The following is a 72,089-nucleotide window of genomic DNA, read 5'->3' as shown; positions in this document are numbered from 1 at the left end:
TGTTTTTCCCACCTCAGGCTATTCGAACTCCTCGGAGGGTGTGGCCAACCACCTGGCTCCGCCCCCAGGTCTGAACATCAAGACCTGAGAGGGGTGACTCAGGGTTTTTAGGTTGGCTGATGATACCTTTTTAGGGTCTGGTGTTTGTGCAGGGCGTCTACCTGTGACTACCTGGCTAGTGCAGGGTGTCACATTCCCCCTTGGTTTAATGCAGACTGTAGGCGGGCTGCCCGACCACCACCGGTTTATTTTTGTTTCTACAAAAGATAAAACAGGGAAAACACAAGTACAAGTATACTAAACGTTTTACAATTCAAGCATGTTTTTGGAGGATCATCCTTTACGGGAGGCACAATCTTAAACGTTGCATATAAAAACAGTTTTATTAACGGGAACGGGAACGGGACCGGGTCCTTCCAGTTGCCCACCCAAGCAAACCTAAACCTTGATGCTGCCTCTAAAACTAGGTCAGCACCCCTTTTCCCCAGTCCAGGTACGGCTCAAGGTCCGGGTATTGCCCTTGCGGGCCGGGTAAAAAGTTCCTTACCCGGCAGTCTCTCAGATGCCTCACGTCCAGGGGACCCTTGGACCCCGGGGGTTGTCACCGGTTGCATTGGTGACGGGACCCCGGCCTCCTCTGCCGCAGGTCCTTCCTTCAGCCTGCCTCTCCGAAGGCTGTGGGAGCTGAAGGGTGGTCCGGGGCTTATTTACAAACCCAAAAGTTATTGGGTGGCCTGCAAGTTCTAGGCCATGTTCATTTTAAACGGGACATCAACGGGGTTCAAAAGGGTCCCAACAGGGATAACAACAACTGACGGGATAGCCGGGAACCGCTAGCTTTTTATTCTTCATCTTGTTAATCAGGTGAAAGTCTCGGATGATTGACACTCATTCATACATCTATTTACACAATCAACACGTTGCACCCCTAAATGGCAGTTTCCCTGTATCTAAGTGGGGGCCTACCTAGATTAGGGCGTGTGGACCTCCTGGGTCCAGTGTTGTCAGGGGGAGGCAGCGGGGTAGAGTGGCCGACCGGTCCCTCTCCCCGTGTGTCAGGTATGGCGGGTAGAGACCTGCGGGGGCGTGGTATAAGTGTATCCCTGGGCGCTTGTTCGGGTGGCTCGCTGGCGGGCGTCTCTGTCTCCAATTCTTCCGCTGGTTGCGGGAACATTATCACGGGAACAATCACCGCACCATTCTGCATAGGCCAGTCCGCCGGGAAGTCACCCATCACAGTGCGGATCACCTCTTTCTTCTCTTCTCTACCTGGCATGGGGACAGGGGCCTCATCCACCAGCCTCAGGGGATCCGGGCATCTCTTCAGGTAATCCCTGGAAACGGTGGCCGTGGTCTTCCCCTGGTCGCGGCTGATCAGGTAGGTCTGATTGTTCTCCCATCCGGTAGGCTGTATGACATATGGTGTCCTTTCCCAGTGATCGTCCAGCTTGTGCATCCTCCTTTTGCGCTTTAGTACCCCATCCCCAGGTTCAAAGGGGGCAGCTGGAGCCTGCTTGTTAAAGCGCTGCTCCTGATGTTCTCAATTCTGGCGCAGATTTTCTCCACATACTCTTGGATCCGTCGGTACTGCGTCTGCCGCTTCACATCCCAGTTGGCAGTGGAGGGAAGAGCTTCGGGCACCTCTATGTCCATCTCTACATCCACCGGCAGCCGCCCCGGTCGGGCCCTCATCAGGTATGCGGGTGTGCACTTGGTGGAACTGCAGGGGATGTTATTGTACATGTCTACCCAATCAGGCAGTTTCTCTGGCCACAGATTCCTTTCCTCCAACGGGAGTGTCTTGAGGAGGTTCAGGACCAGGTGGTTCATTTTCTCGCACATCCCATTAGTTTGGGCATGGTAGGGCATGGTGCGGATCTTCTTGCACCCATACAAGTGGCAGAACTTTTGGAACACCTCCGCTTCGAAGGCTGGACCCTGATCCGTGAGCACCCTCTCCGGGTAGCTATGGGGTCGGCAGAAGTAGGCCTGAAAGGCTTTGGCGGCGGTGCGACCGGTTAAATCTTTGACGGGGATGACCACCATGTATCTTGAGTAGTGGTCCACGATGGTCAGGGCATAAGTGTACCCACTCCGGCTGGGCGTAAGCTTGACGTGGTCCAGGGTGACCAACTCTAGCGGCTGGTGGGTAACAATTGGTTGCAGCGGGGCCTTCTGGCTGGCTTCGTCCCGTCTTCGCAGTGTACAGGGACCACACTCTCGGCACCAGGCCTCAACTGACCCTCGCATCCCACTCCATTAGAACCGCTCCCTAGGCAGCATTCCCAGCTTCTTCCAGCCGAAGCGTCCTGCGCCGTCATGTTAGGCCTGCAGGACCTTGGGCACACAGGCTTGGGGCACCACCAACTGGCGGACTTTCTCGTGGGTCTTCAGGTTGATCAACTCCCTATACAGCTTCCCTTGGTGCAGGTACAGGTGGTCTCTCTCCTTCCACAGCCACTGAGCTTCAGAGGGGGCCGCGGGATCCATCCTGGAAGAGCCCTGTGCAATCATTGTTTTGACCAACTGGACGGCAGGCTCCTGGTCTTGAGCTTCTTGCCACCCCTGGCTGGGCAGCGGATCGAGGTTCGCCTGCTGTTGGTTGACACATGGCTTCTCACCCCGTGACCGATGGAATGCGAGTAGCTCAATCTCCTCCAGGCCGTCTTCCTCCATCCCTTCGTTAGGCAGGTGTGGCATGCGAGACAGTGCATCCGCATTGGTGTTCTTGCTGCCAGCCCTGTACTTGATAGTGAAATCATAATTGGACAGTCGGGCCATCCACCACTGTTCCAGAGCGCACAGCTTGGGCGTATCCAGATGTTTCAACAGGTTGTTGTCCGTGTAGGCGGTGAACTTCGCCGCCGCGAGGTAGTGCTTAAACCTTTCAGTTATCGCCCACACAAGGGCTAAGAATTCGAGTTTGAAGGAGCTGTAATTCTTGGGGTTCCTTTCTGTTGGTCGGAGTTTTCGGCTAGCGTAGGCGATCACCTTCTCCTTCCCGTCCTGGACCTGGGACAAATCTGCACCCAGGCCCACATTGCTGGCATCATGATAAAGAACGAACGGGAGGCCGTAGTCAGGGTAAGCCAGGATTTTTCGCCTGTCAAAGCCGACTTCAACTGGTGGAACGACTCCTCGTGCTTCTCGCCCCAGACAAACGGGGGTCCAGGAGCTCTCCCATTCTTGGTCTGTCCCACGAGGAGGTCTTGCATAGGCGCGGCCATCTTCGTGTACCCCTTGATGAAACGGCGGTAGTAGCCCACCGGGCCCAGGAACTGCCTCACCTCCTTCACCGTGGTTGGTCGCGGCCAGCTCTGGATAGCAGTAAACTACTCAGGATCCGGGGCTACACCTTCCGCGCTCACCACATGCCCGAGGTATTGCACCTTGGGTTTCAGCAGATGGCACTTGGAGGGCTTCAACTTCATCCCATACTTGGAGAGGGCCGCAAACACTTCTGCCATGTGCTCCAGGTGGGCCTCGTACGTCTTGGAATACACAATCACGTCGTCCAAATACAATAGAACAGTCTCGAAGTTGAGATGCCCCAAGCAGCACTCCATGAGCCTCTGGAAGGTAATTGGGGCATTACACAGCCCAAACGGCATACTGTTGAACTCGCAGAGTCCCATGGGGGTAGCAAACGCGATCTTCTCACGATCTTCCCATGCAACCGCCACCTGCCAGTAGCCACTAGTAAGGTCAAGGGTAGAGAAATAGTTAGCAGTCTTCAGTGCAGCCAATGACTCCTCGATGCGGGGGAGAGGGTAAGCATCTTTATGCGCTATCTGGTTGATTTTCCGATAATCCACACACATTCTCATGGTGCCATCCTTCTTCTTCACCAGCACCAATGGAGCTGCCCAGGGACTACAACTATACCGGATGACCCCTGCCTCCTTCATGTTCCTCAACATGTCTTTGGCGCACTGATAGTGTGCTGGTAGGATTGGCCTGTACCTTTCTTTGATGGGTGGATGTGTGCCCGTGGGGATATGGTGTTGAACCCCCTTAATCCTCCCAAAGTCTAACGGGTGCTTGCTGAAAACCTGCCCGTATTCCTGTACTACCCTGCATCCCACCTCTTTGTGGTGCCCAGGTGTAGACTCGGTGCCGATATGCAACTCCTGGCACCATTCCTCTAGCTGCACGGGTGGAGTGTCACCGCTTCGTTTGGGTGTAGGGGCAGTAGGGACGGCTTCATGGATGGCGTGGGTGTCTATGGTGAACAACTTGGCTATGGTGGCATAGCGGGGGAGCCTAACCTCTTCCACCCCGCAATCCAGTACTCTCACGGGCACTCTCCCCTTCTTGACGTCAATCACCCCCCTGGCTGCCATTACTGTGGGCTAGTGTTCCGAAGGCGAGGGCTCCACCATCGCCTGGTAATCCCGTCCCGCACCAAATCATCATTTCACTCTTTGGCGGCACCACCAAAGGTGCTGTGTCCATCACCCGCACACCACCAATCTCTCCACCCATCAGGTTCAGTTGCTGTCACTGCAGGAGGGCCCGCATCTCACGCTGCAGTGCCCTCTGCCGACCCCCTCCTGCAGTGGCAGACAGCTGCTGCAACAGGCTCAACACTTCTCCCATGCAATGCTCAATCACGTTGGTCCCAAGGACCACTTTCGGGTTACGGTCACTGGACTCATTCAGCACCACAATCATCCCTTGATGTTTCAGCTCCGTCCGTCCCACAGTCAGGGTCACCTCCTTGAATCCTACCTGGGTCATAGGGATCCCATTGGCCGCAATAATAGTCAGGCTATCGTCAGGAGGGGCAAGTTCACTATCATTCCAATATCACTGGTATAACGTATAGGGCATAGTCATTACCTGTGATCCAGTGTCAAGTAGGGTCATGGTCGGGACACCATCCACCACCAAGGAGATGATGGGGCGGCCTCCAACGTACCTATCCCGCCAATCAGCTGGGCTGTGAGGGTCTACTCCTGAGGATTGGCCCTTGGCCTCAGGGGTTGCTCGTTTAACGGGCACCGTCTAGCGTAGTGGCCGGTCTTGTTGCACCTGTAGCAGAAAGGCGGGCCGTACCGTGGGTCGTTGTTCTTCCTCCGCTGCATCCATGGGACGTCCTCCGGGCTGTCGGCGAGCTGGATCTTCTCCAGGGGCTTGACTCTCGTTGGTAGCTGGAGGGCGATGAGGATCCGGATGATGTCCTCATTCAAGCGCTGGATTTGCGAGGTCAACTCTTCCATCGCTCCGGTGGCTGCAGCAGGGGCCGGCAGGGCCAGCAGCGGGGGCACCACTGAGACGGGAGTGGTGTCGACCAGCCAAGGGGTTGCATCAGGAGCACCGGTATTTGGTGCTTGTAGGACCTTGATGGCCCGCTCCTTTAGTACTGTAAAGTCTAGGTCGGCGTGCTCCAAAGTCCACAACCGCAGCTGTTTGCGATCTTCAGCAGACCCCAGTCCCTGCAGGAACTGCTCCACTAGCATCTTGTTGCTGTCGGCCTCGTTGATGGTGTCCACCCGCTTCAGCATACGGAGGGCTGTCTGCAGGCGCAAAGCATAGTCTCTTATACTGTCCACAGGCCGCTGCCAACATTGGTAGAACTGCATCCGCAACTCTGCTTCAGTGCGGGTTTCAAAGGCAGTCTGGAGTTTCTCAAAGATAGTGATCACCAAGGCCCGGTCCGCGTCTGCACAGGTCTCCACCTCCTGCTCGGCCGCACCGGTCAGCTGCCCAAGCACTACCGTCGCACGCTGTCTACCAGTCATGGCATACAAATCAAGGATCGTGCATATCTTTTTCCGGAACACCTGCAACGCATCAGGCTTCCCATCGTACTGGGGTAGCCAGGCAGCACCGGGCACATAGGGCAAGGAGATCGGCATTACCTGAGCGACTGCCGGACCTGCAGCCTCCCCTGCTTGTGCGACTGGAGCGAGGGCCGCCACGTTCCTATCATCGGGTGCCGCTGCTCCAGCGGCCGGCGCCCCTACGCCATCCACATTAGGTGCGGACATCTTCTCTCCGCTTATCCTTGGTCTTTTTGGGGCACTCCGCTTTCTTTCTGTTCAGTCTCACTTTTTCAGCCGCGCGCTTTTCCTGCACCGCTCTGTTCCCAGGGGGCGGGGCTCCACTCCCCCGCTCTTTTTCGCGGGGAAGACAGCTTTGGCGGGAAACTTCGCACCCAAAGATGGCGGACTCTGCAATTTTTCAGCGGGCCGCCGCTGACGTCGGACTCAAGGCGCACTTCCATTCGTAAGTGGATGGGTTCAATCCTGTTAGTGACGCGAGAAGACTCAATGTGTGCCGCCCCGGGGCTCAGCCGGCTGCCGAGCCGCTCGGATCCATGCTCGTTGGTGGGTGGCTCGAGCTCCTCCCGGACCCGGGGGTCACGTTGCTCTGAAGGGATGCTGGCGCTACGTGAGGGGTGGTGTTCAGTGGGGAGACTCACGGCCGGGGACGCGGTTGTTTAGGGGTTAAGTTCGTGACGCCACCCACGGGTTGTTGTGAATGTGGACACCATCTCTGCCGTTAACTAGGCTCCCGGGGACGGTGTTGTGCAGCCTGGTGTTGACCCCTCCGTGGGCAGGGTGTGATGGTCAAGGGGCCCGGTGGTTGTGAGGTGCGGACGGGATGGTGCGGTGCGATGCGCTGCCCGAGGGCACTGTTGTACTCACTATTATAAATACACCGGAGTCTCTGGTAAACCAAAAGGATGGTGGTCGGTGCCCGCAGCCGGTTACGCTTTGCCCCTTACTCAGGTTGGTGGTCCCCGCCTTTCTCCCGCACCTCGGTAGTAGAATGCTGACTTCCTTCGTTTCAGTGACGGGAGTCCGCTCCCCGGCTAGTGGATGTCGAGGAGCCCGTTTGCCAGCAGGCGCTGATCCGTGGGATCTCTATGCCTGGGCGGTGGCTTTCTATCTCCCTCGTTGGGCTGTTGCCTTCAGTCGGGATTTGGGTGGGAAAGAACCTAAGGTCCAGACCCCAATCAGTGAATTCGACTCAGTCCAGTGGCTTCTGGGCCTCGTACTGGGTCTGAGTACCCCTCCTGGTGCTCCAGTTTCCATTCGGTTCCCCGATTCGGCACCGGCGGGTCACTACCCTGTCCCGGTCCTGACGGTTCCACTGGCTGTCTTCCCTGCTCCTGCAGGCGGCCACCACCGTCTGCCTCCTGGCCACAGGGTATCCGGGCTCCTACCCAGATCCTTGACAGACGTTACTCCTCTCTACTCCACTTCACCTCCTCTCCTTTTCACTTCCCTAACGGGTCCCTCTGTTTTTCCCGAGTCAGGCTATCCGAACTCCTCGGAGGGCATGGCCAACCGCCTGGCTCCGCCCCCGGGTGTGAACGTCAAGACCTGACAGGGGTGACTCAGGGTTTTTAGGTTGGCTGATGATACCTTTTTAGGGGCTAGTGTTTGTGCAGGGGGTCTACCTGTGACTACCTGGCTAGTCCAGGGCGTCACAGGTACCTAAGACAAGGGCCATGTCCAAGTACATCAGGGACAACCTGCAGCGGGGGGTTTATACGAAAATCCACATCTCCGGCCGGAGCAGGATTCTTCTTCGTCCAAAAGAAAGAGGGCGATCTCCGGCCGTGTATAGATTATAGGGGATTTAATGCTATTACCATTAAGAATAAGTATCCTCTCCCCTTAATTTCGGAGCTATTCGATCGATTGTGGGGGGCTAAGATATTCACAAAGTTGTATCTACGGGGGGCTTACAACCTCATTAGGATCTGAAAGGGAGATGAGTGGAACACTGCCTTTAACACCAGGGATGGTCATTATGAGTACCTCTTCATGCCTTTTGGATTGTGTAGGTGTGCCACCCCTGTGTCAGCAGCTAGACTGCTCAGATCCGGATCCGCGGTGGCTCGAGGAGCGTCCAGACCCGGGGGTCATGCGGCCACTCAAATGAAGGGCGTATTTACAGGGGATTGTGGTTAGAGTTCGTGACGCCACCCGTGGTATGTGGTAATGTGGAGTACCACCACTGCAGTTGGGAGTACCCGGGGGCGATGGAGTGGGGCAGCCAGGTGTTAGAACCCTCCACGAGTAGGGGGGATGCCCCGGGACTTGGTGATGGTTTTCGGGGAGTGCCGTGGGGAGTGAAGGGGGTCACTTGCGTACTCATTCAATCCCGTAAACTGACACCGACAACCGGATAAACCAAAGTTCTGGATACCGCTGCCGCCGAGGGGAGCTAGTTTTGGTCCCGTCCCCAATGGTGCTGCCTGGTGATCTGTGACCTTCCTCCTGGCACTAAGTTCACTTCTCTGTTGGTCCCGGTAGTATGGAACTAGTCGGGTCCCGCTCCACAGTGTGGCTAACTGTGGGAGCTTGCTCTCAGGGTTCACGCTTTGGATTTTCTGGGCCGTTTTCGTGGAAAGTCCTATCTCCCTCGTTGCGCTAGTACCACGATTTTGGAGCAGGTGGAGAGCAGATGTTGAAGGCTCCGTTCTCGTCAGGTAAATTGTCAGGTTGCCTGAAGCTACTCCCTGACCTAGGGTCCACGTATCCCTTTGTGCCCTGATCCCAGCCCGGTGATGGTACAAGGCCACCGCCTGTCCTCCTCGACAGTTCCGTTTCCCTTGTCACGATCCCCTGCAACCGGGTGTCCAGCTCCTACCAGGTCCAGACTACCGTCTGTTACCTAGGTGTCTCCAAGGAGCCCAGCTCCTGACCTCCTCTTTCCTTCACTTCACTCCTTCTGACACTTCTGACCTCCCCTAACCAACCCCCCAAGTGGGTGACCCTATTCCACTCAGGCCGTCCACTGGTGTGTCTGGTGGGTCTGGTGCAGAGTGTACCTTAGGACTTTAATCAGCTGATGTAGGCAACACCATGTAGTTGGGGACCCACAACCAAGGAGGAGGCGGATATTGCACGGAAGGGCAGATTGCACAATATCCTGTGACGACCCGATATCCACGGGCGTCACATAATTCCCCTGCGGTATTCCAAGACATCATGAACGATGTCTTTCGCGACCTGCTCCAGTCCTCGGTAGTTGTTTATCTGGATGATATCCTCATCTTTTATCCAGATAAAGCGACTCACCGAGAGGATGTGGCACAGGTACCAGGTCTACTGCGCTAGAATGTGTAACACCCCATGGTTAACCTACTCGTTGCCGTGCCGTTGAGGGTCAGGTCAGGCGATGTCACAGGTGGCCTTGCCCTGTTCCGTTGCCCTGAGGCGTACAGTAAATGATGGAGAGATGGTGTACTTAAAAACGTCAGTCGTTATGCCACCTGTGGTATGCGGCCAGGGATTAGCCGCCGCTGCAGGGTTCCTCGCCGGGGCAGGTGTTATGGCAGCAGGGATGGTGTCGCTCCTCACAGGCGGAGCGGGCCCCAGTTGGATAATGAGGGTTAGTTATGGCGTCCTGGGGAAGGGGATGTCTTTTGGCGCCAAGTTCAATCGCTGCACCCGGGTGCTGATCACTGCAATTGAAGGGCTCTGGTCAATCCCAAGCAAGTGAGGGGTTACCACCGGTGTTTTAGAAGAAGAGAGAGAATGTTCTTTCTGTAGGATGTTCCCCTTTAGCAGTTAGGCACCCTAGCTGCTAGCTGAGCTCCCGCTCCAAGCCCCCAGCCCTGTGTAGAAGAGAGAGTTCCAAAGGTGTCGTGTCAGAACTATAGTCCCAACTTGTCTGAGTCTGTGAGTGTGTTGCTCCTACTTCTACCCCCTGTGGTTCCCGCTCTCTGGCGATTGCCCTGGCGACCGGAAAGTCCCATGTACCTGAATGGCCACCCACCTTGTCTGTCCCAAGATAGCTCCCCAGTGAGAAGCACTTAACTGTATGTGAGGTGAAATGCGGTGACACCGATGAACCCCCTCCTTACCTGAGATGAATACCACACCTTAATGGAGGTGCAATACCCTGTGGCGACCAAAGCCCCAGGGGTGCCACAAATGCACTTTATGATAAGTTGGAAAAGTGCATTTTTAAGTAGGAGTCCATACCTTTCCTGGGGTACATCATCTCCAGCTCAGGATTGGCTATGGATCCTGCGAAGGTGAAGGCGGTTATGAACTGGCCCCAGACCCGGTCGCTGAAGGCAGTACAGCGTTTCCTGGGGTTCGTGAACTACTACAGTCAGTTCATACCCCACTTCTCCACCTTATTCGCGCCCCTAGTGCTAACCCCAAGACCTGGACGAAGGAGACCTCTCTCTCCTTCACCTCCCTCAAGACCCACTTCTCCTGGGCTCCCATCCTCCCCCATCCAGATGTGGATAAGCCCTTCATCCTAGAAGTGGATGCCTCTGAAGTAGGTGCAGGGGCTGTCCCTTCCCAAAAAGACCCTCAGGGGCGAAATCGTCCCTGCTTTTCTTCTCAAAGAAGTTTTCCCCGCCGAGAAGAACTACTCCATCGGCGATCAGGAGCTGCTGGCTATGAAGCTGGCATTTTCCCAGTGGAGGCACCTACTTGAGGGAGCAAAGCACCCGTTCTTGGTATACACGGACCACAAGAACCTATTAATATCTGCAGTTCGCCCAATGCCTGAACCCCAGACAAGCTAGGTGGTCCCTATTCTTCTCCTGTTTTGACTTTGTCCTCCATTTCCTATCAGGAGAGAATGTGCGGGCGGACGCGCTTCCTAGGTCCGTGTAAACAGAAGACTAGGAGAAGGAGAGTTGCCTCAATGTCCCCCCTGATAGCCGGAGGACGGTCTCTCCTGTGTCTCTGGACCAGTTACCCCCCGGGAAGACCTATGTGCCTCCTGAACAGCAGGTGGATGTGCTGGCTTGGGCTCACACATCCAAGTTAGGAGGTCACTTCCGGTAAAGAGAACACAAGAGCCCCCTAGAGAGATCATTTTGGCGGCCACAATGTGCGAGATTATGTCCAGGCATGTCTGTCGTGTGCCACAAACCATCCTTCCAGGCAGAGACCCGCTGGCCTATTGCATCTACACCTGGTGCCCGACCATCCTTAGGAGATGGCGGGGATGGACTTTGTTGGGGACCTACCCCAGTCCAAGGGCAATAGGATCATCTGGGTGGTGACTGACCATTTTTCCAGAAAGGTTAATTTCATCCCTCTGCCAGGTATACCGTCATCCAGGGTACTGGCATCTCTCTTCATCAAGCACGTCTTCTGCTTGCATGGGATGCCAGACAAGATCGTTAGCCCCAATTTGCCTCCCGGTTCTGGGGAGATCTCTGCTCCTTGCTGGAGATAGAGCTGAATCTCTCCACCTCCTATCATCCGGAGACTAAAGGCCCTGTCACACACAGAGATAAATCTGCGGCAGATCTGTGGTTGCAGTGAAATTGTGGACAATCAGTGCCAGGTTTGTGGCTGTGTACAAATGGAACAATATGTCCATGATTTCATTGCAACCACAGATCTGCCAAAGATTTATCTCTGTGTGTGACAGGGCCTTAACTGTCTTGTCGAGAGCATGAACCAGTCGATGCTGACATATTTACGTCATTTTGTCTCGGGGCATCATGACGACTGGTCATCCTTGTTACCCTGGGCGGAGTTTGCCATCAATAACTCGTGGCAGAGGTGACAGGACAAATTCCGTTTGTCCTGAATAATGGTCAGCACCCCCGTGTCCTTGTCCCCATACCAGTCTCCTCCACCTATCCTATTGTGGTGGATTGGGCAGTCCAGGCCTGGGATGTATAGGACAAGACACAGGATGCAATACGGGTCTCAAATGAGAGGATTCGGACAACTGCCAATAGATATCGCCGTGCTGCCCCTTACTTTGCTCCCGGGAATTGGGTCTGGTTATCTGCACGGAACATCAAACTCCGGGTTGAGTCCGCAAAGTTTGCACCATGGTACCTGGGTCCCTATGGGGTCATGGCACAACTCAACCTGGTGGTCTAATGGCTGGCTATACCCACACACCTCCACATAGCCGACATATTTCATGTGTCCCTTCTGAAGCCAATCCGTCTCACCAAGTTCTCCGGGGACCTTCCGACCAGCCCCGACTCCCCTGGTTGGGATCGGTCCACTCCCGTGGTGGTCAGATCCAAAAGGGTCTGGGGAAGGATGCAGTATTTGGTGGACTGGGCTGGCTTCAGTCTGGAGCATCGGACTGGGATGTCGGCTACGGCAGGCGCTCCCGAGTTGGTGGCGGTTTTCGAGCGCTGGAGTGGAGGAGGCCCTAGATGGAGAGAGTCATGCTACAGTTTGGGTTTCCCCTGAGGCTCGAACCGCTCCTGTCCCATCTTAGTCTCCTGCATTGGGGTCGGCCGACTCCACAGCACCATCTGTCCGTCACTCCAGGCAGTCCCCATTTTGCTCTGCCATGCATGCCCGGGTTCCCATTGCCTCTCCACACTCTAAGTGCGGGATTTCCACTACTGTGCACTCGCGTGACGTCACCAATGACGCGGCGACTGCTCATTGGTAGTCACGGGCTCACCGGTGACACGGCGGCCGTTGGCTGATTGATCGTCGATGATGTCAGTGGTGATGTGGCAGCCATGTATGGCCACAGCCGGCACCATTGCCATCTGCCGTGTGGCTTGAGGCAGGGCTTAAGCCATAAAATACCCCAGGCCACACCCATCGGTGCGCGAGTGTCATTTATACATGTCTGTGGCTCAGTCAGCAGGCTAAACTGTGAGCAGCCATTGTGCAAAAGTCTGCAGTGCTTGTGGCAGGCTGGTCTGTGTGTATAGGACAGTGGTAGGCAGGGTAAAGCAAACGGTGCTTGTCGAACCAACACACCCGCGGCTCAGCACACAAAGGGTCAGCTCCTGTTCTACTGTCCCTTATGTACCCCAGTGACGCTAACTGTGTTGCCTCCTCGGTCTGTCGTGCCCCTACACAAGTGACCGATCCTGTGTCTTTTCCTTAGGTACCCTAGTGACGCTAACTGGGCTGCCTCCTCGATCTGTCATGCCCCTACGCACGTGACCGATCCGGCGTCCCCTGTGCAGCTAACAGGGACGCGCTGTACGTAGTGGTGTGTCATTAACACCATTATCCCTTCTGTTCTATCTCTCTGTAGTTGTTGTGTCTGACCACCTGTCTCCTAGCGGCTTTGTCATCTGCTCGGGTGGCGATTGGGCTATTATTAGTTTTGCTCCAATCGTCCCCCACGTAACAACTAGTTTCTTTGGTCTATATACATATTTTTTACATTTGTATTTACTTAATATTTATTATTTATTTATTGGGATGGTATATAGTCTTTGGTGTCCTCGTATTATATTTTTCTATATTTGGTATTTGCACTGGTCATTTTGCACAAAAGACCCAAAGACAATATACCATCCCAGTAAATAAATAATAAATATTAAGTGAATACAAATGTAAAAAAGATGTATATAGACCAAAGTGACTAGTGCTTGAACAAAAAATACCCAATGTAATAAATAATACCAATACTGAATGCAATAATTATTTCAACCTGTATTCTATATTATGTCCACAAGATGGCAGCAAATTATAACAAATCAAATGTCAATACCACGATTCATTGTTATACTTTGTTGCCATCTTGTGGACACAATATAGAATACAGGTTGAAATAATTACTGCAGTCAGTATTGGTATTACATTACATTGGGTATTTTTTGTACAAGCACTAGTCACTTTGGTCTATATTCATCTTCTTACATTTCTATTCACTTAATATAATTTAATTTAGTCTTTGGGATGGTATATAGCCTTTGGTGTCCTGATATATTTTTCTATATTTGGTATGTGCACTGGTCATTTTCCTATTTAAATATGGCATTTATATGTTATTATACTGGTATATGCAATTATTTTTTAATACCGAACTTACTTTTTCCTATCAGGTTAAAATTATTCTATTTATACTGTTTGATCTATGCTTTGCCCTATATGCTCATCGGTCCCCCATATGCATTTTCTCTACATTCTCTCTTTTTTATGCTTTTAATATTTTTCAATAAAAAAATTTTTTAATGTTTAATTTTAATGTTATCCTTGTTTTTGCTCCTATATGTATGGAACTATTTTAATCTACCATTGGTGTTGTTATTGTTGAGTATTGGGAGCTCTGAGGCATAGGGAGAAATTTCTTTCCCCCTATATTGATCACATGACCATTTCTTGCTTGTACACATTATTTTAGAAAGGACAGGAAAGACAAAAACAGGGGAGGGGAATGTATATTTCTTAAATCTAAGTTTAAGATCTGTGCTCAATGATGACATTGGGGAGCTGCAGCAGAGTCAGTATGGGTAAATGTACATGGGGAGGGGAATAATGCTAATTGGAGTTTGCTATAAGCCTCCTAATATAGCTGAACAGGTGTAGTGCTAAGATGTTAGTGGCCATCAGGAATCCATATTGGTAATCTGTCTTTAGGGAACCCTTTAAGATATTAGACTGTAACAGTTTAACTTTGTTTTATTAACAATTTCAAACATGGTACAACTGACATTTGCCATATAAAGATAGCTCAGTAAATAGATAGTAATATTTGAATATAACAATGAACAGTCATATAAAGTCCATCATATCTTTAGCACTTAAGATAGAACAATGTTATTATCCATACGTCTTATCATTTGCATATATATCTAATTTTATATTGAGCATAAGAACAGCTCTATCCATCAGCATGATATTTTGAAAACAAGATAGAAAGAGGAATAGAAAAAGGAAGAAAGAAAGAACAACAACAACAGCAGCCACATTGCATTATTATATCTCAATATACCATTGGACAGGGGTTCATATCCAGTGGCGTAGCAAAGGGGGGGCGGAGGGGGCGGTCCGCCCCGGGTGGCACGTGTCAGGGGGGCGGCATTTTGGCCACTCGCCTTCAGTTCTGCTGCCCCCGGGCCGAGTTCCGAGGACCGGAGTCCTCAGCAGGAAACTGTGGCTGCTGTCTCTTTAAGGCATGCAGACCACAGTGTCCTGCTGGATTGAGCTTCATCTGTGGGCGGAGCTACCGCCCGGCGTCCTGCTCTGTCCCACAGAGATGAAGGAGTGCCAGCCAGCAACCCCCAGCACTGTGCGGGCCCCCTCTCATCTGTGTCCGAGCAGTAAGTGCTCCCCCCTCCCACCCTCAACCTGTATACTCCCTCCCAGCCTCCCGGTTTATGGGCCCCAGTGAGCTGCATGGGCTTTCCTCACCTCAGGAGCAGCGTGTGCGGGCCCCCAGGAGCAGTCGTGTGTCGTGTGTCGATGCAGGCACAGCTCTGCTACATCTGCCCTGTGCTTGGTTTAGGCTCAGCTCTGCTACATCTGCCCTGTGCTTGGTGCAGGCTCAGATCTGCTACATCTGCCCTGTGCTTGACTGCAGCCTCAGCTCTGCTACATCTGCCCTGTGTCTGGTGCAGGCTCAGCTCTGCTACATCTGCCCTGTGTTCAGTGCAGGCTCAGCTCTGCTACATCTGCCCTGTGCTCAGTGCAGGCTCAGCTCTACTACATCTGCCCTGTGCTCGGTGCAGGCTCAGCTCTGCTACATCTGCCCTGTGCTTGGTGCAGGCTCAGCTCCGCTACATCTGCCCTGTGCTTGGTGCAGGCTCAGCTCCGCTACATCTGCCCTGTGCTTGGTGCAGGCTCAGCTCTGCTACATCTGCCCTGTGCAGGCTCAGCTCTGCTACATCTGCCCTGTGCTTGACTGCAGCCTCAGCTCTGCTACATCTGCCCTGTGTCTGGTGCAGGCTCAGCTCTGCTACATCTGCCCTGTGTTCAGTGCAGGCTCAGCTCTGCGACATCTGCCCTGTGCTCGGTGCAGGCTCAGCTCTGCTACATCTGCCCTGTGTCTGGTGCACGCTCAGCTCTGCTACATCTGCCCTGTGTCTGGTGCACGCTCAGCTCTGCTACATCTGCCCTGTGCTTGGTGCAGGCTCAGCTCCGCTACATCTGCCCTGTGCTTGGTGCAGGCTCAGCTCTACTACATCTGCCCTGTGCAGGCTCAGCTCTGCTACATCTGCCCTGTGCTTGGTGCAGGCTCAGCTCTGCTACATCTGCCCTGTGCTCGGTGCAGGCTCAGCTCTGCTACATCTGCCCTGTGCTCAGTGCAGGCTCAGCTCTGCTACATCTGCCCTGTGCTTGGTGCAGGCTCAGCTCCTCTACATCTGCCCTGTGCTTTGTGCAGGCTCAGCTCTGCTACATCTGCCCTGTGCTTGGTGCAGCCTCAGCTCTGCAGCAGCCGCGTGTGTGGGCCCCCAAAAGCCGCGTGTGTGTCTATATGTGCAGCAGAGTTGTGTGTGTATGTATGTATGCAGTAGAGCTGTGTGTGTCTGTCTGTATGTAGCAGAGTTGTGTCTGTATGCATGTATGCAGCAGCTACAGAGTTGTGTGTCTGTATGTATGCATGTATGCAGCAGCTACAGAGTTGTGTGTGTCTGTATGTATGCATGTATGCAGCAGCTACAGAGTTGTGTGTGCCTGTATGTATGTATATATATGTATGCAGCAGCTGCAGAGTTGTGTGTGTCTGTATGTATGCTGCAGAGTTTTGTGTCTGTCTGTATGCAGTAGAGCTGTGTGTCTGTATAAATGCAGTAGAGCTGTGTGTGTCTGTATGTATGTGTGACGCCCTGGGCAAGCCAGGGGTCACAGGTCACAACACCACCACACCCCACACTCCAGGTAGGCACATCACAGCTAAACTACAAATCCTTGTTGCCTTCCTCCAGAGGCTGATGATTCACACCAGGGGGTGGGCCAGGCGGTTGGCTCCGCCCACCAAGGAGGTCACAGCTCTGGAGGCGGGAGAAGCCAGGCAGTCAGCTCAGGGACGAGCTTGAGTAAACAACAGAGTCTAGTCAGGGAGGAGGAAGTGGTAAAGGAGGAAAGCAAGTGAAGTGACAGTAGAGAAGGAAAGCCTGAAGGGTCCAGCTTTGTGTAGGGCCAGATCAGCAAGGTCAGCGACGGCGGTGACTGTCTGGAGGGGGACCGTTCGGAAGTTCCTGGAAGGACCCCGTTGGCTGTGTGCCCGGTGGTCTGGAGCAGTGTTCCGAAGGACAGTCAGCACCAGGGCAGGGGCCTCTCGGACCCCGGCAAGGCTAGGAGTCGCCAAATTTGCCGAATCCGTCAGTGAAGGGGACGTAGATCCCCCAACAACCAAGTCCCGATTGAAGGCAACAGCCCAACCTGAAGCAGAGAGACACCGCCACCGCCACGGCACCAGTTTCTCAGGGCCAGCGCCTGCGGGCAAAGTGTAGAGCTCCTCCGGCCCAGATTGTAGTCGGGGAGCGGGTAACCGGAGGGAATCCACCGCTACCACAAGTCAACCATAGGTGCAAGGAAGAGGGACATCACCGTCACCTACCGGGAGTGCAGGTGCAGCCGTCTGTGGGACCGTCCTACCAGCCGTTTGGTTTACCGTACAAACTGTGTCCACGTCTCAGGCTGAGTGAGTACCACCGTGCCGTAAGGCACAGCGCTGCCCCCGCGTCCCTGCGCCCACCAGGTCCCGCACCTCACAAACCATCACCGGGTCCCGGGATCACCAACCCCTGCCCACGGAGGGGCAACACAACACCTGGCTGCTCCGCATCACCATCCCCGGGAGCCCAGTATAGAGCAGCGGTGGTGAAATCACCACAACCGTGGGTGGCGTCACGGACAACAATCATCCCCCCACCCAACAAACCCCTTTCACTCACGGGCGAGGAGTGCCGCTCGAGAAACCCCCGGGATCCGGCCTACGGCTCGAGCCACCACTGAGCAGCGGCCGCCGGACCCGAGCAGAAGGGGGCGAGCGTAGTGTGCTGACACCCTCCTCCCCGCCCGCGACAACTTGGCGTCACGAACAGGATCTTACCGCTCTGCCGTCTGGTAGAGGTGCGCCTTGTTACCGCCGGAGGTGTCCGGCAGAAAAATTTCAGAAGCCGCCATCTTTGGCGCGAAAAGTTCCCGCTCGAGCGTCTTCTCGAGCAGTAGAGGCGCGAAGACCAAAACCCCGCCCCGAGAGAGGAGGGGCCGGAAAGAGCTAAGGGGGACGCGATGGCGGCTGGACGCATGTAAGTGTGGCGTTGCAACAAACACACTGGAACCCCCCCCGGTCCATCGACCCTAGCGGGAAATGTCTGCTCCACCTAGTTCTGCGGAGACTACCGAGCTGGTGTCCGGAACAGCGGCATGGCTGAGGGCCCGGGCGGCGGAGATCTGCCGTCACTATCGGAGTCAGATCGGCAGCTTGATGGAGCAGTGGGCCGCGGAGGTAGAGGCCCTAGTTGCTGTGGCGCGAGTGTATGGAGTGGAGGCCGTGATGGAGGAGCTGGAGAATGACCCACGCCCCTGTGTCCCCGAGGGACCGGTCGCTGCGGCTGAGGGACCCGGTCTGCCCCTGGCTCCTGTGTTACCTCCGTCCTACTCACTCGCGTGCTGCACCGCACCTGGCCCATTGGGTGTGCCTCCCTCTGTGATTGCGGCGGGGGCAGAAGATAACCACTCCGGGCCTGACACTGAGCCTGTGTCAGAAGAAGAGGAGGGGGTCGTCGCCCTGCCTGGCATGGAGGCCACCTATGTTCCCCGAACCGGGGGCAATGGGTATCGGGCGGCCCTTCCACGCCGTGCTTGCTATGCACTGGAGGGGCTGGTGCCCGTGTCCTTCCACCCCGAACCGGGTGAGGAGGACGAAGACACCCCGTAGGGCAGCGGATGCCCGTTGCACCGTCCCCGTTGGGACCACCATTTTGTTGTTTAAAAGTTGAAAATGAAAAAAAATGATTGATCCAAGAAGAAGTTACCTGATTGTCTGTAGTGATTTGCAACCGGCTGGAGCCGGCACCGTTGTCCCAGTGGGGACCGTTTAAAAAGTTTTGCATGGGAACTATCCATGGACAAGCCCGTGAACTTGCAGGGCACCACAAACGTTAAGTGGCTTGTAAATATGTTGGTTACCGTTTTCCGCAGTGCCGCCTACGGAGAGGCAGGTTGGAGGGAGGGCCCTGAGCAGAGCAGGCTAGGGCCCAGCCACCAAAGGAACCGGTGGCTACCCTCTGGAGGGGAAGGACAGATCCCGCTCGGGTACCGTGTGCTGGACTGTGGGTCAAGGGGTGCTGCCTGGGCTTTAGGGGCAGCATCAGGGCCAGGTTGCTTGGGTGGGAGAGAGCGGAAACCGTAACCGTAAACCGTTATGCAACGTTAAAAGAAATGTGCCTCCCGTCTTGGGAAGAGTTATTAAAAATGTATATATGTTAATTTCCAAAATGTTATCTTTTTCAGAAAAATAAAACCGGTGTAGGACGGCAGCCCGCGGACGGTCTGCATTTTGCTAAGGGGGAATGTGACGCCCTGGGCAAGCCAGGGGTCACAGGTCACAACACCACCACACCCCACACTCCAGGTAGGCACATCACAGCTAAACTACAAATCCTTGTTGCCTTCCTCCAGAGGCTGATGATTCACACCAGGGGGTGGGCCAGGCGGTTGGCTCCGCCCACCAAGGAGGTCACAGCTCTGGAGGCGGGAGAAGCCAGGCAGTCAGCTCAGGGACGAGCTTGAGTAAACAACAGAGTCTAGTCAGGGAGGAGGAAGTGGTAAAGGAGGAAAGCAAGTGAAGTGACAGTAGAGAAGGAAAGCCTGAAGGGTCCAGCTTTGTGTAGGGCCAGATCAGCAAGGTCAGCGACGGCGGTGACTGTCTGGAGGGGGACCGTTCGGAAGTTCCTGGAAGGACCCCGTTGGCTGTGTGCCCGGTGGTCTGGAGCAGTGTTCCGAAGGACAGTCAGCACCAGGGCAGGGGCCTCTCGGACCCCGGCAAGGCTAGGAGTCGCCAAATTTGCCGAATCCGTCAGTGAAGGGGACGTAGATCCCCCAACAACCAAGTCCCGATTGAAGGCAACAGCCCAACCTGAAGCAGAGAGACACCGCCACCGCCACGGCACCAGTTTCTCAGGGCCAGCGCCTGCGGGCAAAGTGTAGAGCTCCTCCGGCCCAGATTGTAGTCGGGGAGCGGGTAACCGGAGGGAATCCACCGCTACCACAAGTCAACCATAGGTGCAAGGAAGAGGGACATCACCGTCACCTACCGGGAGTGCAGGTGCAGCCGTCTGTGGGACCGTCCTACCAGCCGTTTGGTTTACCGTACAAACTGTGTCCACGTCTCAGGCTGAGTGAGTACCACCGTGCCGTAAGGCACAGCGCTGCCCCCGCGTCCCTGCGCCCACCAGGTCCCGCACCTCACAAACCATCACCGGGCCCCGGGATCACCAACCCCTGCCCACGGAGGGGCAACACAACACCTGGCTGCTCCGCATCACCATCCCCGGGAGCCCCGTATAGAGCAGCGGTGGTGAAATCACCACAACCGTGGGTGGCGTCACGGACAACAATCATCCCCCCACCCAACAAACCCCTTTCACTCACGGGCGAGGAGTGCCGCTCGAGAAACCCCCGGGATCCGGCCTATGGCTCGAGCCACCACTGAGCAGCGGCCGCCGGACCCGAGCAGAAGGGGGCGAGCGTAGTGTGCTGACACCCTCCTCCCCGCCCGCGACATATGCTGCAGAGTTGTGTGTCTGTCTGTATGCAGTTGTGTGTCTGTATGCAGCAGAGTTGTGTCTGTATGTATGCTGCAGAGTTGTCTGTATGTATGCAGTAGAGCTGTGTGTGTCTGTATAAATGCAGTAGAGCTGTGTGTGTCTGTATAAATGCAGTGAAGCTGTGTGTGTCTGTATAAATGCAGTGAAGCTGTGTGTGTCTGTATGTATGCAGCAGAGCTGTGTGTGTCTGTATGTATGCAGGAGAGCTGTGTGTGTCTGTATGTATGCAGCAGAGTTGTGTGTGTCTGTATGTATTCATGTATGCAGCAGCTAAGAGTTGTGTGTGTCCGTATGTATGCAGCAGCTGCATAGTTGTGTGTGTCTGTATGTATGCTGTAGAGTTGTGTGTCTGTCTGTATGTATGCAGTTGTGTGTGTCTGTATGCAGCAGAGCTGTGTGTGTGTCTGTATGTATGCTGCAGAGTTTTGTGTGTCTGTATGTATGCAGCAGAGCTGTGTGTGTCTGTATGTATGCAGCAGAGCTGTGTGTGTGTATAATAGGCCTACATGTGTGTAAAAAGGTGAAAGTCTAGGACTAATAGCAGCAGTCTACAGTTAGATCTTTGATTGTAGTTCCATGAAAAATAAATATTTTGATGGTTTTCCAAATTTTTTAAAATTTCTGTATTATCAACGGCCAACGAAGGGGGGCGGCAAATTTGACGATCGCCCCGGGCGGCAAAAGTAGTAGCTACGCCACTGTTCATATCCCAACATCTAACGGGAACCACCATTATCCACATAAGACTGTAACAGTTTAGTTTATATTAGCTTGTTTTTCTGTAATTTTCCCAAACACCTGGAGTCATAGCTCTTTTATCAATGTTTAGTGAGAAAGTGTATGTTTATAGTATGGTAAATCATTTGGTACCAGGAGCCTTTGGCATGTCTCATTTGGTGACGTATTTGTCCGGTGTAGATTGACATCTAAAGAGTTGGCCACTCAGAAGAGGGATACTATATTGGACAAATAGAACCTGTTAGAGTTTCTGTAACACAAGCATTTGTTTTCAAGTGAGATATAAACTGGTGAAGATTTCAGTGAAGTCAGAAGCCTGTTCACCTGTGGAGGGGAAACCCGTGACACCACAGTGTTGGATCCCAGGAATTACTCTGTCTTCGCTGTTTTGCTTCTCACAGCTGATGTTACCGGACAGATGTGTGTTACTCCTGGTGAAGGTTTGTCTAGGTGTCCCCTGGGGAGGTGCTGTGCCACATCCCGCTGGGACACAAACAACCCAGCTATGAGGCCTGCTTCCCGGATGAACCCCCATCCCTGGTCAGGCTCAAAACGATCCACGAGGCCGGAGCACCGCGGACCTCGGACTCGGGAAGCAGCATTTCTGACCTGGTCCTTCTCTTGGTGAGTACGGGTGGCAATCTCCCATCGCTGCCGGTCTCGTGTTGTCATCTCTTGATAGATCTTTCGTTGGTGTCATTCCCAGTAGAAGGCGTCAGCGTCCGGCCTCACCTCCCTTGCTGGCATGGGTTTTAGCTGTACTTCTGCGGCCCCAACAGACACTGGGATGCAGCGCGGTGGCGGAGCCGGTAGCTCCTCGGGCTCCGCCTTCACCATTTCATGGAGAAAGACCTACTGCTCCACAGCAGAGGGTGCAGAGTCCAGGTGCTCCGTCTCTATGTACGGGCCTGGTGATGCGGCCAGGTCTGGTCGGGCCGGTGTCTTGGTGACTGCTGTCATGACCTGGTCGAGTGACGGAGCCGGGAGCTCCGCAACTGGTTCTTCATAGATTGGGGCTGACGGTTCCGCTACCGGGGTTGGAATGGGCAGCTCGACGTCCGCCGAGGACAGGGGTGGTGGTGGTAAGGTGGTTGCCGTAAGCGGGGGCGGACCGGATACCACAGCCGGATTGGCCGGATTAGTGGAATCAACAGGGAATGGGTATCCGCTTACCCGCTCCTCACATGGGATTTCAATCTCACGGGCTTGCACCGCCACTGCCAGTCTCCTCATCTCTTCCCTCCAGTGGTCTAGTATGAAGAGGAATTGCGTCCGCATCCTCCTGCAGAGCTGCTCCGTTTCTTGTTCGATCCAGGTTGCGGTCCCGGGAGCAGCACGCTCCGGTGACCAGTATCGCGCAGCCGCCATCTTTCCTCTGCAGGGTCCAGGAATGTTATGGCAGAGTCCTGGCATCCCTTCTTCTCTTACGCTGCTGCATGCCGTTACGCCCCCTCGGTTTTCACCCACCACTCACTCCTGTGCTGTGGCCCACTGGGAACTTCCTGTTCCGGGCTGACTCTCAGGACGAAGGGTGGGGCTTCGGGCGGAAAATGGCGGAAATGGCGTGAAACAGGACTCTTGACTCGCGGTTTAGATTTTTCAAGGAGCACGTCACCCAGGTAAGTGGGTCCTGCTCATATCCTGTTCGTGACACCAGGATTTTTGAGGTGTGACACCCCCGTGGAAGCAGCCGAGCTGCTCGGATCCAGGTTCGCTGTGGCTCGAGGGTCGCCGGACCTGGGGGTCGTGCGGCCACTCAAATGAAAGGGGGTATTTACAGGGGAGTTGACGTATAGTTCGTGACGCCACCCGTTGTGCACGGTAATTTGAGGAGTACCGCCGCTGCCGTTGGGAGTACCCGGGGTGATGAAGTGGGGCGGCAAGGTGTTGTAACCCTCCACGGGTATGGAAATGCCCCGGGACTCGGTGAGGGGCGCTGTGGGGTGCAGTACGCTCGTACTCACTCAGTTCATAAGAAGACACTGACAACCGGGTAAACCAAGTCTTTGGGTATCGCTGCCGCTGAGGGAAGCTCGTTCAGGTCCCGTCCCCAATGGTGCTGCCTGGTGATCCATGACCTACCTCCTGGCACTTAGTTTGACTTCAACTTGATGGCCTGGTAGCATGGAACTAGCCGGGCCTCGCTCCCTATTATGTCTACATATGGGAGCTTGCTCTCAGGGCTCACGCTTGGGATTTTCTGGACCGTTTTGGATTGGAAAGTCCTATCCTCCTCGTTGCGCTAATGCCCCGATTCTGGAGCGGTTGGGAACAGATCATAAATGCTCCGTTCTCCTCAGGTGAATTTTCGGGTTGCCTGAAGCTACTCCCCGACCTTGGGTCCATGTACCCCGTCGTGCCTTCGGTCCCGGACCGGTGATAGTGCTAGGCTGCTGGCTGTCCTCCTCGACAGGCCTGAGCACCTCACCACAATCCCCTGCGACCGGGGGTCCGACTCCTCTAGGCCCAGACCACCGTCTGCAACCTAGACAGGTCCTTCAGGAGTCACTACTCCCAACTTCCTCTGAGCTCCTCACAGCTCGAGGGCTACTTCCCAACCTCTCTCCTCTCACAGACTCAACTCCTTACTCACTGACTACACTCCTCCCTTCCCCTCCCTGACCCCTCAGGTGGGCGACTCTATTCCACTCAAGCCGTCCAGTGGTGTGTCTGGTGGGTGTTGTGCAGGGTGTATCTAGGATTTGATTTGCTGTTGAAGACAACACCATTTAGATAGGGACCCAGAACCATGAGGGAGGTGGAATACTGCACGGAAGGGCAGCTTGTGCAGTACCCTGTAACGACCTGATAGTCCAGGGGCGTCACAGAATACTGTGTCTTGACAACAAGATCCCAAAGAAGAGGAAGAGAAAGAAAGAGGGGATCAGAAGGAAGAAGTGGATGTAGAATATCACACATATAAACAAGAAAGTCTGCTCTGGGTATGTCCCTGCATTCCCTGCACACCAGCAAAGGCAACCTGGGCACCACCAGTATGCAGTTTCACATGACAGCCAACCACCCTGGTAGGTGGGCCAAACACCAGGGTACCAAATTTGTATCTGCGGGTCAAACCACTGCCATGTCGCCTGTGCTACGTCCTTCACAATCTGCTGGAAGTAGGCGTTCATACATCCTGCCCACAAGCTGCGATTGCACAGACACAGCAAACATCAACCACACCAATTCCTTGTCCCAGCGAAGTGTCCAGTTTCCATGCCTGAGATCTTTGAAAGGAAGCATAAATACCCAGCCACGCACCCACAGTCACAAAACCTAAACTCACACATTGCTAGCCATGGAGATGTTTCCATTTAGTGTTACATCTCGTGGCTCTCCTCTTGCAAGGAATGAGGTGGTCCCCCATTCCTTGTCTGCCGCGAGCCCTCCTACTCAGCAGCGCCAAAGGCCTGGGAGACTGCAGAAGTTTCCTCCTCCTAGATGCAGCAGAAGGGTGACACCTAGTGGTTTACTCCTTGTAAGGAATGGAGTGGTCTCCCATCCCTTGCCTGCCACGTGTCCTCCTGCTCAGCATCGCAGAGGGTCGGAGTGGTTGCACAGTGTGCAAAGGATAGATGCTCAGGGAAGCAGCAAGACTTCCCTTAGCTCTGCACATTGTGAAACCGAAGATCCCGCCTTTATGACCCAGAGGCAGGAGGTTGAGCATGTGCCCCACGTGACGTCTTCTGATTCGCTCACTGGTATCACACGGCCAGATAACGAGGCTGGTGATGTGCTGAATCCTGACTGGCCGGGCCAGGACGTCACAGATCATGATTGGGTCACATCCGTCTCGCGCCCGCCCTTGGCTGGAGCTACATCTCCTTAAAAACCCCTCCTGCCATCATGGCGGCGTGCGACCGTCCTTCTATGTTTGGATGTCTGGCAGTGTGCTGCCACGCCACTGTACAGACATTGTATTTTGCAGGTCTCGCCCCTGCCTTGCTGCTCCGGCAGTATTCCGTTTAACAGGCTGTGTTCCTGTCCCAGGTGAGCTCCTTGAATCTCTGTCGGACTCACCTGGTTTCTGAAGCACACGTGCGTGGGCACCTCTGTGCTACCCTCGTGCCATATTCCTGTGACTCCTGCTGGCACACGTGCGTAGGCACCTCTGTGCGTCCCCGTGCAACAGGTACACCGAGTTGTGAGCCCCGTGCCATACAACCCTCACGGGTTAGGGCGGACAGGTGTACGCAGATCGTCTGTGACATTCCAGACGATCGCTAGCAGCAACCCGCTCACTCTTCTCCCACCATAGCAGCGGTCCCTTACACCGCACAGTGGACCTTGACCGGCGGAAGCTGTCCATATACCATCTTGGCACGCTTCCCCGGGTCCCCCTCGTAACATTACGGTCGCGCCAAAGGTCTGGCTATGGCAGAAGAGCAGCAGCAGTTGCTGCGTTATGTGCAGCAGTTGGAGTCACGATTGGCAGCTGTGGAGCGGTCTTCCCCCGATAAGGCTGCTCTAGCGACAATTGCCACCCAAGCGGCTACTCAGGCTGTGGAATTGAGCGGAAAGTCGCCTCGCCTTGCGCTCCCAGAGCGCTTCAACGGGGACAGCTCCGAGTGCCGTGGTTTCATAAACCAGGTTACCACCTACTTGGAGATGTCCGCCACTCTTTATGCTACTGAGAAGGCGAAAGTAGCATTCGTCCAGTCCCTGCTCACAGGGAGAGCGCTAAAATGGTCCACGCTGTTGTGGGAGCGCGGAGATCGGGTGGTGAATCACCTTCCAGTTTATCTTGAGGCCATGAGAAAGGTGTTCCTCGGGCCTCAAGTCACCCACGACTCCGCGCTGCGACTCCTACGCCTTCGGCAAAAGTCCACTTCAGTCGGGGACTTTGCGGTGCAGTTCAGGACACTCGCCGCAGAGCTGGACTGGCCAGATAAAGTCCTTGTCCCTGTGTTCTGGGAGGGTCTGGCAGGGTTCGTCAAAGACGCGCTGGCCACGCGTGATGTGCCGACCACCTTAGAGGCCTTGATACGGCTTGCTTCTCGCATAGACATCCGCCACGCGGAGCGGAGGCTCGAGGTCTCTTCGGCACCCACGTCTACCTGGCCTACAGAGCCTCTGACTCTCCTTCCCCACCAGACCAGTCTCCCAGCCAGTTCTGTTGATGACTCTGTGGAGCCCATGGAAGTCTCCAAGGTGGTCTCCTCTACCACAGGCTCTCGGCCGCCGGTCGTTTGCTTTGCCTGTGGGCAGAGGGGACATGTAGCTACCCGATGTTCAAAACCATCGGAAAAGAGACAAAGTCTGGTTTCCATCAGAGGAGGAACCCTAGACGCTGCCTCTCCTTCTAAATTAACCCTCAGCGCCCAGTTGCAGTTCGGCAGCACTGTTTTCCCTGCCCTGGCTTGCTTAGACACTGGCGCTGACGGCAATTTCATTTCAGCCTCCCTGGCAACTACGTACTCTGTTCCCCTGGTCCTGTTGCCTAAACCAATCAGTGTCCAGGTAGTCAACGGGTCCCTACTTGTCAAACCCATTACCCAGATCACCGTCCCTCTCAGGATGGATGTACCACCAGGCCACCATGAGCAGGTGTCCTTTCTGGTGCTTCCAGAAGGGACGGATGAGATCCTACTAGGACTCCCCTGGTTGAAACGGCATGCTCCGATACTCAACTGGACAACAGGGGAGATCTCGTCCTGGGCAGGGTCATGTAAAGAACACCTCGGGACCACCGGGTCACCCACTCCCCTAGACCTGGTGCCACCTGGCCAGACCCTCGTTCCCCCTAGGCTACGGAACGATGTACTTTCCTGGGACCATACCTCCAAGGTCGTGGGCCTCTTCAGGTCCAAAAGGACCAGAGTTCTAGAGGCCAGGCATGATTGGTGGCCGACGGCCGACTCCTCGTCCGACAACCCTGAAGTAGCGAGGTTGGTTAAAACAAAAATCGTTCAGGGCAAGAGGTACTTCCTCGTGGAGTGGGTCGGTCGTGGACCGAAGCATAGGACCTGGGAATTGGAGGATCATGTCCACGCTCCGGGTTTGGTAGCAGCCTTTGAGCACAGGCGGCGGGGGGGCCCTAGACGGGGGTGTAATGTTACATCTCGTGGCTCTCCTCTTGCAAGGAATGAGGTGGTCCCCCATTCCTTGTCTGCCGCGAGCCCTCCTACTCAGCAGCGCCAAAGGCCTGGGAGACTGCAGGAGTTTCCTCCTCCTAGATGCAGCAGAAGGGTTACACCTAGTGGTTTACTCCTTGTAAGGAATGGAGTGGTCTCCCATCCCTTGCCTGCCACGTGTCCTCCTGCTCAGCATCGCAGAGGGTCGGAGTGGTTGCACAGTGTGCAAAGGATAGATGCTCAGGGAAGCAGCAAGACTTCCCTTAGATCTGCACATTGTGAAACCGAAGATCCCGCCTTTATGACCCAGAGGCAGGAGGTTGAGCATGTGCCCCACGTGACGTCTTCTGATTCGCTCACTGGTATCACACGGCCAGATAACGAGGCTGGTGATGTGCTGAATCCTGACTGGCCGGGCCAGGACGTCACAGATCATGATTGGGTCACATCCGTCTCGCGCCCGCCCTTGGCTGGAGCTACATCTCCTTAAAAACCCCTCCTGCCATCATGGTGGCGCGCGACCGTCCTTCTATGTTTGGATGTCTGGCAGTGTGCTGCCACGCCACTGTACAGACATTGTATTTTGCAGGTCTCGCCCCTGCCTTGCTGCTCCGGCAGTATTCCGTTTAACAGGCTGTGTTCCTGTCCCAGGTGAGCTCCTTGAATCTCTGTCGGACTCACCTGGTTTCTGAAGCACACGTGCGTGGGCACCTCTGTGCTACCCTCGTGCCATATTCCTGTGACTCCTGCTGGCACACGTGCGTAGGCACCTCTGTGCGTCCCCGTGCAACAGGTACACCGAGTTGTGAGCCCCGTGCCATACAACCCTCACGGGTTAGGGCGGACAGGTGTACGCAGATCGTCTGTGACATTCCAGACGATCGCTAGCAGCAACCCGCTCACTCTTCTCCCACCATAGCAGCGGTCCCTTACACCGCACAGTGGACCTTGACCGGCGGAAGCTGTCCATATACCATCTTGGCACGCTTCCCCGGGTCCCCCTCGTAACAATTTAGGCTTGTGGAAACAGTGTTTCTGTGATCTCTTGGCTGTGGCTGCCCCACAATAGTGTTCCCAGCTGCCACTATTTTGCCTGTTGTGTCGTCCCTGCGTTACACAAGCATGTGTTAAACAATCTCAACCATACTCTGACAAACGCCGTAACCAGAAGGGTCCACCTAACAACAGACACTTGGACAAGTTGTTGTGGACATGGACGGGGTGTGCCGCCCCCACGCCTGTAGCAGCCAAGCTGCTCAGATCCGGACACGCTGTGTCGCTCAAGGGATCCTCCGGACCGCCAAATGAAAAGGGGGACGTAGTTGTACAGGCTTGTCCGTATTCAGTTTGTGATGCCACCCACGGTGTGTGGTGAAAGATGGCACCACCGCTGCTTTTGTGTGGCACCCCGGGGGAGATGTAATGGCAACTGGATGTTAACCCCTCCGTGGGTAGGGATGGTTGCCCCGGGGCCCAGTGGCTCTGTACAGGGGATGGCGATAGCTGGGGCCTGCGCGCCCGGACGTACTAGAGGATGTTTGGTTACTCACAGTTGAATAAATCACACAAGTCTTTTGGTAAACCAAGGTACTGGTGGCTGGCCGCCGCGGCCGGTTGTACTCTGGTCCCCCACCCGGGCTGGTGATCACCGTGTTTTCCCTCTGCACTGTTTTACTTGTGTTGGACTTCCCGGTATGGAAGACGGGAGTCCGCTCCCGACTTGTTGTGTACCTGAGGAGCCGTGCCCGCTGACACTGACCCGTGGGATCTACCGGGCCCTGGCGGTTGCCCTACCCCTCTCTGTGGGTGGTTGTCTGCTTTTGGGACTTTGGTTGGGACAGGACCTAAAATCCTGCCCTCAATTGGTTAATTAGCTAGGCCGTTAGTTCCGGTCCTGGCTTCAGGGTCCAAGTACCCCCTCTGTGCACGGTTTCCGGGTCGGTTCTCAGGTGTCGGTACCGGCAGGCTCCAACCCTGTCCCGGTCCACCTCGGATCTCCGGCTCCCGTCTTCCCATCGCCTGCTGACGGGAACCACTGTCTGCCACTTAGCCAAGGCACCAGGGCTCCGACCCTGGCGCCAGTCAACTTGAGCTTCACCTCTGCTGGAGCTACACCTAGCCCCAGCCTCCACTCCTCTCAACTTGAACTCTAGACTTTATCTGAGGTTTTTCCCGCCTCGGGCTATCTAGACCCCTAGGTGGGCGTTTCTTAACCGCCTGATCCCGCCCACTGGTGGGTCTGTCTTGCCCTGAGGGGGGTGGCTAGGGTTTCAGGTCGGCTGTATGTAACCCTGTGAGGGATGATGTTATGCAGGGGCCTCTTGTGTTACTACCTGGTTCTGCCAGGGCGTCACAGATACATCTCTGTCATGGCACACTGGGCGAACCTGGTGGAGGCTGGGACAGAGTCGCAAACTGTAACATCACACATCCTACCCACACCAAGAATAGCGGGCCAAACTTCTACCAGCGTTTCTGCCTCATCATATGCCACTTTCTGCCTCCCGTCCTCTTCCTCCTCCTGCTCCTCATTCTTTGCTGAATTACCCTCCCCATCACTGCCATGCTGGGAGCTGTGCAGCAGCGCAACGGCAAAGCGGCAACACGCTCTGCTGAAGCTGATCTGTCTAGGTCAGAAACCACACACTGCAGAAGAGTTGTGGCAGGGTGTTTCCAACCCAGTCTGGTCATTTGCAACAATGGGTGTAACCTGGTGGCGGCTTTAAAGGTCGGCAAGCTGGTAGACGTGCCATGCATGGCTCATGTGCTGAACCTAGTTGTTTGGAATTTTCCTTTAAACATACCCTGACTTGCTGTAGCTACTTGAGGTGTGCAGTATTAGCGCCCATTTCCGCTATTCCTCTACCGCTTTTGCTATTCTTACAGTGCTGCAAAAGCGCATGAATTTGCAAGTCACTGACTCATGTGTGACCTGCCCCAAGAGTGGAACTTTACATATCATATGTTGGCGAGGATTACTGAGCACCAGAGGACAGTAGCTGAATACAAGCTCCAACATACCTGTCAGACTGAGAGCCAGCCACCACACATAACAACTGTTGAGTGGGTGTGGATCGCTGACATTTGTGAGGTTCTTGAGAACTGTGAGTACTGCACCAAGCTCCTGAGCGGTGATCAGGCTATTATCAGCTTAACCATCCCGCTGCTGTGTCTGTTGAAGCAATCACTGCATAATCTCAAAGAGAAAGCTTTGAGTGCCTTCGACTTCCAGGACGCCGTATGCAGCGGAGGATGGACATCGGACGGCTGGTGCGTGCCGTCATAGGCCGGTAGGTTTTACAGTTGAGGATTTAAACAGCCATGTACACTGGTTCCTGCACCTCCCGATGAAGCGGTTGCAAAACACGTCGAGGTGCAGGGCGGTGTGGTCTATGGGGTCTTCTGTGTGGTGACCTGGTGGGTTATTTTAACCCTTACTTTGCTATTCCAGGGTCCGCTCCCATTACTAGTTCAGTTCCACACCAACGCTTTATAGCGGCACACTTTTAGGATCTAATAGGTTGGCATTTGCCTATATTGTATTTTGCTTTATTTATACTCTGCTATATTTGGTGTGGAGGCCTTATAGATCTGGTCATGTAATAGTTATAATTGGTATTTTTCAGATTTCATTTGTGTGACCCTACTGATCTTTTGTTTGGTACTTTATGCTAATGGTGTGACTTTTCGTCTATACTTTGGTAATATGTACCTTGGTATTCGTGGTTTATTGATAAATCGACTCACGTGCGACCTGCTCATGCTGTGGAATTCCATATATCATATGTTGGTGAGGATTAGTCAGCAGCAGAGGGCAGTAGCTGAATACCAGCTTCAACATGCCCGTCAGACTGAGAATCAGCCACCACACATAACAACTGTCCAGTGGGTGTAGATCACTGATATATGTGAGGTTCTTGAGAACTGTGAGTACTGCACCAAGCTCATAAGTGGTGATCAGGCTATTATTAGCTTAACCATCCCGTTGCTGTGTCTGTTGAAACAATCACTGTATAATCTCAAAGAGAAAGGTTTGAGTGCGCAGCATGTGGCTATGGAGCCAGATTTCCCAATGGGTGATGATGATGATACCCAGCTCAGCCAATATTCTTTTTTTTTTTTTTTTTTAAACCGTCTTTATTGAAAAAAAAAACAAAACAATGTACACAAACATATTCAAGATAAAATAAAAGGAAACAAAAGTAAATACAGTTTGCCAGTAGTACAACAAAAAAAGGGAGATTAGACGGCATATTTTAAGTATAAACCAACAAATTGAGACTTCCAAAAACCTGTCCTGCCCGATCTCTCACCACCTCCTGTATAGAGTAGTCTAGGGACTTATGAAACAAAATGGCAACCCCACGCTTTTTCCGTATAAAGGAAGCCTCAATACACTCTAAATAATGTCTATTACAGAGTGCTGGGTGGCCTCTGCGAAGCCAATGAGTTTTCTGCAGAAATGCAATATGAGGGCGCAAGTGAGTGGTATGGTCTAAAGTTTTCCTACATTTCACCGGAAGTGAAAGGCCACCAACATTCCAGGATAATAGTTTAAGGGAGTCTATATTAATGTGAGAAACTACGTTATGGGTAGAAGCCATATTAACTTATCCCACATTAAGGCCAAGGAGCACAAATAGGACAAACAAACCATAAGGGAGAGGACCTGTCCCAGTGAGCAGACCCCACCACCCAAACCAAACAAGAAGACCAAGTATATATTGTGCCCAATGAAGAGGAACCCACCCCCTACCCCTAATCCCCTAAAGAACAAGAAAACAGCATACAAACAAATGCAAAACATAATGTCCCGACCAGTAGTAACCCCTATAAAGAAAAAATTCATAGGATAAAAACAAAAAGATGCATAACTAGTAATTAATCACAGATACAAAATAGTGCCCCTGTAGTAAGTCCACACTGGAATTCAAGTACAACTACTGTGAGATTCATGTGGGATTAGTGGATGAGTGCAGGTATATCTCACCCCGGTATCGGTCCTATGTGACCTAGCCTGGTCAGGATCACCTGGCTACTAATGGATTAATGGGAGGTGAAGGACTGATGTAAAAGGAGTCTGGGAAGTTGGGGGAGGCTTCTCCAGCTGGGAACACAGAACGCCTGTCTGTGTAGGAGACACTTGGGAGTGGGAGCAGTGCTTTATGTCTGTATGGTTTAGCTGGAAGGGAGAAGCCCTCCAGTTGGTAGTTAGGATAACACCGTGTATAGTTAGTGCCGGACAGGCAAGGATTTATTTTGTTGGTGTTTTTCTTTTGTTTATGCTTCACTGCAATAAACCTGACCAAGCGTCAATTACACCTTGAATTCGGCTGTCTGCCTGAGGTGAATACGTGCCCTTTGAACCCAGCAAAAGTGATCCCTGAGCGTGTTATCACATTGTGGTGGAGAACGCGGGCAGCACGTTAATGCGTCTCATAATGGATGACGTGGTGAAAGCGCTGGTACAATCCACAGCTGTGCAGCAAGAAGCTAATCGCCTGATGTTAACACAGTTGAAGGAACTGGTGGAATCGACGGTTAGAGACCGCCAACTTTTGCAGGAGGTGGCGCAGTGTCTGGCGACCGTACCTGAGGGTAATGCGGAGGCCGACCAGAGGGTGATCCATGTGAGTCGGTACTGGCAGAAACTAACCACAGAGGACGATGTGGAAGCTTACCTGACCAAGTTTGAACGGACGGCGGAGCGGGAAAAGTGGCCAAAGGAGCGATGGGCCGGCTTGCTTGCCCCGTTTCTGGCAAGTGAGGCCCAAAAAGCCTTCTTTGATCTCGAGCCTGAAGCGGCGCATGACTTTGATAAACTAAAAGCCGAAATCCTGGCCCGGCTGGGAGTGACGACGGCCGTGCAAGCACAAAGAGTTCACCAATGGACTTATCAGCCCGATAAACCACCGCGGTCACAGATGTTCGACCTTATTCTCTTGACCAAGAAATGGCTACAGCCCGAGGTTTTGACGGCGCTAGAGATGATCCAAAGAATCGTCCTCGATAAGTACCTAAGGCCTCTACCGCCAGCTCTGGGAAAATGGGTAAGCCATGGAAACCCCACGACAGCGGATCAGCTAGTGGATCTAGTGGAGCGTTATTCTTTGGCAGAAGGACTTATGGATGATGCTACACATCCTCCCTCTTCCCCTTCTCGCCGAGGATCTGGTAAGACTGTTCCAGGGTCTAGAGGGGAGGAAAACAGGACTGCTGGCCCTGTGCGGCCTAAGGTGCCAAACTATGGTCTTAGCAAGGGGCCCGTGAGGTGTTTCCGCTGCCGGGAGGTGGGCCACATTGCTGCGAACTGTCCAGTAACTACAGAACCGATGCAGTGCGATGTCACAGACTTTGAAAAACGCATGGCTATGGGTGCACGGGTAGTGTATATTGCTGCATGTCAAGGCGATATGAAAAAACACCTGTGTGAAGTGTCCATCGATGGCAATACTGTTGTTGCGCTGTTGGACTCGGGGAGTGTGGTGACTCTGGTAAAGGCCAGTCTGGTAGCAGTCCCGAAGGGACCGTCAGATACATTTTCTGTGACATGTGTGCATGGAGACACCTGCTCGTACCTCACAATGGTCTCCTGCATTACTACGCCCTATGGGTCTGTGCATCAAAAGGTGGGACTAGTCCCAGCGTTATTACATGATGTCATTTTGGGCAGGGATTTTCCCCACTTTTGGCAGTTGTGGGAGAACCAATTAGTACCCCAGGGTAGCCGCACAGATGATTCTTCTCCCACACCTTGTGTGGGCCCGGAGCCACTAGAGGATGCCCCACAAGAGGATTCAGAGGAGGAATCCGCTGAAAACAACCTCCAGTTCCCATTTTCAGTTCTGGCTGGTGATTCCAATGAATCCAGGGCAGACGCGGACACGGGCCGCTGTCCCCCTTCCCGTTGGCTGAATTCGGAAGTCCAGAAAGATGACTTTCAAAGTGAGCAAATGAGAGATCCTACCCTTTCTCAGGCTATAAAAAATGTTAAAATGATAAACGGGGTGCAGGTGGATGCAGGTACTAGGCTGGCTTACCCCTACATGGCCCTGGAGAATGACTTTCTCTATCGGATAAAGAAGAAGAAGGGGGACGACACGGTACAACGATTGGTTGTGCCGAGGTCCTACAGGCGGAGAGTGCTGGACCTGGCACACGGACACGTGATGGGGGGACACCTGGGGGTCCAGAAAACTACCGAAAGGATATTACATTGTTTTGTTTGGCCAGGCATGCATCACGATATTCGCACCTATTGTGAGTCTTGTCCCGACTGCCAAATCTCTGCACCTAGACCCCGTTTCTGTAGCCCCTTAGTACCTCTGCCTATCATCGAGATCCCGTTTGAGAGGATTGGGATGGATTTAGTTGGACCCCTCCCCAAGTCTGCACGAGGACACCATCACATACTTGTCATCTTGGATTATGCCATTCGTTACCCCGAGGCCATCCCTTGCGTAACACGGCCACCAAGACCATTGCCAAGGAGCTGGTCCATGTGTTTAGTCAGGTCGGTGTCCCAAAACAAATACTCACAGACCAAGGAACCCCCTTTATGTCCAAAGTAATGAAAGAGCTCTGCAGGCTGTTACAAATAACACAGTTACGCAGCTCCGTGTATCACCCTCAAACGGACGGACTAAACGAACGGTTTAACAAAACCTTGAAACAGATGCTCCGTAAGGCGATAGACAAGGATGGGAAGAACTGGGACTACTTACTCCCGTATTTGCTTTTTGCCATCCGGGAGGTGCCCCAGTCTTCCACCGGGTTCTCTCCTTTCGAGCTTCTGTACGCCTGACGTCCCCGTGGACTGTTAGATATCGCTAAAGAAACCTGAGAGGGACAGGTCACCCCGTTCAAAAGCGTAATAGACCATGTAACCCAAATGCAGGACCGTATTGCGGCGGTGATGCCCATCGTTAAAGAGCATATGATACAGGCTCAAGGAGCACAGAAAAGGATTTATGATAGGGGGGCCAAGATCCATACTTTTGCACCCGGAGATAGGGTGTTGATACTGGTCCCCACGGCAGAGAGCAAATTCCTGGCAAAGTGGCAAGGCCCCTTTGAAATTATGGAACAGGTGGGTGAGGTAAACTACAAAGTGTACCAGGCTGGTAAAAGGAAGCCTGAACAGATTTATCACGTGAATCTGATAAAACCCTGGAAGGACTATCCAGCTCTGTCAGCAGGTCTGGCCCTTCCGGTCTGCAAGAAGACCATACCGGAGGTCGGGATTGCGGAGACGCTGTCAGAGCGGCAAAAGACAGACGTCAAGCAGTTTGTAATCAACAATCACGAGTTTTTCTCAGAAAAGCCCGGGCAGACCACTTTCATTAAACATGATATCATAACAGAGCCCGGGGTAACAGTTCAGGTAAAGCCCTACAGATTACCGGAAGCTCGGCGGGAAGCTGTCTCCCGAGAAGTGAAGACCATGTTAGAGTTAGGTGTAATTGAGGAATCGCATAGTGCCTGGTCGAGTCCGATTGTGTTAATACCGAAACCAGACGGCTCCATTCGATTCTGCAATGACTTCAGGAGACTAAATGTGGTCTCCAAATTTGATGCCTACCCTATGCCACGGGTCGATGAATTAATAGATCGGCTTGGAAAAGCCCGGTATATCACGACCCTAGACTTAACGAAGGGCTATTGGCAGATCCCACTAACGGAGGCCGCTAAAGAGAAAACTGCTTTTTCTACGCCGGACGGTTTATACCAGTATGTGTATATGTCGTTTGGACTTCACGGGGTGCCGGCAACCTTTCAAAGGTTGATGGACCGAGTCCTGAGGCCCCATAGGCAGTATGCTTCGGCGTATTTGGATGACATCGCCATATACAGCCTGGACTGGGAGACACATCTCCAAAAACTACAGGCCATGATTGAGGACCTGCGGGAGGCAGGTCTAACAGCAAACCCCAAGAAATGCCGGTATTTGGGATACGTGATTGGGAGGGGAATTGTAAAACCCCAGATTGACAAGATACAATCCATTCAGAACTGGCCGCAACCAGTCAACAAGAAGCAGGTGAGAGCTTTTTTGGGAATAGCGGGCTATTACCAACGGTTCATTCCCAATTTTGCGGCTACAGCTGTTCCCCTGACCGATCTTACCAAAGGGAAAGACTCGGTCATGATCAAATGGACCTCGGCAGCCGAAGAAGCCTTCCGTAGCTTAAAACTAGCTCTTTGCTCTCAACCTGTGCTAATGACTCCTGACTTCCATAGTGAGTTTGTGGTCCAAACGGACGCTTCTGACACCGGTATAGGGGCTGTCTTGTCCCAACTGAAGGAAGGAGAGGAACATCCTGTCTTGTATCTTAGTCGGAAACTAAATAAGCATGAACGAAACTATGCAATAGTGGAAAAAGAATGCTTAGCCATTAAGTGGGCTCTAGAGTCCCTTAAATATTACTTGGTTGGAAGGAAGTTCCGGCTGGTCACTGACCATGCCCCTCTCAAGTGGATGCACTTAAATAGGGAACGGAATGGCTGAGTGACCCGGTGGTTCCTTGCACTTCAGGCCTACCGTTTTACGGTGGAACACCGCCCTGGGGTGCAGATGGGGAACGCTGACGCCCTGTCTCGTGTGCACTGTTTTGTGGGTGCCGTTGCTCAGCCGGGGTGGTCTCAGCAGAGGGGGGGGAAATGTGAGATTCATGTGGGATTAGTGGATGAGTGCAGGTATATCTCACCCCGGTATCGGTCCTATGTTACTTAGCCTGGTCAGGATCACCTGGTTACTAATGGATTAATGGGAGGTGAAGAACTGATGTAAAAGGAGTCTGGGAAGTTGGGGTAGGCTGCTCCAGCTGGGAACACAGAACGCCTGTCTGTGTAGGAGACACTTGGGAGTGGGAGCAGTGCTTTATGTCTGTATGGTTTAGCTGGAAGGGAGAAGCCCTCCAGTTGGTAGTTAGGATATCATCCTGTATAGTTAGCGCCAGACAGGCAGGATTTATTTTGTTGGTGTTTTTCTTTTGTTTATGCTTCACTGCAATAAACCTGACCAAGCGTCAATTACACCTTGAATTCGGCTAAAGACATAAAGACACACAGATGTATGAATATAAGCTACAGTCAAGTAACATGAGAACATGCCTGGGAAGAGCGCGCCATAACTTCCAAGGCCTTGTCGGGATCATCAAAGAACACCGATTTTCCATGGAGCACAACTCGAAGATGAGCAGGGTAAAGGAGGGCAAAACAGATATTCTTGTCATGTAGCAGCTTGCAGACAGATGAAAAAGCATGCCACTTGGTCGCCACTGAAGAGTAGAAGTTCTGGAACAGGAGAAGAGAATGACCTTCGTACTGCAGTGAAGATGACGCACAGAACACCCGGAGCAACTACATTTTGTCCTGGTAGTTAAGCAGTTTAAAGATGACAGGACGTGGGCGAGCCAGAACGTTTGGGCCCCAGTCTATGAGCTCTTTCCATCACCATGGAACCAGGAAGCTCAGGTAAATTGAATGCCCATGGTAGCCAAGAAGAGGTGAGCTGATGAAGGTCCTTCACCGACCCAGGGGCGCCAATGATTCAAAGATTATTTTGATGACTTTGATTTTCAAAGTCATTGATTTTTCCAAGAAGCTGCTCCACCTTTTGAGCATTATCCTTCAATTGAGCAGAATAAGACTGCAGGGTGTCCTCAAAGTCAGAGATCCGCTGCTCAGCCGCCAAAATTTTGTTGGTGTGGTCGGTCAGCTGAGACGTGATTAGCTCCAAGGAAGATTGAAATGTCTGAAGTCTAGTATCAATCACTGACATGAGCATCGCTGTGATAGATTTGGCAATGGATTGCAGAGATGCCTCCGACATGATGATGTTAGAGTCTATTGCTTTAGGAGGAGATCTGGAAACTTGATCCCTAGTTTTAATAGATTTGGAGCTGGCAGGATTCATGTATTTATCAATGAAGGTAAAGAACAGCAGCCGTAAAAGTACATAATCACCAAGTATGCACATATAAAGGGGGTCACGATGGCTTGGACTCAGTAAGGAAGGCCTACATAGCCAGGATAGAGAGTTGAGGCATCAGGAACGGCCGAGTGAAACTTGATCCAGAATACAAAATATATGAGACAGAGTTAACAGTAGAGGTAAAGTCCAGGCAACAAATGAGTAGATAAATATCCCAAATTGGGCCACGGTCAACAGCAATATGGAGGGCGAGCCCAGATGGAGTGGGGTTTTATCCGTTATATATACAAGCAATAAAGTAAGAAATGGCATACATAAATTCTGCATAACGATAGAAAATAGTCAGCACAATATAATATATTATGCAGAAAAAGGACCACGGATAAAGACCAAATCGCTAATACAATAGAACAAACAAAAGAAACAAAAGGCGATCAATTAGGTCTATTTATTTTTATTATGAATAAAAGTGCGGACAGGTGGGGGGAGTCAGACCCGGTATACATCACTTACAGTCAACATGCACCAATTGTGCCAGGCATTATAAACAAGTCAAGATTGTGAATAGATATGTACCATCAAGGTTACAATACAATCTGCATAGGGTAAAAATTCATCACAATATCCCTTACTGATTAACTGGGACTCGCTCATCCATATATGCACATATAGAAAACACGATATTAAAGTTCATTGGAGATCACATGAACTACTCCAAGTACAATTATAGACCTGTACCAAAGTGACTCTAATTATCCTCTCTATATACGCATGGGAACCGTGAAATTTCAAATATAATTCCAAGCGCAGAGCACGGAGCAATTCATGAGGATAGCACAATTCTCTAGTAAGTTGACAGAAACCACGTGCCCAAAAACTTAGGCTTCCATGGATTTCTATGAGAATGGTGATAAAAAGAGCAATTGCTGGATATCAATGAATCATATGAAACGCTCCAGGTTCAGAACACGGAACTCATGGCCAGAAATACGAGACTATAGTTCATGGATCACTATACCAAAAGGGCATCAATATAGTCTCAATAATCCCCATATACATGGTGACCATAAAAACACTAATGATTACAGGTACAAAAACCTGGAGTAATCCATGAAGTAGTGGCATACCCAGAAAAAATATCTTTCATCTATTGGTTTAGTGTACAGAGGAAAAATGTATTGGATAGGGACACCTATTCATATATAGATGATCATAACATCTATACTCAGCAACGGAAAATTCCCATATAGTGCTGAAATAATGGAAATCACAGGGAATAGTGTTCAGTACCCATACAATACAGAGATTGTAATCCCAAAGATCCTCATCTGTACACAAACAATTTCAGGAGTTATATATAAAGGGAAATACCACTAGATTTTCTCCATGCTTGTATCATGGAGCACATGGCACTCCATGAACCTGTGGCAGTATGATATCCGTCATTCACTCATACAGTGCACAAGGCACGAGCATCACCCAAAAACAGATATGCAGTAGCAAGTACATATAGTGAATAATAAACAACAAATCAAGACTTACATATAGCTTAAAGATGACAATGACTGCAGTGGAATGCGCCCAATGCGCATTTCGGTGTAAACCTTCGTCAGGGGGCGCCATGTATATGGGGATTATTGAGACTATATTGATGCCCTTTTGGTATAGTGATCCATGAACTATAGTCTCGTATTTCTGGCCATGAGTTCCGTGTTCTGAACCTGGAGCGTTTCATATGATTCATTGATATCCAGCAATTGCTCTTTTTATCACCATTCTCATAGAAATCCATGGAAGCCTAAGTTTTTGGGCACGTGGTTTCTGTCAACTTACTAGAGAATTGTGCTATCCTCATGAATTGCTCCGTGCTCTGCGCTTGGAATTATATTTGAAATTTCACGGTTCCCATGCGTATATAGAGAGGATAATTAGAGTCACTTTGGTACAGGTTTATAATTGTACTTGGAGTAGTTCATGTGATCTCCAATGAACTTTAATATCGTGTTTTCTATATGTGCATATATGGATGAGCGAGTCCCAGTTAATCAGTAAGGGATATTGTGATGAATTTTTACCCTATGCAGATTGTATTGTAACCTTGATGGTACATATCTATTCACAATCTTGACTTGTTTATAATGCCTGGCACAATTGGTGCATGTTGACTGTAAGTGATGTATACCGGGTTTGACTCCCCCCACCTGTCCGCACTTTTATTCATAATAAAAATAAATAGACCTAATTGATCGCCTTTTGTTTCTTTTGTTTGTTCTATATACAAGCAAGTACGTTCCACTATAAAAAGCAGTAATCACTGCCTAGCGTTGACTTCCAGAGGTAGCACAAATGAAAAGTTCACATTAATACTAGGTTAGGTGCCAGCAAACAGCATTCAAAGCAAAGTCATCAGAGGACTGCAGAGTACTATGTTCAGTATAAGAATATGGCAAGCCAGAGTCTATTCATGGCTGTGCATAGAAGGAAGATGAGATCCCCACAAAACAAAGGGAGCCCCCAGAGAAAGCTTACACCCTGGATCAGGAGTCAGATGGAGCTCTGATGTCTGGCAGGAACACAGCAGGCAGAGGTGGAGCAGGCCGGATGCAGGCACAGGAAAGGCCCTGGCTTCAGATGGTGCAATGTAGGCCACATTGATAAAGAGCATTGAGGGGTAAAAAAAAAACCTCCACAGAAAGCAGGGAGGTGCCCCACACAGACTTTGGGGGTGATAGTTACCAACTGGCAAACTAGTCCCAGAAAAAAACAGTAAAGAAGCTGTTACTGGCAAGAGCTCAGCAATGTGCTTCCTGCCCTGGCTGTAGCCAAGCTCCACATCCTTTTTTCCTTTTGTTAATTTTTATTTTATAATGTGTTTATTGTTACGAGATTTAAAATGCTGTACCTCCAGGACCTTTTAAATTATTTTTCAATACAATACTTTGTAAATCTTGTTGGCAGGCGGTCCTCTGACATATCTGTATATTATTATTATTATTTATTATTATAGCGCCATTTATTCCATGGCGCTTTACAAGTGAAAGAGACTGGTATAGGAGGGGAGAGGACCCTGCCCGCGAGTGCTCACAGTCTACAGGGAATGGGTGAGGGAACTGTAGCACCCTGGAAAACCAGGTAGTGGCACATATAAGCCCCCCGCAGAACACCAATCCCAAAAAGGGTTACAGCAGCCGACCTGAAACCCTAGTCACCCCCTCAGGAAGGACAGACACACCAGTGGGCGGGAGCAGGCGGATAGGGAACGCCCACCTCGGGGTCTGGAGAGCCCGGGGCGGGAAAACAGTGAGAAGAGAGAAGTTGTAGTTCAAGTTCGGAGTGGAGGTGCCAAACTGACAGGTGCCAGGGTCGGAGCCCTGACACCTTGGCTAGATGGCAGACGGTAGCCAGGGTCTGCAGGAGATGGGAAGACGACTGCGGGGATCTGAGGTGGACCGGGACAGGGTTAGAGCCCGCCAGTACCGACACCGGAGAACCAACCCGGAAACCGTGTGTACAGAGGGGGTATTTGGACCCTGAAGCCAGGATCGGCACCAATGGCCTAGCTAATTAACCAATTGAGGGCAGGATTATAGGTCCTGTCCCAACCTAAGTCTTGAAAAGTAGATAACCACCCACCGAGAGGGATAGGGCAACCGCCAGGGTCCATAGATTCAAAGGGTCAGCGTCAGATGGGCACAGCTCCCAACCAGAGGACCGGGAGCGGACTTCTGCGTTTCACACCGGGTAGTCCTATCTACAAAACAGTGCAGAGGAGAGAGACTTTGACTACCAAACCCGGGTGTGGGATCAGATACACCCGTCTGCGGCACCTGGCATTGAGACACTGGGCCCCGGGGCATCCATCCCTACCCAGGGAGGGGTTAACATCCAGCTGCCATCACATCTTCCCGGGTCTCCCATTACCGCAGTGGTGGTGCCATACCTCACCACACACCGTGGGTGGCGGCACAGACAATTTACAACCAATCCCGTACAAATACGTCCCCATTTTATTCGGAGTGTCCGCGCAACCACCGGGTCCGGAGAACCCCTCAAGCCGTACCGTAGATATGGATCCGAGCAGCGGCGGCTGCTGGCGTGGTGGCGGCACACCCCAAAACCTGGCGCCACAAACAGGATTCTTACCCATTCACTTACCCAGTGAAAGTGCACCATGCTCTGGACTGTCAGCGGTGCTCTGCTGCAAAATTTTTGAAAGCCGCCATCTTTGTCGCCATTTTTGGGCGCGAAAAACAACAGCCCAGTGTCTTCTTCCCCAAGAAATGGCGCAAAGCTGAAGCCCCGCCCCCTGGGAACAAGGCCGGAAGGAAAACCCTAAAGCCAAAATCGAAACTAGCAAGCCGCATCAGAGGACTGCTCCCGAAAAACCAAAGGGGGGCGGGCAAGAACAGTGGCATGTGATCCGAGGAAATAAGAGGCAGTGACACCAGGACTCTGCCATCTTCCGTTCCTGGACACAGCCTAGTGAGGATGTATGACCGGTCCGGCAACGTGAAGATGGAAGGATCTGCCCCTGGGACTGCCGACTGGGTAGAAGCCCAGACAAAACGGATGTGCCTAAAAATCTAGGCCCAGGCCAACTTTCTGCTAAAAAGATGGACGGCCGAGATGCAGGAACTGGCTGCAGCTGTCCGGGCCCGCGAAGTGGAGATGACCTTGGAGGAGCGGGTAAGTGACCCACGCCCCTATGTCCCACCGGGACCGGCCCAACAGGCTGAGGAGCTCGGTCTGCCCCCGTCCACCACGCCGCCTTCCTCGCTGCTCGTACCTTTAGCTGGCGCCCCACTTGATCTGCTGCCACAAGCCACGGCAGCGGTACCCGTTCCATCTGCCTGCAAGGGCCCGGCAGTGGCGCCCTCGGGCCATGAGCACAACACTGCCCCGGCACCCGTAGCAGCCCCACGAAAGATCAAAGCCCGGAAGACATCCCCTCCGGCCCCTAGCCCGGCCGCACCAGAGATGACATCATTCCCGATCCAGCAGAAGGCAGCGCACTCAATGACGTCGGCCCCGGCAATCCGCCCGGCCACAGCAGAGGCAACACCCGATCGGAAGTCAGCAACGATGCCGGCCGCTTCCCAGTACCCGGTCCCGGCTGAGGCGTAGCCGGGATGCACCTGCAAGGCGGCAGAGCAGGCCGTGGATCAACGGAGCCCTCTTCCACTTCACATGAGCCCGGACGTAGCCGGCAGTTAGGGCGTCCGAATGGTCCAAGCCCCCTGAACAGGAGGAGGCGGAGTGCGGAACCCGTACCCCGTACTGGGAGCGGCAGCAGCTGAAGATGGAGATCGCGGCCAGGGAGAATTGGAAGGCCGAAGTACTGAACAGGACCATCCGGGAGAAGGAGAACCTTCGGCAGGCAACTTTCCGGGTGCGGGGCCTGACGTTCCAAGGACAGGTCCGGCATTTTAATTCCCCCAAAGGATGGGGCTTTATCTATGAACCGGGTCTGGAGGCTGAGATTTTTGTATCCCGGAAGGATGTGGCCCCTCATTTGCCCACGGGCCACCCAGACCGTGATCTGGAGCCTGGAGAGCTGGTCTCTTATACCCGGCATTGCAGAAAGAGGGGGTGGTTTGCCCTCAATGTAAAGAAATGGGGCAAGATGGCTGAGCAAGTGTGCCTCCACCCCCCTTCGCCATCTTAAGCAAGAAAATTTGTTAAGGTAGCAGTTCCCGGCTACCCCAGTTTTACAGCTCTACCGTTAATGGACCATGGCTTTGGACTGGAAAGCCAACCCAAAAACTATTGGGCCCTATAAATAATTAATGACCAACCTTTCTTGTCCATGGCAGCCACTGGAGAGGCTGATTGGAGGAACGGCCTGCGGTAGAGTCGGCCGAGGCCCAGTCACTACCAAAACCGGTGACTAACCTCCAGGCCAGGAGTCCCCGGACTTGGGAACCCGTGACAAGGACTGCCAGGTAAGGAACTTTTTACCCGGCCCATGTGGGCGTCACCCGGACCCGTTCCTGGACTTGGGAAAAGGGGTGCCAGGGTCAGGTTTGTTTGGGTGGGAGCAACAAGAAGGTGGCCCCGTCCGTCCCGTTCCATTTCTATGTGCAACGTTTAAGCTATGTGCCTCCCGTAAGGGAAGAAAAATGTAAATATGTTATTATACTTGTAAATTTGCCTTTTTTATATTTTTACAGTTTCCCGTTACAATAAATGGTGGTGGTCGGACAATCCGCGGACGGCCTGTATTCAACCAAGGGGGAATGTAGCGCCCTGGAAAACCAGGTAGTGGTACATATAGGCTCCCGCAGAACACCAATCCCAAAAAGAGTTACAGCAGCCGACCTGAAATCCTAGTCATCCCCTCAGGGAAGGACAGACACACCAGTGGGCGGGAGCAAGCGGATAGGGAACACCCACCTAGGGGTCTGGAGAGCCCGGGGTGGGAAAACAGTGAGAAGAGAGAAGTTGTAGTTCAAGTTCGGAGTGGAGGTGCCAAACTGACAGGTGCCAGGGTCGGAGCCCTGACACCTTGGCTAGGTGGCAGACAGTAGCCAGGGTCTGCAGGAGATGGGAAGACAGCTGCAGGGAACTGAGGTGGACCGGGACAGGGTTAGAGCCCGCCAGTACCGACACCGGAGAACCGACCCGGAAACCGTGTGTACAGAGGGATAGGGCAACTGCCAGGGCCCGTAGATCCCAAGGGTCTGTGTCAGACGGGCACGGCTCCCAACCAGAGGACCGGGAGCGGACTCCTGCGTTTCACACCGGGAAGTCCTATCTAAAAAACAGTGCAGAGGAGAGAGACTTTGACTATCAAACCCGGGTGTGGGATCAGATACACCCGTCTGCGGCAGCCGGCCACCATCACCTTGGTTTACCACAGGACTCGTGTGCTTTATTCCACCGTGAGTAACATCCCCGGCCCGACCGGGTACACCAGCCCCTGCAATCACAATCCTCAGCATAGAGACACTGGGCCCCGGGACATCCATCCCTAGCCACGGAGGGGTTAACATCCAGCTGCCATCACATCTCCCCGGGTCTCCATAACCGCAGCGGTGGTGCCATACCTCACCACACACCGTGGGTGGCGTCACAGGCAATTTACAACCAATCCTGTACAAATGCGTCCCCATTTTATTCGGAATGTCTGCGCGACCACCAGGTCCGGAGAACCCCTTGAGCCGTACCGTAGATACGGATCCAAGCAGCGGTGGCTGCTGGCGTGGGGGCGGCACAGAACAATAGGTGAGAACAGAGCTGGTTGCGCAGTGGTGTGCTGGACTGAGGGTTACTGCAGGTTGTAGGCTTGTAGGAAGAGGTGGGTCTTTAGGTTCCTCTTGAAGCTTTCCACGGTAGGGGAGAGTCTGATATGCTGAGGTAGAGTGTTCCAGAGTATGGGGGAGGCACAGGAGACATCTTGTACGCGCTTGTGGGAAGAGGAGATAAGAGAGGAGTAGAGAAGGAGATCTTGTGAGGATCTGAGGTTGCGTGCAGGTAGGTACCGGGAGACTAGGTAACAGATGTAAGGAGGAGATAGGTATTTCTTCTTTGGTAGTAGACTGTTGATTTTTCTTTGATGTCCTGGTTAAATCAACATCGAATCCGTTTGGCGGATTCCGTTGTTCCCAAATACTTGTATGAGCGGCGGATTGTGACTGATGATGCTGCGTTGCATCCTCCACCCAACTGATCAGTCATGGAACGACTGACCGTCGGGCGGCAGCAACGCAGCATGTAGCGCTTTTTGAGCAGTGGAATCCTTTTGATTCCGCTGCACATGCTCTCTCCTGGCGGCTGAACGACCAGCTGATCGCCTGGCGGCCGGATTCTGTGAGCGATCAGTTGTTCACCCGACGGTCGGCTAATGAGAGCGATCAGCTGATTACTCTCATTAGCCGGCCGCCAGGAGATCATCTGTTCGCTCTCAAAAGCCGGCGGCCGGCTGCTGTGAGCGATCGGCTGATCACCCGGCGGCCGGATTCTGTGAGCAATTAGCTGATCACCCGGCGGCCGGCTGCTGTGAGCGATCAGCTGATCACCCGACGGTCGGCTAATGAGAGCAATCAGCTGATCACCCGACGGTCGGCTAATGAGAGCGATCAGATGATTGCTCTCATTAGCCGGCTGCCAGGAGATCATCTGTTCGCTCTCAAAAGCCGGCGGCCGGGTGATCAGCTAATCGCTCTCTCTCTCACGTTTTACAACGGAGTCCGACAATGAATTCTTATTCTTGTCATCCGTTGTACAACGCACCAGTCACAAGCGTCAAGCAACGCATGTGACTGATGAAAAACAACGGAAATGTGAACCTAACCTTTGATAAAAGTAAAAGTATACATGTTTGGTGTCTCCTAACTTGTACTGACCTGATGCTTCATTCTGACATGTCACTGTTACCATATAATGAACATGGTAAATAAAAAGACCCCAAAAAACTATTGTGCAATTGCATTTTTTTTTTTGCAATTTCACCACGTGTGGATTTTTTTTTGCCATTTTTCAGTACACTATTTAGTAAAACTAATTATTTAGTTCAAAAGTACAACTCGTCCCATAAAAAAATAAAGCCCTCATATGGCAAAATTAACTGAAAAATAAAAAAGATATGGCTCTTGGAAAATGGGAAGTAAAAAATCGCTGGGGGTGAAGGGGGTTAAAGACTGAAGTGCCCCCGAGAACGTTATCTGAAAATGGACAAACCCTCCAAGTAACATCATCTTCAGTAAGATCCAAAACGTGTATTAAGCACAATATACTGTACCTTTATCCATAGATTTTAGCGCACATACTTCATGTAGCAGTAGAAAATGTTTTACAATACAGCCTTTATATTATTGGCCTTTAAAACACTGTCACTATTCTCGTTATATCATATTTGTAAAAATGACTTAATTGACCAAACAGTAATTATGTTGATGGCTGTTGGTTCCATGGAGAATGCATGGTGTGAAGCTGGGCTTGCTGAGACATGCTGCACTAGAAGTTTCCATTCATCAAACCAGGACAGATACAATATAGCTTCCATTATATTTTTTTTCTTTAGACATGTAATTTCATTTATTTTCTTTGCACTGTATATAGAGAAAAACGATTCTTACTTCACTGTAACTGTGATGACACAAATTCTCCGGTGTGTAATTTACCGCTGATACTGTGATACAAACTGCTATAAGCTGCATGGAAATGTATTACCATGCACCATCATTTGTGTAACTGACCAGAGAACATCGGCTTACAGAATTTGTTACTGCAAAAATATAGCAAAGATAAAAAAATGCAAGCAACAAACACTGTATATTTTCAGGGCTGTATGTGAAAACACCATAACTATGTAAAAGTAATGCAACATAAACAATATTTATTAGTTGTAACTATACCGACATAGTGCTGAATTACTTCTGTAATTATTCAGGATTTATTTTTTCTTATCATAGTTGTATGTGTGTGTGGACTGCGGGGGAAATGATAACCTTTGGGGGAGGGGGCGGACCGTATTTGCTGACAGGGCCATTGAGTATAATCGAGCAGACAGAGCAAGCGTGTGCTCTGTCTTGCACCATTTTCGGGTGTATACGCTTTTTGCAGGCAGATGCCCAGACCTAGTCCGAAACACGTTTTGTGGGGGGAGGGGTAGTCTTTCGGATGTATGCCACAACTGAACCACTGAAACGCAATGTGAAAGGAGCCTAACTCATGATTGTGAGAGGGAATAAGGATCCAGCATGTCTGATTATAGAGTGTAGATCCTTTTATCCTCTAAATGATAAGCTGCTTCCAGAGATGTTAACAACAGCTCTAATAGAGAACACAAGAACACTTGGCAGAATGAATGCTCCTGTATATGTGAGAGCTGAGCACGATAGCTGCGGGCTGAAAGATCAGACTATAGTGTATGGGTGCTTTAGTCTATAACTATATATACTCAAGTAAAAGCCGACCTGAGTATAAGCCGAGGTAAGACTTATTGACTCTAGTATAAGGCTAAGGTGGGAAATGCAGAAGCTACTGGTAAATTTGAAAAATAAAAATAGACACCATTAAAATGCAATGTGCCCTGTAAAAACATTAAAATTAATACATCTAGTTATCAAACATTTTATAACAAGACATATTATATATGTTCACAGTTCTGTTTATGTTGGAGGGCATAGCTTATTGATAAAGTTTTTATAAGGAATAAATAATAAGGTATCTGTATACATAAGTGCTGACATAGTATGGTATATTTATCCATCTGGATCCTTCCAGCAAAAGGGTTGCGTCATATGTAACTGCGTTCAGCTGAAATACCCTATATGGTTTGGACAGTTGTCATATAACACATGGTGGGAGAGGGTGGCTGGTCGAACTCCTGCTCCAAGAGTCAATCCACACATGTCGAAGCTGATCCATCCATTCATCCAGCCTCTATGAAGCATGTCATGCCTGTTCCTTTGATCCTGCATTCACCCAAGACGAAGCAAGATATGGCTGCTCTCTCAAGAACTCAAGAAAGACTAATTGAACTCTCTTACGTAAGCTAATGAAGTATATTATTTTTTTCCTTTCTGTAACTAATTTCTGGCAACCATTTTTAAATAGATATAAAATACATTTATTATTTACACATTTTGTAGTCCATTTTTTATGCGTCTTATCATGTATTTGAAGAAAAATATATTTAAGAGTATATTTTTAACATTTTGGCGGGCCAGCTATTCGTGATTTTTAATTTTTTTGTACTTGTTCCTTTACTGTGCACAACGGGGGACAGCAGTAATAATATCTCCTGCAAAGTATCAGGAATCGACAATTTATAAAAATCACGCAGAACCTAGGAAATACGTATAAGTCAAGTTGCATGAATGTTTTTTTAACTTTAAACTTTGCTAAGCCACAGACGATAATCTTTTGACGTGTCTCTGGAGGAGAAAGGATAAGTCAGTCCATAAGAAGTGCTACAAGTGCTGATTATAAGTCAAGGTAAGACAATGAATTTAAATTCTTTTTCTGAACAAAGTAAGCATTTAGAGAAGTCTAGTTTAGCGAATTTATGGTTAGACTTGTATGCTGAGTGTGAACTAGAAAATTCACGAGTAAATTCTAAGGTATTTTTTAACAAAGAAAAAGAGAAGCTTAGAAATTTATTGCATTTAGTTCAGGAATCCATAAGTCAGTGTTAGAGACATCCAAAGATTGCTTACAACCTGAAATGTCAGTAAGTGATATTGTGAATTCTGACTGTAATGTTGCAAATGAAAAGTCAGATTTTGACTGTAATTTTAATTTTGCTAATCAAAATCCTGAAGATGGCCGCAGACATGTGCCGTCTTTTCAGGACACTGGGAAAGAAGCAGGAAATGGCGTAGAAAAGTCAGAAGGAGGAGGAGCCAGAGTAGGAGATGTGCAAAAAGTTGTCAGAGAAGGAAATGACAAAGTGGAGCTAGAAGGGGGAGGAGTCAGAAAGCATGGCGGAGATCAGTTTCTAAAATTAGAACAGGCTAAGTTAGAACTTAAACTTAGGAAGAATCTATTGGACTTATGCAAATTAATTCCCGCATACGATCCTAAAATACATGTATGCAGAAATTCAGAAATATTTGAAAGTTCCGTTGAAAAATTAAATTTAACCAATAGTGAGAAGACTCAAATATTTGATATGTGGTTACCCCAGCAATTTTTCAGACAGCTAGCATTAAAAAAGTCCTCTGACAATGAGACTTTTGATTGTCCAACTGAGGATGACATCACAAGGCTGAGAAATCTCATTTTTTGTGAACGGAATGAAGCGAGTCCAAATTATGAGATGTTGAAGGAATTACAAATTGAACAGAATGAAAGTACGTTCTCATTTATGTCCGTTTTTGAACGTTTATATAGGGCAGTCATTCCAAATGTCAGACTGAATGGAATAATACATTTATTCGTCAAGAAATTTAATTTCCTTGATAATACAGCCTGTACTGTGGCATTAAAGAAAAAGTCCCTATTCGAATGTACGACATTTATCGATTTTGTTAGAAATCACCAAAAGCAATCAAAACAGAAATTAATTAATTCTGTAAAACCAAAAAAGGTGGCATTTTATGACAAACCAACAGTGTCTCCCAGATCCAAATATTACTGTGACAAAATGTATGAAATTCGCAGGAAATTGCATGTAAATTACAAGTCATACACCCCCCCCTCTTTCCTTGTCACCTTCAATGAAAGAGAAAATTGTCACAAAATCTGATACTGACAATCTCAAACAAGCAATTTTTAAAAGCCCTGAAAGACAGAAACAGGTGTCTTGTGCAAATCCTCTCCCCTTGTCACTATTGAAAGAAAAAATGTCGTCCAGAGAATTTGACAGCCAGCGACAGCTGGGTGGTTTTTCGGAGAGAGACATTTTTTCTCATTTAAGGAAAAAAATTGAGTTACAAAATAATTTCAATTCCAATATTCTGGAAATTACTGTAATAGATCGAATCTTGCAAAAATTGAGGTTTGGTTTTTAGCTGGATAAAAGGGGATTTCTGGATAAATTAATTTTGCTATTTCATAATCATAATTATTCATATACAGTTAATCTATGCATTACATATATATATATATATATATATTTAAAAGTAGTGATAGTATAGTCAAAGTTGTATTTTCATTTAGTTAAATGATAGTTTAATTTTATAAATTAATAATTTGATCTCTGTATATGAATAATAATATTTAAAATTTAATAATAAGGAAAAGTATAACTTATTTTAAGTGTTTCATTTTTATCATAAATATGATAATAATTTTATTCTTTTCTTTCCCTCAGAATTTATCAGTAAAGCAGATTGATGAAGTATTAAAAATTTTATTTATAAATTTGTTCTTATCCTCAATCAGGTAACATATATCTTATATTTGCGTAAGGCTAATTGTTAAAGCATGCATAATAATAATAATAATAATAATCAGATAGCAATCATCAAGAGTAAGATCAGTTGTTTTTAACGTTTCTTTCAGGAATATGAATATACATATGTTTTCCTTGGTGCTATTTAAGGTGTAATCTGAGTTTTGGAGTGGAGTACTTAAACTGTTTGCTGTGTTGGAATGGAATGTTCTTTGTATGTAACCAGAGCATGTGACACTTGAATTACTGAGCTAATTATAAGTGTCTGTCTGTTCTATAGTCAAATGTACAGTATGTGACTATTAAAGGTACCTGTTACTCATGAGTATGTAATAAATTGGAATTCGTATTTTTCAAGAAGTACTTCAAATTAGTATTATATCATATTTTTGAAATGCGCATAGGGAAATTGGAAAAACAGGGATATGTGTCTGTCAATGTTTTCTATGTGGATGTATATGTAAAAGAACCATGACAGTCTTGTGTACATAGATGTGTCTATGAATGATTGACTGTCTGAGCAGCTGCCGATGTCAATTACTTGTTTAGAGGTCTTTGAAGCTTCCAAAAGAAAAAAACAGAATTTTTGCTTTTAACTTCAAGGAGATATATATATGTATGTATATTATTTAGAATAAATAAGTTATAGTACATAAGTATTAATAATGAAGGAATTTATACAGAATATATCTTATTCATAGACTTATTTCTTTAGAATAGATGTGTTAGGATCCTTATTAAATTTTTATTCTGAAGAATTACATTCTAGAATAAGGTTTTTTTAATGTTTTGATTTTTATACAGGTTTGTGTCATTTTTTATTGATACACAGATTGGTAATCATTTTCTTTTTAAATATGAAAGAAATATTTATATTATGGTCTTGAAGATATACAACATAAATTTTAATTTAATTTAATCTTGACATTAATTTTTATAACATCATATTTAATGATATTAAAAGGAATAGGTTGGGTTTTAATTACATATTTATATTTGATTAATATATGTGTCTACAGAATACTTTAATAATTAATATTACTCAAGTACAAAACGAAAATTGGAAAAAATATTTGAAGTATGGAAATCATACAAGATATTGGTAATATTAAGGTTATGTGTTATTAACCCCTTCACCCCCGGCCACTAAAACACCCTAATGACCGGGCCATTTTTTGCAATTCTGACCAGTGTCACTTTGACAGGTTATAACTCTGGAACGCTTCAACGGATCCTGGCGATTCTGAGATTGTTTTTTCGTGACATATTGTACTTCATGTCAGTGGTAAATTTAGGCCGATATGTTTTGCGTTTATTTGTGAAAATTTAGGAAATTTGGCGAAAATTTTGAAAATTTCAAACTTTGAAAATTTATGGCCATAAATCTGAGAGATATGTCACACAAAATAGTTACTAAATAACATTTCCCACTTGTCTACTTTACATCAGCGCAATTTTCGAAACAAATTTTTTTTCCGTTAGGAAGTTAGAAGGGGTCAAAGGTCATCAGCAAATTCTCATTTTTCCAACAAAATTTACAAAATAATTTTTTTTAGGGACCACATTACATTTGAGGTGACTTTGAGAGGCCTAGGTGACAGAAAATACCCAAAAGTGACCCCATTCTAAAAACTACACCCCTCACACTGCTCAAAACCACATCCAATAAGTTTATTAACCCTTTAGGTGCTTCACAGGAACCAAAGCAATGTGGAAGGAAAAAATGAAAATTTTACTTTTTAACACAAAAATGTTACTTTAGCCATAAAATTTTCATTTTTACAAGGGAGAAAAGAGAAAGTACACAATACAATTTATTGTGCATGTTCTCCTGAGTACGCTGATACCCCATATGTGGTAAAAATCAATTGTTTGGGCGCACGGCAGAGCTCGGAAGGAAGGAGCGCCATTTGAATTTTTGAACGCAAAATTAGCTGCACTCATTAGCGGACGCCATGTCGGGTTTGAAGACCCCCTGAAGTGCCTAAACAATGGAGCTCCCCCACAAGTGACCCCATTTTGGAAACTAGAGGCCTCAAATAATTTTTCTAGATGTTTGGTGAGCACTTTGAACCCCTGGGGGCTTCACAAAAGTTTATAGCGTTGAGCCGTGAAAAGAAAAAAATTTTTTTTTTTACCACAAACGGTTGCTTCAACTAGGTAGCTTTTTTTTTCACAAGGGTAACAGGAAAAAATGCACCATAAAATGTATTGTGCATTTTCTCCTGAGTACGCAGATACCTCATATGTGGTGGAAATCAAATGTTTGGACACACAGCAGTGCTCGGAAGGCAAGGAGCGCCATTTGAATTTTTGAGTGCAAAATTAGCTGCACCTGTTAGCGGACGCCATGTCGGGTTTGAAGACCCCCTGAGGTGCCTAAACAATGGAGCTCCCCCACAAATGACCCCATTTTGGAAACTAGAGCCCTCAAATAATTTTTCTAGATGTTTGGTGAGCACTTTGAACCCCTGGGGGCTTCACAAACGTTTATAGCGTTGAGCCGTGAAAAGAAAAAAAAGATTTTTTTACCACAAACGGTTGCTTCAACTAGGTAGCTTTTTTTTTCACAAGGGTAACAGGAAAAAATGCACCATAAAATGTATTGTGCATTTTCTCCTGAGTACGCAGATACCTCATATGTGGTGGAAAGTAATTGTTTGGGCGCATGGCGGGGCTCAGAAGAGAAGGAGCGCCATTTGACAGCAAAATTGGTTGGAATCATTAGCGGACGCCATGTCACGTTTGGACACCCCCTATGGTGCCTAAACAGTGGAGATCCCCCACAAGTGACACCATTTTGGAAACTAGAGCCCTCAAATAATTTTTCTAGATGTTTGGTGAGCACTTTGAACACCTGGGGTCTTCACAGAAGTTTATAGCGTTGAGCCGTGAAAAGAAAAAAATTTTTTTTACCACAAAACGGTTGCTTCAACTAGGTAGCTTTTTTTTTCACAAGGCTATCAGGAAAAAATGCACCATAAAATGTATTGTGCATTTTCTCCTGAGTACGCAGATACCTCATATGTGGTGGAAAGTAATTGTTTGGGCGCATGGCGGGGCTCAGAAGAGAAGGAGCGCCATTTGACAGCAAAATTGGTTGGAATCATTAGCGGACGCCATGTCACGTTTGGAGACCCCCTATGGTGCCTAAACAGTGCAGATCCCCCACAAGTGACACCATTTTGGAAACTAGAGCCCTCAAATAATTTTTCTAGATGTTTGGTGAGCACTTTGAACACCTGGGGGCTTCACAGAAGTTTATAGCGTTGAGCCGTGAAAAGAAAAATTTTTTTTTTTACCACAAAACGGTTGCTTCAACTAGGTAGCTTTTTTTTTCACAAGGGTAACAGGAAAAAATGCACCATAAAACATATTGTGCAATTTCTCCTGAGTACGCAGATACCTCATATGTGGTGGAAAGTAATTGTTTGAGCGCATGGCGGGGCTCAGAAGAGAAGGAGCGCCATTTGACTTTTCAAACGCACAGACGTGGTGCACTGATCGGCCGCTGCAGGATGCACGGTCGGATGCGATAAAAAAAAGCGTCGGGGATACGTAAAAAAAAAAGTCACGCCAAAAATTGACCATGGATGCAGATACGTTATGTGCATCCCTGATCAGCGCTTGGCGGGATGCACGGACGGATGCGATACAAAAAGCGTCGCAAATACGGAAAAAAGTCACGCCAAAAATTGAGCAGGGATGCCGATCCGTTATCTGCATCCCTAATCAGCGCTCGGCGGGACGCACGGACGGATGCGATACAAAAAGCGTCGTGAATACGGAAAAAAGTCACGCCAAAAACTGACCACGGATGCAGATACGTTATGTGCATCCCTGATCAGCGCTTGGCGGGACGCACGGACGGATGCGATACAAAAAGCGTCGGGGATACGGAAAAAAAAGTCACGCCAAAAATTGAGCAGGGATGCCGATCCGTTATCTGCATTCCTGATCAGCGCTTGGCGGGACGCACGGATGGATGAGGTGTAAAAATGGACAGGGGATACGGAAAAAAAAGTTATACTCACAGTACCCAGAGGACTAGCAGGAGGATCACTGACCAGAAGAGCTGCAGAGGAACAGATGGCAGAGAGATGGACAGCTTTACAGGAGCAGCAGGCAGATCAGCAGAATGCCCAGGAAGGACCCAGCGATGGACGCAGATGTGATCAGGCCGGTGAAGACAGGTAAGAGGACGTCGGGGGAGAGCAGAGGGGGAGAGGGGGGGGGAGAGCAGAGGGGGGGTTGAGAGCAGAGGGGGGGAGAGCAGAGGGGGGTGGAGAGCAGAGGGGGAGGGAGAGCAGAGGGGGAGGGGGAGAGCAGAGGGGGAGAGCAGAGGGGGAGACCGGAGAGGGAGCTGCAGAAGCAGAATAGAAATAATGGGGGAGGCAGTCAGATCGCGGGGGGAGCGGATCGGGATGTCGGGGGAGGGGGGGGGTTGGTGTGGTTGGGGGGAGCAGATCGCGGGGGGGGCACGGCAGGGGCTATCACGGCAGCGCGCAGGGGCACCACGGGAGCGCGCACGGGCTGCAAAGTGAGCACAGTACTCACTTTGCAGCAGCAGCGGTGACCTCAGCAGCAGCGGTGGTAGCAGATCGGGATGCCGGGGGGCAGATCGGGGCGTAGGGGGGCAGATCGGGGGGGGCACGGGCAGGAGCCTTCACGGGAGCGCGCAGGGGCACCACGGGAGCGCCCACGGGCTGCAAAGTGAGCACAGTACTCACTTTGCAGCAGCAGCGGTGACCTCAGCAGCAGCGGTGGTAGCAGATCGGGATGCCGGGGGGCAGATCGGGGCGTAGGGGGGCAGATCGGGGGGGGGCACGGGCAGGAGCCTTCACGGGAGCGCGCAGGGGCCTTCACGGGAGCGCGCAGGGGGCGGAATACTTACCATTGGAGCAGGAGCGGCGGAGACATCAGAGGCGGCGGCGGCAGCAGCACCGGTGGCGTGGTACCAAAAGTACCAGCCACTCCACGCTGCAGACATGTTGGGGGAGGGCTCACAGGCCAGCACAGGCCTGGGGAGGGCGGCCACCGGCAGATCAGACCGCCCCACTGCACACTGATTGGAGCGATTGCGCGTCATAGCACGATCGCTCCAATCAGTGCTGCAGGGGCTGGGGGCGGCATGTTTGAGGTCCACCTATGATATGCTGCAGCAGCTGCGGCATCTCATAGCTGGATCTCACAGGATCGCACTAATTCGGGCATTATTTTTGCCGAAATTAGTGCGATCGATGTGGTTGGCGGTTCAGATTTGAACAGCCAATCACATCGATCGTCGATAGGGGGTGGCGATGCCGCCCCCCCTGGGGTCAAGCAAAGGTCCCCTGCTGTAAGAAACAGCAGGGGACATCATTTGAAAGCCGTTGCTATGGCCACGGCAATCAAATGAAGTTTAGGCAGTAAAATTACGTCCCTGGTCGTTAAGTCACGTTAAAATAGGACGTAATTTTACTGCCCGCGGTCGTGAAGGGGTTAAAGACATAAGTGTCATATACATAGAAGGCCTTATTTTTTATTCCAATTTTTTTTATTCTGATTTTCATTTTTCCTTTTATTCCTATTTTGTATTTTGATTATTTTTATTCAATATTTTGATTTTAATCAAAATTATAAATTCTACAATTTTTATTTTTTCCTTCAAATTTTAAATATCTCAATTGAGAAAACACTTCAATATTTAGTTAAGTAATATCTAAAATAAGAATATTACTTTATTAAATATGAATCATATTAAAAGGGAAAGTTCCAATTTTTGGAAGAAAAGAACACTTCATTCATCAATGTATTCAATTATTTACTTCCTAGTAATACATTATTCTTATATTAGTATGTTAACACAATAAGGATGAGATATTGGCTATAGTTGCACATTTTCTTATATAGTAGGTTATTTAATAAATAATAGACAAATCAAATAAATTAAACTAGAGTAATAAAGATGGAAGATCGAGGTATATCTAGGTTTACCTTCATATATATTATATATTATATTTTTTTTAAATCAATAATTTATAATAGGTATTATTGTGTTTTGATGGAATCATCCAGTCTTTTCTAAAAGGTTATTTGCTTTGGTTTATAATTTACAAATTATCTAACTAAATAAGCCACATTGTTGCCTTTCATATTTATAATATGGTACATGTTATAGGTACATATTATATTATTTTATATTACATTTTGGTTACATTGAACACATTGCCACCTATGGGTTTGGAAAGGTATTTACATCAATGAAAAAAGAGGTTATTACATGAAATACTTTTGTCTATACCATTATGCAGTATTATTACATCATTCTAAGTATCAATTATATTAATACTTTTTCGATAATAATAATGACATGGCATTATAGTATTAGAGTTATGATGCGCTGTGACATTTATTAGTGATAGTATCATTGCCACATTTGGTATTTAGATTAGGGAATGAAGTCTTCAATTAAGATTAAGATAAAAGGCTTTTAGTAATTTTTTTAAGTTAAGAGGGATTCCACAAAAGTTGCAAAAGCTGATATCCAAAAGTCCAAAAGGTAACGTCTCAAATAAGACTGTGTTACATACAATACACTTACCACTGTGGGACCTCAGAAAGACAGTGATCTTATGGTGCCAGGATGGACAATGTTACAACCCTGACACATGGTCTGTGCATCAAGACCTCATCACAGTTATCAAGGAGAGCAATAAAGTGTTAAAGTTAACCCCTATCGTGCTGACCAAGAACGTCTCAACACCTGTCCAAGGAATGACATCAGGCAGCATGGAGGATAAAGGTGACTAATGTAAATTACACTGCACAGACATCAAAGACCTATACTATTCTTCTACACTCATGAACTGTGGTTTACCAATAAAGTGTATGGACTTGATCTAACAATGATAAATGCAAATGGTGACTGTATTAAATTGGTAACCATTCATCTTTTATCAAAGGATTTATTTCTAAGAGACTGTGTTTATGCCAGATTACATCGGAGATAAGAAGAAATCATCAACCCAGAGGACATCATATGGTGACCAGATTTGTTTTGCATCTTTTTAGGTTTAGGAAAGTATAATTATATATTTTATATGATTATCAGTCACGGCCTACCATAACATTAATCCACATTATTATATTATTGAACTTACAACATGAATAATGCAAATTGAATATTATTATTCATCATTATTATTGACATTAATCCATTATTGAAAAAAATCGGAAAGAAGAAATTTTATTTTAATGATGTATTAATTAATTTTCGGGGTTTCATTAATAATAATAATTAATAATTTACCCGCCTCAAGGGGGAATTGTAAAAACATTAAAATTAATACATCTAGTTATCAAACATTTTATAACAAGACATATTATATATGTTCACAGTTCTGTTTATGTTGGAGGGCATAGCTTATTGATAAAGTTTTTATAAGGAATAAATAATAAGGTATCTGTATACATAAGTGCTGACATAGTATGGTGTATTTATCCATCTGGATCCTTCCAGCAAAAGGGTTGCGTCATATGTAACTGCATTCAGCTGAAATACCCTATATGGTTTGGACAGTTGTCATGTAACACATGGTGGGAGAGGGTGGCTGGTCGAACTCCTGCTCCGAGAGTCAATCCACACATGTCGAAGCTGATCTATCCTTTCATCCAGCCTCTATGAAGCATGTCATGCCTGTTCCTTTGATCCTGCATTCACCCAAGATGAAGCAAGATATGACTGCTCTCTCAGGAACTCAAGAAAGACTAATTGAACTCTCTTACGTAAGCTAATGAAGTATATTATTTTTTTCCTTTCTGTAACTAATTTCTGGCAGCCATTTTTAAATAGATATAAAATACATTTATTTTTTACACATTTTATAGTCCATTTTTCATGCGTCTTATCACGTATTTGAAGAAAAATATATTTAAGAGTATATTTTTGACATGCCCATATTGTCCCTTGTACTAATGTGCCCATCCTTGTGTCCTGTAGCAATGTGCCCATATTGTCCCCTGTAATAATGTGCCCATCCTTGTGCCCTGTAGTAATGTGCCCATCTTTGTCCCCTGTAGTAATGTGCCCATTTTGTCTGCTGTAGCAATGTTCCCATATTGTCTCCTTTAGTAATGTGCCCATCTTTGTCCCCTGTATTAATGTGTCCATATTGTCTCTTGTAGTAATGTGCCCATATTGTCTCCTGTTGCAAAGTGCCCATATTGTCTCCTGTAGTAATGTGCCCATATTGTCCCCTGTAGTAATGTGCTCATCCTTGTGCCCTGTATTAATGTGCCCATCTTTGTCTCCTGTAGTAATGTGCCCATATTGTCCCCTGTTGCACTGTGCCCATATTGTCTCTTGTAGCAATGTGCGCATATTGTCTTCTGGAGTAATGTGCCCATATTGTCCCCTGTAGTAATGTGCTCATTTTGTCCTCTATAAAAATGTGCCCATATTGTGCCCAGTAGTAATGCACCCATATTGTCTCCTGCAGTAATGTGCCAATATTTTCACCTGTAGTAATGTCCTCATTTCGGTCCCCTTCTTGTCCCCTATTATGCTACTGTTCAGTTTGTTCACATATGTACTGCCCCGCGCTCGTCTGCAGCCGAGCAGCTCGGATCCGGGCTTGTTGGTGGGTGGCTCGAGCGCCTCTGGACCCGGGGACACGTCGCTCTGAAAGGGTGCTGGCGCTACTTAGGGGGTTGGTAGGTAGGTGTACGGCCGGAGCAGTGTTTGAGTTTGTGACGCCACCCACGAGATGTGGTGAAGGTGTAGACACCACCACTGCGGTTACAGGGCACCCGGGGGAGATGGTGATGCAGCAAGATGTTAACCCCTCCGTGGGCAGGAATGATGGCCCCGGGACCCGTTGGGGAGAAGTAGCTGGGCGGTGCAGGGCGGTGCGCGGCCGAATGGCACTGTTGTACTCACTGTTATTGACACATGCAAGTCTCTGGTAAACAAAGTTGATGGTGGTCGGTGCCCGCGGCCGGCTGCGTCTGGTCCCCCACCCGGTTAGGTGGTCTTTGCCTTTCTCCTGCACCGTGTAATCTATGTGTAGACTGCCTGCGCTTCAGCAACGGGAGTCCGCTCCCCAACTGTGTATATGTCGGAGGAGTCCGTTTGCCCGCAGACGCTGGCCCGTGGGATCTCTCTGCCTGTGCGGTGGCTTTCTATCCCCCTCGGTGGGCTGTTGTCTTCAGTCGGGACTTGGGTGGGAAAGGACCTATAGTCCAGACCGCAATCAGTGAATTAACTCAGTCTAGTGGATTCTGGACCTCGTTTCAGGGTCTGAGTACCCCCCTGTGGGCTCCGGTTTCCAGTCGGTTCCCCAGGTTGGTACCAGCGGGCCACTACCCTGTCACGGTCCACCACGGTTCTACTGAGCCATCTTCCCATGCTCCTGCAGGCTGGGCCACCTTATGCTGCCTAGCCAAGGTGTGCGGGCTACGACCCTCACACCTGTCAGTCTGTTACAGGCCTGTCACGCAGGCCTGTCCTCCTCCACCGAAATCTCAAACTCCACAAGACTGAACTGCCAAAACTGAACTGTCTTGCACTTCCTGCCTCAGGCCCTCTGAACTCTTTGGTGGGCGTGGCCAACTGCTTGGCTCTGCCCCCCTGGTGTGTCCATTAAGCACTGAGGGAGGTGACTAGGGTTTATGGTTTGGCTGGTGTTACCTTGTGTGGGACTGATGTTGTGTGGGGCGCTATCTGTGACTACCTGGCTAGTAGTCCAGGGCGTCACACATACACACACAAAACATTATTCTCACCTGTCCTTTGTTCCCTCGGTGTCCTCTTAACTGCTTCTTGAGGACCACAGACACTTAGACCCCTCTGTGATTGCAGCCAGTGCAGGGACCACCGCTGTTACCTTCAGCACTTTACTTTAATGCTTTGTGGCACAAACAAAAAATACCCCGAAAGTTTAGACATTCTTTTTGCAGGTTTCTTAAACTTGAATGTTATCCCTCTATGTGATAGGGAATAACTTTCTGCTCTCTGGGGGTCCGACTGCTGTGTGCCGTGGCAGCAACAATTGTGTGAACCGGGGCTCTTCTGAATGTAGTGGAGATTGATAATTTTCACCACTGCTCCATTCATTCTAAGGCTATGTGCCCACGCCGCGGAAAATGGGCGGAATTTGCCGCGGATTTTTCGTGGAAATTCTGCGGATTTTTCAAAAATCTGCAGCACAGCTACTCCCCAGCCATTTCTATGGCATTTGGGAACTGCTGTGCCCACGCTGCGTTTTCTTCCGCAACGGAAATAATGCGAATTTCCCTGCAGAAAAATCAGCAGCATGTCAATTATTCCTGCGGATTTACCTGCGGATTTTGCCCATTCAATTGAATGTCAAAAAACGCAAAATCCGCAACGAAATCCGCGTCAAATCCGCAACAAATCCGCACCAAATCCGCACCTATGCAAAGGTGCGGTTTCTGGGGGAATGCTGCGGATTTAGCTGCAGAAAAATCCGCGGATACAGAGTCCCGTGGGCACATAGCCTAACATCAAAGATCAGCAGAGCGCTGCACTAGACACTCTCATTAAGGCCCTGTGCCCACACTGTGTATTTTGACGCGGATTTTGACGTGGATTTTCTGAAATCTGCAGCAAAATCTGCATATCCATTGTGAAGCCAGCAAAGTCTATGAGAAATCAGAAGTGCTGTGCCCACGTTGAGTATTTTTCCCTTGCGTATTTGGTGCAGATTTAGTTTTTTCTGCACCAAATCTGCACCAAACACGTAAGGGAAAAATAAGCAATGTGGGCGCAGCAATTCTGAATTCTCATAGACTTTGCTGGCTTTACAATGGACATGCAGATTTCTGAAAATACGTGTAAAAAGTACACAGCATGGGCACTGGGCCTAAGATTGAATGACGCGGTAGTGCGGATGATTGTCATCACCAGCGTCATCCAAGTACCCGCCCATAATCTCGCGCCTGCGCAATAACATCACCGGCGCTCGCGATTTGAAAACAGTGCTCAGTCCCGCGATAGTGCCACTGCGCATGCGCGAGACTTCAGGAGCACTGCGGAACATGAGGGCGGCGGCCTCATCTATGTAAATAAACACTGGGGGACGGCGAACAGCGGCAGGAGGGGGGATAACAGACGAAATACAACCTGCCCATGGGGCCAGCAAACCTCATTACCATAGCAAAAGGTAATATTTTATAACGTTGTTATGTAGGTCTGAAAGGGGGGACAGTAGCAAGGTGAACTTTTCTAGAATGCAGCCCAGGAGCTGCAGAAGGGGATTCTTTTAGTTTAATAGCGAAAATTCTGGTGACAGGTTCCCTTTAAAGGAAACCTAGGACGTCCTTTTTTAATATTAATCTGCCCCAAATGTCTTGTTAGTGAGAAAATATACATCACTAACATGTTTTTTTTCAAACAAAAGTTCCCCATATTTATCTTAAAAAAACCCAAACAAATAAAAACACTTTTTATGCTCATGTGAATACATCACAAACCTATTCTGTGATTGCTATGACTAGCTTGACGTCACAGCACTCTCCTATTTAATCCTGCACTTGCAGCTCCCTTCAGCTGCCCGAGCATGCACTCCACGCGTCCCTCTTCTTTCTTCTCCTGGCAGCAGCAGCAACAGAGCGGCTGGTACACACCAGCGTGAGCAGAGCGGCGGGTACACACCAGGGTGAGGAGAGCGGCGGATACACGCCAGCGAGAGCAGAGCGGCAGATACACGCCAGCGCGAGCAGAGCGGCGGGTACACGCCAGCGCGAGCAGAGTGGCGGGTACACGCCAGCGCGAGCAGAGCGGCGGGTACACACCAGCAGGAGCAGAGTGGCGGATACATACCAGCACGAGCAGAGTGGCGGATACATACCAGTGTGAGCAGAGTGGCGGATACATACCAGCGTGAGCAGAGCGGCGGGTACACACCAGCGCGAGCAGAGCGGCGGATACACACCAGCGCGAGCAGAGCAGCTGGTACACACCAGCGCGAGCAGAGTGGCTGTTACACACCAGCGCGAGCAGAGCGGCTTGTACACACCAGCGCGAGCAGAGGGGCGGATACACACCAGTGCGAGCAGAGGGGCGGATACACACCAGTGCGAGCAGAGCAGCGGGTACACAACAGCGCGAGCAGAGTGGCTGTTACACACCAACGCGAGCAGAGCGGCGGGGACACACCAGCGCGAGCAGAGCGGCGGGTACACACCAGCTCAAGCAGAGCGGCGGATACACATCAGTGCAAGCAGAGGGGCGGATACACACCAGTGCGAGCAGAGCGGCGGGTACACACCAGCGCGAGCAGAGCGGCGGGTACACGCCAGCGCGAGCAGAGCGGCCGGTACACACCAGCGCGAGCAGAGCGGCGGGTACACACCAGCGCGAGCAGAGCGGCGGATACACACCAGTGCGAGCAGAGGGGCGGATACACACCAGTGCGAGCAGAGCGGCGGGTACACACCAGCGCGAGCAGAGCGGCGGGTACACGCCAGCGCGAGCAGAGCGGCGGGTACACGCCAGCGCGAGCAATACGGCGCGTACACACCAGTGCGAGCAGAGGGGCGGATACACACCAGTGCGAGCAGAGCGGCGGGTACACACCAGCGCGAGCAGAGCGGCGGGTACACGCCAGCGCGAGCAGAGCGGCGGGTAGACGCCAGCGCGAGCAGAGCGGCGGGTACACGCCAGCGCGAGCAGAGAGGCGCATACACACCAGCGAGAGCAGAGCGGCGGATACACGCCAGCGCGAGCAGAGCGGCGGGTACACGCCAGCGTGAGCAGAGCGGCGGGTACACACCAGCAGGAGCAGAGTGGCGGATACATACCAGCACAAGCAGAGTGGCGGATACACACCAGCGTGAGCAGAGTGGCGGATACATACCAGCGTGAGCAGAGCGGCGGGTACACACCAGCGCGAGCAGAGCGGCGGATACACACCAGCGCGAGCAGAGCGGCTAGTACACACCAGCGCGAGCAGAGTGGCTGTTACACACCAGCGCGAGCAGAGCGGCGGGTACACACCAGCGCGAGCAGAGCGGCGGGTACACACCAGCGCGAGCAGAGCTGCGGATACACACCAGTGCGAGCAGAGGGGCGGATACACACCAGTGCGAGCAGAGCGGCGGGTACACAACAGCGCGAGCAGAGCGGCGGGTACACAACAGCGCGAGCAGAGTGGCTGTTACACACCAGCGCGAGCAGAGCGGGGGGTACACACCAGCGCGAGCAGAGCGGCGGGTACACACCAGCTCGAGCAGAGCGGCGGATACACACCAGTGCGAGCAGAGGGGCGGATACACGCCAGTGCGAGCAGAGCGGCGGGGTACACGCCGGCGCGAGCAGAGCGGCGGGTACACGCCAGCGCGAGCAGAGCGGCCGGTACACACCAGCGCGAGCAGAGCGGCGGGTACACACCAGCGCGAGCAGAGCGGCGGATACACACCAGTGCGAGCAGAGGGGCGGATACACACCAGTGCGAGCAGAGCGGCGGGTACACACCAGCGCGAGCAGAGCGGCGGGTACACGCCAGCGCGAGCAGAGCGGCGGGTACACGCAAGCGCGAGCAGAGCGGCGGGTACACGCCAGCGCGAACAGAGCGGCGGGTACACGCCAGCGCGAGCAGAGCGGCGGGTACACACCAGCGCGAACAGAGCGGCGGGTACACACCAGCATAAGCAGAGTGGCGGATACATACCAGCACGAGCAGAGTGGCGGATACATACCAGCACGAGCAGAGTGGCGGATACATACCAGCGTGAGCAGAGTGGCGGATACATACCAGTGTGAGCAGAGCGACGGGTACACATCAGTGCGAGCAGAGCGGCGGATACACACCAGCGCGAGCAGAGCGGCTGGTACACGCCAGCGCGAGCAGAGCGGCGGGTACACGCCAGCGCGAGCAGAGCGGCGGGTACACGCCAGCGCGAGCAATACGGCGCGTACACACCAGTGCGAGCAGAGGGGCGGATACACACCAGTGCGAGCAGAGCGGCGGGTACACACCAGCGCGAGCAGAGCGGCGGGTACACGCCAGCGCGAGCAGAGCGGCGGGTAGACGCCAGCGCGAGCAGAGCGGCGGGTACACGCCAGCGCGAGCAGAGAGGCGCATACACACCAGCGAGAGCAGAGCGGCGGATACACGCCAGCGCGAGCAGAGCGGCGGGTACACGCCAGCGTGAGCAGAGCGGCGGGTACACACCAGCAGGAGCAGAGTGGCGGATACATACCAGCACAAGCAGAGTGGCGGATACACACCAGCGTGAGCAAAGTGGCGGATACATACCAGCGTGAGCAGAGCGGCGGGTACACACCAGCGCGAGCAGAGCGGCGGATACACACCAGCGCGAGCAGAGCGGCTAGTACACACCAGCGCGAGCAGAGTGGCTGTTACACACCAGCGCGAGCAGAGCGGCGGGTACACACCAGCGCGAGCAGAGCGGCGGGTACACACCAGCGCGAGCAGAGCTGCGGATACACACCAGTGCGAGCAGAGGGGCGGATACACACCAGTGCGAGCAGAGCGGCGGGTACACAACAGCGCGAGCAGAGCGGCGGGTACACAACAGCGCGAGCAGAGTGGCTGTTACACACCAGCGCGAGCAGAGCGGGGGGTACACACAAGCGCGAGCAGAGCGGCGGGTACACACCAGCTCGAGCAGAGCGGCGGATACACACCAGTGCGAGCAGAGGGGCGAATACACGCCAGTGCGAGCAGAGCGGCGGGGTACACGCCGGCGCGAGCAGAGCGGCGGGTACACGCCAGCGCGAGCAGAGCGGCCGGTACACACCAGCGCGAGCAGAGCGGCGGGTACACACCAGCGCGAGCAGAGCGGCGGATACACACCAGTGCGAGCAGAGGGGCGGATACACACCAGTGCAAGCAGAGCGGCGGGTACACACCAGCGCGAGCAGAGCGGCGGGTACACGCCAGCGCGAGCAGAGCGGCGGGTACACGCAAGCGCGAGCAGAGCGGCGGGTACACGCCAGCGCGAACAGAGCGGCGGGTACACGCCAGCGCGAGCAGAGCGGCGGGTACACACCAGCGCGAACAGAGCGGCGGGTACACACCAGCATAAGCAGAGTGGCGGATACATACCAGCACGAGCAGAGTGGCGGATACATACCAGCACGAGCAGAGTGGCGGATACATACCAGCGTGAGCAGAGTGGCGGATACATACCAGTGTGAGCAGAGTGACGGGTACACATCAGTGCGAGCAGAGCGGCGGATACACACCAGCGCGAGCAGAGCGGCTGGTACACACCAGCGCGAGCAGAGCGGCGGATACACACCAGCGCGAGCAGAGCGGTACATACACACCAGCGCGAGCAGAGTGGCTGATACATGCCAGCACGAGCAGAGTGGCGGATACATACCAGCGTGAGCAGAGCGGTGGGAGCACAGGGATGCACTTAACGTGCATGCTTACAAGGAAACGTGATAAAGCCTGGAGCATACCCACATATGAAATTAATCAGAGATCCAGTGCCCGGGCAGCCCATCGGGCCAGTCACAGCAATTAATCACAATGCCCCCCTGCAAAGTCTGAAGAGGACCGTGACTGCAAAAAAGAAATGTGCCACCCCTATGACTGACAGAAAAGGTCTGTAATGCATTCACCTGACCATAAAAAGTTTTTTGTTTTTATTTTTTAAGATAAATACAGGGAACTTTTATTTGATAAAACCATGTGAGTGATGTACATTGCATTATTAACAAGACATTGGGGGCAGTTTAATATCGAAATAGGGCGTCACAGGTTCCCTTTAATATTTACTGAAAAATCAATATTTAATAAGACAATAAGGACATTTCTGTGCACTCTTGGCGTGGCCTAAGTCTTGGTGCACCATTACCACCTAATATAAAAAAATGAAAGCGAGTCCTTTGTTTTGATTGATAGTGATCCATTGGTGAGAGAGCACTGTAACATCAGATCTGTGACGGCCTGGCCGGGCCAGGTAGTCACAGATAGGGCCCCGCATTACACCTGTCCCTCATAGGTAACATACATACAAACATTTAAACCCTAGTCACCCCCCTCGGTGCTTGATGGACACACCAGGGGGCGGAACCAGGTGGTTGGAAGACGCCCACCAAGGAGACTCAGACAGCCCGCGGCATGAAAAAGCCAGTTTTGTGTTTAGAGTTCAAGTGGAGAGGTGTGTGGGCTGGAGCTGTGTGTAGCTCCAGCAGATGAGAGAAACCAATTTGAGCAGGTGCCGGGGTAGGAGCCCTGGTACCTTTGGCTAGGAGGCAGACGGCGGTCTCCATCTGCAGGAGCCAGGAAGACGGCTCAGTGGAACCGAGGTGGACCGGGACAGGGTTGTAGCTCACCGGTACCGACCCGGGGAACCGACTCGGAAACCGGAGCATAAAGGGGGGTACTCAGACCCTGAAGCTAGGTCCAGAAGCTACTGGGGGTTAGCTAATTAACTGATTGCGGCCAGGACTAGAGGTCCTGTCCCACCCAAAATCCCAACTGAAGGCAACAGCCCAACGAGGGGGATAAACGGCCACCGCCACGGCTCAGAGATCCCACGGGCCAGCTTCTGCGCGCAAAGGGCTCCTTAGGCGACAAAAATCCGGGTGCGGGCTCTTGAAGTTGCAAGCACAGGCAGTCCACCATCCAACACAGGTGCGGGAGAAAGACAGAGACCACCAGCCGGGTGGGGGACCAGACTGCAGCCGGCTGCGGGCACCGACCACCATCACCTTGGTTTACCAGAGACTTCTGTATTTACAGTGTGTTTATAGTGAGTACAACAGCACCCTCCGGTCACCCATCTCCCTGCACCGCCAAACATCCCCCCCAACGGGTCCCGGGGCCACCATCTCTGCCCACGGAGGGGTTAACAACTTGCTGCGCAACATTTCCCCCGGGTGCCCCGAAACTGCAGCGTTGGTGTCCACCTTCACCACATCCCGTAGGTGGCGTCACGAACTTAACATGGCTCCGGCCGTACATCTACATCCCCAAACCACAACCCCCCTTTTGGTTGAAGTGACCGCGAGACGCCTGGTTCCAGAGACCCTTGAGCCACCCACTGAAGGTCCGGATCCGAGCGGCTCGGCTGCCGAGCACGGGGCGGTACAGATCTCCTGTCTGCCCCTGTGCACCTGTCGCGGGCGGAGGAGGGGACGCCGCGCTCTCCCACTGCTGCTCGGGTCCGGCTGCTGCGACCTGCTGCTGCTCGGTGGCTCGAGCGATGGGCCGGATCCCGGGGACTCTAGCGGCGCTCCTCGCCCGTGAGTGAAAGGGGGTTTTTAGGTGTGGGGATTGTTTATTGTCCGTGACGCCACCCACGGTTGTGGTGATTTGGTTGACACCACCGCTGCTCTGTATGGAGATCCCGGGAAGGATGGTATGGAGCAGCCAGTTGTTGTGTTGCCCCTCCGTGGGTAGGGGTTGGTGATCCCGGGGCCCAGTGATGAGGTGGGAGATGCAGGGCTTGGTGGGGTGCAGGGACGCGGGGGCAGCGCTGTGCCTTGCGGCACTGTGGTACTCACTCAGCCTGAGACGTTGACACAGTTCTCGGTAAAACACACGGCTGGAAAGACGGTTCCCACGGACGGCTGCACTTGCTTTCCCCAGTAGGTGACGGTGATGTCCCTTTTCCTGCACCTAATGTTCCTGTGTTGGTAGCGATGGGTTCCCACCGGTAACCCGCTCCCCGGCTTGGATATGGGCCGGAGGAGCCCTACTTTGCCCGCAGGCGCTGGCCCTGAGAAACTGGTGCCCTGGCGGTAGCGGTGTCTCTCCTCAATGGTTGGACTGTTGCTTTCAATCGGGACTTGGTTGTTTGGAGACAGACGTCCCCTTCACTGACGGATTTGGCAAATTTACGGCGACTCCTAGCCTTGCCGGGGTCCGAGAGGCCCCTGCCCTGGTGCTGACTGTTCTTCGTGTACTGCTCCAGACCGCCGGGTCACTACCCGTCCGCGGTCCTTCCAGCAACCTCCGAGCAGTCACCCCTCCAGACAATCACCGCCGTCTGCTGACCTTGCTGACACTGTCCTGGCACACAGCCGGACCAACTTCAGGCTTTACTACTGTCACTTCAGCTTCTCTCTTTAGCTGTACTGCAACTTTACTTCTACTTTACTTCACTTTCCTAAACTTGAACTCCACTGTTTACTCCTTCACGTCCCTAGCTGGACTCAAGCTCTTCCCTGAGCTGACTGCCTGGTTCCTCCTGCCTCCAGGGCTGTGTACTCCTTGGTGGGCGGAGCCAACCACCTGGCCCACCCCCTGGTGTGAACATCAGCCCCTGGAGGAAGGCAACAAGGATTTTGGTAGCCTTGATGTTCCTAACTGGGGTGTAGGATGTGGTGGTGCAATGACCTGTGACCCCTGGCTTGCCCAGGGCGTCACATTCCCCCTTAGCAAAATGCAGACCGTCCGCGGGCTGCCCGTCCAACACCGGTTTTATTTTCTGTAAATTATAAAAAGGTAAACGGTAACATTTTAATGCATAACATCATCCCACAACGGTAGGCACATTTCTTTAACGTTGCATAACGGTTTACGGCTACGGTTTCTGCTCTCTCCCACCCAAGCAACCTGGCCCTGATGCTGCCCCTAAAACCCAGGCAGCACCCCTTGACCCAAGTCCAGCACAAGTTACCCGAGCGGGATCTGTCCTTCCCCTCCAGGGGGTAGCCATCGGTTCCTTTGGTGGCTGAGCCCCAGCCTGCTCTGCTGAGGGCCCTCCCTCCAACCTGCCTCTCCGGAGGTGGTAACTGCGGAAACGGTAACGGTAAACAACTTATTTACAAGCCACTAACGTTTGTGGTTGCCCTGCAAGTTCACGGGCTTGTCCATAAGCAATTCCTCATGCAAAACTTTCAAACGGTCCCCACGGGGACTATGGTGCCGGCAACGGCCGGTTTCCTTTCAATCACGGTTGTAGACAATCTGATGAAACTTCGGTAATCATTTTTGCTTATCAATCTTTTTCAACAAACAAACTCAGCGGTGGTCCCAACGGGGACTGCTGCAGCGGGCATCTGCTGCCCTACTCCGGACTTTCAGCTTCATTCGAGGGAGGGGGTGCAGGACTCATTCGGCTCTCCTGGCTGCCCCACACTCCAATTCGAGGACGCCGCCATCTCTCCATCTGCGTCCCCCTTAGCTTCTTTCCGGCCCCTCCTCTATTGGGGTGGAGTTTTGGCCTTCGCGCCTCTGCTACTCGAGAAGACGCTCGAGCGGGAACTTTTCGCGCCAAAGATGGCGACTTCTGAAATTTTTCAGCCGGATACCTCCGGCGGTTACAAGGCGCACCTCTACCCAACGGCAGAGTGGTAAGATCCTGTTCGTGACGCCAAGTTGTCGCGGGCGGAGGAGGGGACGCCGCGCTCTCCCACTGCTGCTCGGGTCCGGCAGCTGCGGCTGCTGCGGCCTGCTGCTGCTAGGTGGCTCGAGTGATGGGCCGGATCCCGGGGACTCTAGCGGCGCTCCTCGCCTGTGAGTGAAAGGGGGTTTTTGGGTGTGGGGATTGTTTATTGTCCGTGACGCCACCCACGGTTGTGGTGATTTGGTTGACACCACCGCTGCTCTGTATGGGGATCCCGGGAAGGATGGTATGGAGCAGCCAGTTGTTGTATTGCCCCTCCGTGGGTAGGGGTTGGTGATCCCGGGGCCCAGTGATGAGGTGGGAGATGCAGGGCTTGGTGGGGTGCAGGGACGCGGGGGCAGCGCTGTGCCTTGCGGCACTGTGGTACTCACTCAGCCTGAGACGTTGACACAGTTCTCGGTAAAACACACGGCTGGAAAGACGGTTCCCACGGACGGCTGCACTTGCTTTCCCCAGTAGGTGACGGTGATGTTCCTTTCCCTGCACCTAATGTTCCTGTGTTGGTAGCGATGGGTTCCCACCGGTAACCCACTCCCCGGCTTGGATATGGGCCGGAGGAGCCCTACTTTGCCCGCAGGCGCTGGCCCTGAGAAACTGGTGCCCTGGCGGTAGCGGTGTCTCTCCTCAATGGTTGGACTGTTGCCTTCAATCGGGACTTGGTTGTTTGGAGACAGACGTCCCCCTTCACTGACGGATTTGGCAAATTTACGGCGACTCTTAGCCTTGCCGGGGTCCGAGAGGCCCCTGCCCTGGTGCTGACTGTTCTTCGTGTACTGCTCCAGACCGCCGGGTCACTACCCGTCCGCGGTCCTTCCAGCAACCTCCGAGCATTCACCCCTCCAGACAATCACCGCCATCTGCTGACCTTGCTGACACTGTCCTGGCACACAGCCGGACCAACTTCAGGCTTTACTACTGTCACTTCAGCTTCTCTCTTTAGCTGTACTGCAACTTTACTTCTACTTTACTTCACTTTCCTAAACTTGAACTCCACTGTTTACTCCTTCACGTCCCTAGCTGGACTCAAGCTCTTCCCTGAGCTGACTGCCTGGTTCCTCCTGCCTCCAGGGCTGTGTACTCCTCGGTGGGCGGAGCCAACCGCCTGGCCCACCCCCTGGTGTGAACATCAGCCCCTGGAGGAAGGCAACAAGGATTTTGGTAGCCTTGATGTTCCTAACTGGGGTGTAGGGTGTGGTGGTGCAATGACCTGTGACCCCTGGCTTGCCCAGGGCGTCACACACCCAACACTGGAGGAGCACAGCAGTACAATCCAAGTGTCATTGCAAGTGTGCACACAACATGGAGGAGCACAGCAGCACAATTCAAGTGTCATTGTGGGTATGCACACAACATGGCGGAGCACAGCAGCACAATCCAAGTGTCATTGCGGGTGTGCACACAACATGGTGAAGCACAGAGGCGCACTCCAAGTGTCAGTGCAGATGCACACACAACATGGCTGTGTTCTGTTGCCCGTGTCTATAGCTGCCAGTTGATGCACCTGGCAGAATAGCAAGTGAGCGGCTCCAGTGGGGAGGGGGACAAGGCGCTGTAATGTATGGGGAGATAAGGTATGCACACCAGTGACTATGGAAGGGGAATACATGGAATAGCAGAAACTGCTGTGTGAATACTGACATGAAAAATTCAATAGCTATTTGTAAGAATGAAATGTGAAAAATGGAACCTGCATTACTGCCATGAATATATGAATAAAGAGAAATT

The sequence above is a fragment of the Anomaloglossus baeobatrachus genome, chromosome 12, assembly GCF_048569485.1.
Source record: "Anomaloglossus baeobatrachus isolate aAnoBae1 chromosome 12, aAnoBae1.hap1, whole genome shotgun sequence".
Taxonomy (NCBI): domain Eukaryota; kingdom Metazoa; phylum Chordata; class Amphibia; order Anura; family Aromobatidae; genus Anomaloglossus; species Anomaloglossus baeobatrachus.
Note: the sequence above shows the minus strand (reverse complement) of the source record.